The following is a 72,089-nucleotide window of genomic DNA, read 5'->3' as shown; positions in this document are numbered from 1 at the left end:
GACAGACCTTTGTCGGCAAAGTAATGTCTCTGCTTTTGAATACGCTGTCTAGGTTGGTCATAGCTTTTCTTCCAAGGAGCAAGTGTCTTTTAATTTCATGGCTGTGGTTACCATCTGCAGTGATTTTGGAGCCCAAGAAAATAAAGTCTGTCACTATTTCCATTGTTCCCCCATCTATTTGCCATGGAGTGATGGGACCATCACCTCCACCAGCTTTGTTCATAGTGATGCTTCCTAAAATCCAGGCAGAAGTTTTCATAATATATAGAGAGTAATTATAATAATTAAAACCAAGTAATAAAGCAGTGCAGGTGTAAGTCAGCCAGATGAAGGAGTGAAGGGGTGTGTCCAGTCAAGGCAACTGTGCAAAGTTCAGGTTCACCAAACATAAGACCACAAGGGAGTGGCAAAAGGGAGAATGAACATAAAGTCAACATCAGCTTATCAAGGTCTTTGTATGTCATACTTAGGACTTCGGCTATAAACCGGTGGTGAGTTTTATTCCACTTGGAGTTTTAGAAGAGTAAGTCTAACAGCAAAATAGAATGAATTAGGGGAGATGTATAAGACAGGTAGCAGAAAACCAATTAAGAGTAACCATGATCGATGGACCCAGGTCTTGCTCATCATGGTATTTGCAGTACCTGGCATTGTGGCTGCATATGAGGAGAGCCTCAGAAAATCACCATCAAATGAGTAAATGCTCAAGCCAAGTACAAACATTCACCTGAACTAAGACAGTGGCCATGGGAACAGAGAGGTGGCAACTACATCAAAATATACGTCAAAGACTGAGTGGAGAAGAGGGAGAGGAAGGAGAATACATAGATTTCCTGATTTGTGCCTGGATGTATGCTTGCTCTAGACAGCAAACACTGGAAGAGGGCTAACCAGTGACAAGGGAAGAAAAGAAAGACTGAAATCTAAGCTTCATCTAATAATCTATGATTAGGAGCGACCTTTGTTGAAATTTCTCAACAAAGTCTCCACTGCTAATGTGCTTATAAGCATTTTCTCTGCACAAGTTCCCTAAGATCAGCACCTCCCTGTCAGTATGGAACAGCCTCTGCCTCTTTGTCAAGCTTTCACTAGTAAAGCAGAGCAGCAAACCAATTACTGGGATCATTCAGATGAAAATTTTACTTTTGCCTGAATTAGCCAGAGAATTGAAGCATAAATGGACCTTTTCACTTGACTGATTGAGATAATTGCTTCACTTTTCTAGGGGAGACCTATAGCTGGGAGGCTGTGTTTGGTCACCAAAACATGTTTGTAATATGCATTATTGACTTTTCTTGAAACATCTACGTTTGGCTAGGTGCCACACTCAAACGCTCTACCTCGTCTCTTGAGTTATCAGAAACAAATGCAGAGAAATACCATACCGGGAATATTCAATACTTAAAATTCTTTCATTCTGGGCCAACCTGAAAACACATGCACTCAGGCCTCCAGAAGAAGTAAAATAACATTGAGGGGAGTCTGGGAGAAGGCAGGAGGGCAGGAGGTTGGCTCAGTGGATAAGATGCTAGAAGTGAGAATTAGCTCCAGGTGCATGGAGACAAATGGCTTTTCCTAAAAGATGTGGGTAGGTGGACTTGAAAGAAACATGCAATTTACATTTATTATTGGAGAGTGAGAGGAGTTGATAAAGAGACCTGGGTAGGGGCAGGCATTAAAACAGCAGGACTCAGATCAGAGCCTTTGGCCTGGTTCCTAGGTGATAGAAGCTTTTTCTAACAGCGTGGGACATGGGGAAAGAAGGATTCCAAAGAAACAGCACAGCAGCTGAGCATTTCTACAGCATTTACTATCTGATGGCCCCCCACTATGACAGCCTGGGAGCTCACAAAGCGTGGTCAGTGATGACCTAGAAAATCCCCTGAAGAGCAAGACGGACATTAGAAAAATCCTCACAAACGTTCTTTCTAGGAGGAAAAGTAATGTGTTCGTAATTACTTTGTGATGGCTCCCCTTACTGGCCAACAGGCAGAACGTCCTAGATCCTGTTCTAAAGAGAAGAGGGAGCAGACACACTGCCAAAGCATCCTCATTAACTTCTAAGTTAACTGCATTTAAAAAAAAAAAAGAAAGTTCTGCTAAAGGAGATTTTATTTTCCGAGGATCAAGATAAATGGAGAAATTTCAGCCATGGTATTTATAAAATACATCAGAATCATTCTTTGTTTTTTGTATTAATGATCCCCAGTGGATGTCTAGAGTCCAATGTTAGGATTTGTGATTATAAAGGAATACAATTGCTTTTAACATTTTCATTTTTCAACTTTTATGGTTACATCTAATTTTAAAAACTACTTGAGGTGATGGATGAGGTGCACACGCAAGTTCACACACACGGCAGGATTTTTTTTACCACTTTAATGGCAATGATCATTTTATTTTTTATATAAATTTATTTATTTTAATTGGAGGTTAATTACTTTATGATATTGTATTGGTTTTGCCATATATCAACATGAATCTGCCACAGATATACACGTGTTCGCCATCCTGAACCCCCCTCCCTCCTCCCTCCCTGTACCATCCCTCTGGGTTGTCCCAGTGCACCAGCCCCAAGCATCCAGTATCCTGCATCGAACCTGGACTGGCGATTCATTTCATATATGATATTATACATGTTTCAATGCCATTCTCCCAAATCATCCCACCCTCTCCCTCTCCCACAGAGTCCAAAAGCCTGTTCTATACATCTGTGTCTCTTTTGCTGTCTCGCATATAGGGTTATCGTTACCATCTGACAGAATTGATATACATAAGTGAGTTGTATTTTTTGAAGACTATATGCTTACAATGAGGAGGTTTGGTTGTTGTTGTTATTCAGTTGCTAAGTCGTGTCCGACTCCTCTGTGATACCATGGATTATGGCCCACCAGGCTCCTCTGTCCGTGGGATTTCCCAGGCAAACATGCGGAAGTAAGTTGCCATTTCTTCCTCCAGAGAATGTTCCCAACCCAGAATGGAACCCACATCTCCTGCATTGCAGATGGATTCTTAACCACTGCACCACATGGGAAGCCCCATAAGGAGGCTGTCAATGTTCAAAACAATCTTTTTTTTTTTTTGCTTTATTATTTGAACTATAACTTTGTAGCAAGTATTAACACATTAAAAATCTATTCAGCATTTTGAAACATCCATAAATCATTCAAAATCAACTACATTAGTTCATGAATGAGCTAATAAAGTTAAATACCTGTGTCTAAAATAATAAAAATAAAATATATATTTTCCACATTATTTTCCAGGATTTCCCCCCAAATAATCTTTAAAAGGTTAAATAATGCACTAACTATATATCATCTACCTTTCCCATAGGCTGCATATGTGGTTTTTTTTTTAACATAAGGACTGGAGTGTTTTATTTTAAAAATTAAATATCTATATATTAAAATAAAATTTTTAATTCAATATCTATATATCCTGGAGGAGGAAATAGTGACCCACCCCAGTATTCTTGCCTGGAGAATCCCATGGACAGAGAAGCCTGGTGGTCTACACTCCATGGGTCGCAGAGAGTTGGACAGGACTGAACCAACTAAGCATGCAGCATCTATATATAGGTATCATCAGATGTCTTTGTGTGAATTTTTTCATCAAGGAGTCTGAGTAGAAAAATTCAGTTGCTAGTGCAAGGCTAATTTTTTACTCTAAACCAAGACTAATAAATTTTGCTGGTAAGATAAATGATATTGGCATGGAAGTAATCGCACTATGAAAGTGATTTTTTTCATTTACACTGACCAGCGATAGATTGGATACTCTTGAGATGGACAGTTTACATTGAAATTATTCATTCTTATTAGACTTTTCACTCTTTTTTTTAAATTTTGGCATTAGTCAAGAGATTTGAAAATATTTTATGTTTAGCATCAAACAAGCTTCTAAATCTCAGTGGTTTGAAACCTGGTCTCACTTCGGGTCCATCTTTAACGGGGGGGAGGGCACTCTGCTCCAAGCTGCCCTCACCAGGTGTTGAGACTGATGGAGCCATGGAGCCTTCCAGCATCTGAAACATTGCAGGCAGCAGGAAAAAAGTGGTTAATTATGCACTGATTCTTAAAGATTTCTGGCTGGAAGTAAAAGAGCAGTTCCAGGACCATTGCATTGACTGAAATAAATCATATGGACAGAAATAGAATGCATTTGACTTCCTATTGTCTTAATTGACTCCCAACAAAGATAATTTAATCTTTCATAGAAACAAAGGGGCTTGGTAATGATATCCTACTAAGTGCTTGGAAAGAAAGCAAACGCTGAACAGTACCAATGACTACCACAGTTACCCTGAATGAGAAATGTCATCTTAAAGCAAGGAAAAGGGACACTGCTTCCTACCTAAGAATCAAATACATCAACAACCATACCATGAAATTTATGTTTTGATTTTTTAACAGAAAGAGGCTGAACATTACATTTGCTGATTAGATTTAATGCCTGGAATTTTTTCCAAGTCTTACTTTTTACTGCAATAAATTGTACTTAAATTGAGCTCTCTGGGGATTTCACAGTGATTGATTAGACTGTGGTTAAGGCCGCTCAGCACAAGTGTGAGGTGTGGGGCAACCGTGTGAGAGCAGCTACCAGGGCTCCAGCCTTCGTCCTGAGCGTTGTCATGGTGACAGCTGCCAGCAGGAGCCCACTGGGAGCCTAGTAGGCACACTGGCTGCCAGACCTTTGTATCAGACGTACCATCCCCAGCCTTTCAGACTTAAGCATAATGAACTCTTTAGCCGGGGTTTTTCTGTTTCCTGTCCTAAGGGATGGTTTATTCTCACTTCAGCTGTCAATTACCAGATGTCAATCCAGAAAGACAAACTCTATTTTCTCTTTCTTCGTGCACTCTTCTTCTCAGCTTATTCTATAGCCCAGCCCACCCTTCTCCCCATTATATAGTTAAATAATTAACAGTTCTTAATTGAGCAACCTCAGCATATAGGTGCTCTAACACAATGCTGGTGATGAAAATGCTCTTGTGTCTGTGCCGTTCAATACAGTGGTCACTGGTCACATGTGACTTCTCAGCACTTGAAATGTGACCAGTACAACTGAGTCACCAAGTTTTTAAAAATTACTTAATTTTAGTTCATTTTAATTTTATTGTAAACAGCTCCATATGGCTAGGTATGATTACACTGAACAGCACGGTTCTAGAATCATATTTAAGTCCATGGAGTTGTACCACCTACAGCTGGCCAGAGAGAAACCGTCCTCAGCATCTCCTTCTCATTTGAAGTAGTGAATTATCTGCTCTAAAGCATTTTATTGCTACTGCCACATAAGCTGTGCCCTGCCCTGTACTAACCTCCTCATTGCTTATAAATTAAATTATGCAGCCAAAGAAAGAGGAGTAAAAGGAAATATGATGATTTGGGCCATTACAGGTAGTAGTCAGCTAGAAGCACACCTTTATAACAGAAAATTGTTACTGTTTCTAATTACTATATTAGCCACATTACTGTGATTCTGCAAAGAACCAGGTTCCAACTAAAAGCCATCAGTTCTACACTCAGAGTTTAGGCTAGTCAACTGTATTATTTTGGGAATACACACAACAGAGGGTTTTTGCTAAGATTTTCTCCTCTGTATAAAAAAGGGGATAATAATACTATGTGTGAACTAACATGACAGAGACTTTATTTAAGTCTCGTTTATTCCTTTTAACAAGTCCACAAGTCAAGATTTATTATGCATAATATATAGAAGAGGAAACTGAAGCTTAGAAGAGTTAAGTACCAGCAAGTAATTGGAAAACCCAAATGTCCTTCCAACCCAAGTTTGTCTCCAAAGCTCAAGCTCTTTCTACTAAATATTATTAGAATGTTTCTATACTCTCTTCCAACTCTTAATTATCACTAAAGTGAGTGGCATGAGGTTAAACATATTGAATGAGCTTTGCATACAAACAAAAAGAGAATTCTTAACTGTACTCCAGTCTTAAATACACTAGAATGGGGGCTTCCCTGGTGACTCAGTGGTAAAGAATTTGTTTGCCAATGCAAGAAACATGGATTTGATTCCTGGTCCAGGAAGATCCCATGTGTCCTGGAGCAACTAAGCCTGTGTGCCACAATTACTGAGCCTGTGCTCTGGAGCCCGGGAACCACAGCTACTGAAACCCGTGCACCTTAGAGCCCATGCTCCACGACAACCGAAGCCACAGCAATGAGAAACACACACACTACAACTAGAGAACAGCCCCCACTCACTGCAACTAGATAAAAGCCTGCATAGCGATGAAGACCCAGCACACTCAAAAATAAATAAATAAAATTATATATAGATAATATATATAAAAAATTATATATAGATAATATTATATATATAATTTTATTTAGATAATATATATAGAGAGATAATATATATAATTATATATAGATAATATATATATATAATTTTATTTATTTATATATATAAATATTATCTATATAGAATTTTATTTATTTATGTATAAACACCACTATAATGACTGCAACTATTAGATACTTCCCAAGCTGGACCCATCTAAGATGCCCTAAGTCAGTCACTTTGAATCCTTGCAACAGGGTTCTCTCGTGGCAGGTAATGCCATGGGAACGTGGTACTCTGCAGGGCCTAGTGGGGCTCCTGGAACAAGGCCTTTCTTGTCCACCATTTCTTTAGTTATAGGAAACAACCTTCATTCAGCCTCCATGACCTTCTCTGAGTTCCACTGGGCAGATACAAGCAGTTGTTAATTAGTGAAGGGAGAGGATGTGAGACCAGAGAGAAACAGGAGCAGCCTTGGACCAAGGTCCTGTTTCCCCATCAATGGATACACACAACAATATCTTTGAGCTATTTTGTAGAGACTGAAACCACTGCCAGATGGGAGAAGTTTATGATTAATGACGGTATGCTGCCCACAAGTATGCAGACCCCAGACTAATTAGATGTGAAGGTTGATGACGTTGATTTCTACTTACCACCAATCCATCAGAAGAATGTCAACAAGCTGATCATGCCCTCTTTGAACAATTACTATAAAACTTCTCACTATCTTCCCCAAGTTGGGGACACAGTCTTGAGGGCATTAGCCCACTGTGGCTGCCTTTGCTGGCAAAGCAATATGGCTATCCTTTTCTGCTTCACTCAAAACTCGAAGATCTGACTTGGCACCAGTGCACAGAGAAGCTGAGCTTCCGGTATCAAAAGCAGGTATGTTAAAGTGGAATTCCCCCAACGAGCAAAGGAGTTTAGTAATTAGAGAGATTCACAGATTACAGAAACAGGCTTCCCTTACTCTCACACCTAAACTATTTGCTTTTGTTTTCCATATTTTGATCCAAATTATTTGCAGAATTTTCTGTTACAAAAAAAAAAGCAAATGTAGACCAATACTTAAGTAGCCCTTAATAGAGCTTAACTCTCACATGATTTTAAAAAGCTCAAGCTTATGTTAAAATACTGTCTTAGTAATCTCACTCCTGTACTTATCCACAAAAATTTTGAGTGACATGTCTTTTCTCACAGTAGTGATTCTCAAACTTGGAGAAGTTTGTTTAAAATGCATATTCCTGGACCCCACTCCTTAAGATCTAGAATGGAACCCTTTTGAAATCTGTATATCTTAAATGAAAGTTGCTCAGTCATGTCCAACTCTTTGTGACTCCACGGAGAGCCCACCAGGCTCCTCTGTCCATGGAGATTCTCCAGGCAAGAATACTGGAGTGGGTTGCCATGCCCTCTCCAGGGGATCTTACCAACCCAGGTATCAAACCCAGGTCTCCTGCATTGCGGGCAGATTCTTTACCACCTGAGCCACTGGAGAAGCCTCCACCGGGGTTTAATGTAACTACGAGGACCTTTATAAAATGGAGGTAAGAGTGTCAAAGTTTAAAAAGGAGATGTGGCAATGGGACCAGAGGTTGGAATGAGGCAAGTTGAAGATGGAGGCAGGACCATGAGGTAAGAAATGCAGATGACCTCTAGAAGCTGGAGAAAGCAAGGAAACAGTTTCTCAAATTGTCTCCTAAAACCTCCAGAAGGAATGCTGCTCTGTAATGTCTTGATTTTAGACTTCTGACTTCTAGAACTATAAAATAACAAGTTTATGTTGTTTTAAGCAACTAAGTTTGTGCTAATTTGTTATAGCAGTAATAGGAAACAAATACAGAATTAACCCAAATAAAACACTGTAGAAATCAATTTCAGTATCTCCCATTATAGAAAAGTAACCTTAAGCACAAAGAGTGAAGTAAATTATCTAACTTCACTCATGACCTATAGAAAGTCCAGGGCCCCAGTGGAATTCTCTTAGCTTGATTCTGTCTCTGAAACCTGGCATTCAAGGTGTAACTCCTCAATCTAACACAACATTTTCTGCATTTTACTGGTACTCCTATATCCTTACTCCTATGGACAAGCAAACTAGAAGACACGTTTCCCACCCCCAAAGAAGCCCTGTATTTGCTGTTTCACTATCTTGGCACCTGTATTTCTCACTTCTTCTTCCTTACGTCCTCACATTCTTGAATGTTAAGACTCAATCAAGGTCAAATCCTGCCCCTTCCTGAGCTGTCCAGCATCAGATGAGTGTTGGCTTCTGAGTCTTGTGGAGTCCCTACAGGTGCTCTGTAGGGATCATGGTGAAGACTGCCATTGGTCTATTTCTTCCTCAAGATGATGATCTAATTAGCTCTGGGGCTATGGATACTCTGTAAAGTAATAGTGTTTAATCTATAACTAAAGATGTTTAATCCAAGTCAGGCCCCCGGATTTTCCTTGTTCAATAAATAAAATCTTCTCAGTTCCTTGATTAATAGATAGCAACCTCAATGTTTGCATCTCAGTAGAGTAACAGCTTTTTAAAACATGTTTCATATTGAGATACAATTCACATATAAAATGTACCATTTAAAAGTTATTTTTTAATATATTTACAGAGCTGTGCCACAATCACCACTATTTAATTTCAGAACATTTTCATTACTCACAAACCCTTTAACCATTAATAGACACTCTCCATTCTCCCTCTACTTCCCCAGTCCCTGGCAACAACTAATCAATTTTTTCTCTCTGTGGATATGTCTGTTTCATGCAAATTAAACATCCAATGAGTGATCTTTTGTGGTTGGCTTCTCTCACTAAGTTTAATGGTTTTAAGGTTCATCCATGTTGTAGAATATACCAGGATCTCATTTCTTTTTATGTTTGAATAACATTCCATTGTATGGGTATATCATACCAGTGAATAGATATTTGGGTTGTAACAAAATATTGCTATGAACATTTGTGAGCCAATTTGTCTTTGTGTATGTTAAAATATGTTTTAAATTCTATTTGGTATATAACTAAGAGTAGACTTGTTGGATCATGTAATAACCTACATATGCCTTTTTGAGTCACTACCAAAGACAAATATTGTATGATATCATTTATATGTAGAATTTAAAAAATAAAACAAATGAATAAATATTACAAAATAGATTTACAGATATAGAGAACAAACTAGTGGTTATCAGTGAGAAGAGAGATGAGTGAGGGGCAAGATAGGCTTAGAGGATTAAGAGGTACAAAATAAACAAGATACAAGGGTATATTGTAGAGCACAGGGAATACAACCAATATTTAATAATACTTATAAATGGAATGTAATCTATAAAAATACTGAGTCACTATGTGGTACACTTGAAACTAATATAGTATTGTAAATCAACTATACTTCAATAAAAATAGATAAAGCTGTTTCACTAGAACATGAAACTTAAGAGTCTCAATATCCCAGCGAGGTCAGGTTTCCTCTTCATCACTGTACCTGAGTATGTACAAAACTGAAAAGTTGTTTTAATTCAAAAGTAAAAATGCACAATGCATTTCTTAGTTTATAGTCTTTGTTCCTAAAGTTACCACTAAAGTAGTTGCTTCAGTTCAGTTCAGTCGCTCAGTCGTGTCCGACTCTTTGCCACCCCATGAATCGCAGCACGCCAGGCCTCCCTGTCCATCACCAACTCCCGGAGTTCACTCAGACTCACGTCCATTGAGTCAGTGATGCCATCCAGCCATCTCATCCTCGGTCGTCCCCTTCTCCTCCTGCCCCCAATCCCTCCCAGCATCAAAGTCTTTTCCAATGAGTCAACTCTTCGCATGAGGAGGCCAAAGTACTGGAGTTTCAGCTTTAGCATCATTCCTTCCAAAGAAATCCCAGGGCTGATCTCCTTCAGAATGGACTGGTTGGATCTCCTTGCAGTCCATGGGACTCTCAAGAGTCTTCTCCAACACCACAGTTCAAAAGCATCAACTCTTCGGCGCTCAGCCTTCTTCACAGTCCAACTCTCACATCCATACATGACCACAGGAAAAACCATAGCCTTGACTAGACAGACCTTAGTCGGCAAAGTAATGTCTCTGTTTTTCAATATGCTGTCTAGGTTGTTCATAACTTTTCTTTCAAGGAGTAAGCGTCTTTTAATTTCATGGCTGCAGTCACCATCTGCAGTGATTTTGGAGCCCCCCAAAATAAAGTCTAACACTGTTTCCACTGGTTCCCCATCTATTTCCCATGAAGTGATGGGACCAGATTCCATGATCTTCCTTTTCTGAATGTTGAGCTTTAAGCCAACTTTTTGACTCTCCTCTTTCACTTTCATCAAGAGGCTTTTAGTTCCTCTTCACTTTCTGCCATAAGGGTGGTGTCATCTGCATATCTGAGGTGATTGATGTTTCTTCCAGCAATCTTGATTCCAGCTTGCGTTTCTTCCAGTCCAGCATTTCTCATGATGTACTCTGCATAGAAGTTAAATAAGCAGGGTGACAATATACAGCCTTGACGCACTCCTTTTCCTATTTGGAACCACTCTGTTGTTCCATGTCCAGTTCTAACTGTTGCTCCCTGACCTGCATACAGATTTCTCAAGAGGCAGGTCAGGTGGTCTGGTATTCCCATCTCTCTCAGAATTTTCCACAATTTATTGTGATCCACACAGTCAAAGGCTTTGACATAGTCAATAAAGCAGAAATAGATGTTTTTCTGGAACTCTCTTGCTTTTTCCATGATTCAGCGGATGTTGGCAATTTGATCTCTGGTTCCTCTGCCTTTTCTAAAACCAGCGGTTCATGTATTGCTGAAGCCTGGCTTGGAGAATTTTGAGCATTACTTTACTAGCATGTGAGATGAATGCAATTGTACAGTAGTTTGAGCATTCTTTGGCATTTCCTTTCTTTGGGATTGGAATGAAAACTGACCTTTTCCTGTCCTGTGGCCACTGCTGAGTTTTCCAAATTTGCTGGCATATTGAGTGCAGCACTTTCACAGCATCATCTTTCAGGATTTGAAATAGCTCAAGAACCACATAAATATCTTTTAGGAGATGTAGTAAATGGTGAAAATTGTTAACTCTTTTAGATTTTGTAGCATATTAAATGTCTGTTTAAAATAACATAGCAGAAGAACAGTAGAGTAGAGTAGACCTATCTGAAGTTCTGGAAATAGAAGGTCACAGAGAAAAGGAAGGAGGAAGGTAGAGGAGCTGAAAAAAGAGGAAACAAAGGAAAAGTGTCTCCTCTTCTTTTTCTGAATGCAGGCACACCGTAAGGAAAGTGGTTTTGTGTCTTTCTTTGCTTTTTATACCCCTCTTCTTTGGCCAGTATTGTCCTCATAGCCACACAACAGATTGGCTGGCCTTACCTGAGTCAAAGCTCTCCTCCACTTAGCGAACAGAACTTTCGTTCCTCTGAAGGTGAAAGTGAAGTCGCTCAGTCGTGTCCGACTCTTCATGACCCGGACTGTAGCCTATGAGGCTCCTCCATCCATGGGATTTTCCAGGAAAGAGTGCTAGAGTGGATTGCCATTTCCTTCTGCAAGGGATCTTCCCGACCCAAGAATCGAACCCGGATCTCCCGTATTGCGGGCAGACGCTTTACTGTCTGAGCCACCAGGCAGCGAAGTTTATCGATGGCACCTACTTTGTTTTATAAAGGCTATAACCCAAGACAAATTATACATATATATATGCTCCTCCGAAGCTCAGTCGTGTCTGACTCTGTGACCCCAGGAACTGCAGCCCGCTAGGCTCGTCTATCCATGGGATTCTCCTGGCAAGAGTACGGGAGCAGTTTGCATCTTCCCCACCCGGAGATCGAATCCCTATCTCTTATGTCTCCTGCATCGGCAGGTGAATTCTTTACCACTAGCACCACCTGGGAAGTCTTGGTGGTGCTAGTGTTAAAATATCCACCTGTTTTATATAACAGTTTTATATTATATACGTATAATATAATTTTGTATATAAATTCAGGAGGAAAATTGAGCCACCTCCTCCGTGGTGGCTCAGAGGTTAAAGTGCCTGCCTGCAGTACGGGAGACCTGGGTTCGATCCCTGGGTCGGGAAGATCCCCTGCAGAAGAAAATGGCAACCCACTCCAGTATTCTTGCCTGAGAGAATCCCACGGATGGAGGAGCCTGGTGGGCTATAGTCCACAGGGTCACAAAGAGTTGGACACGACTGAGCGACTTCACTTTTATATAAAACTAGTTAGGGAATATAAAACAGTGAAGAACAATGATAACAATAATGAAATCAGGATACAGGCTGGAATGCTTAGGACCTCTAACTTTATCCCACTTTTCAAAACACTTGAGGGGTAACACAGCTTATAGTATCTATGTAGATTGAAATGTGAAATCCTCTGTCAAGTCCTAAAAGACTCAAATTCCTTTCATTCACAGAGTCCCAATTCTGTCAGGTTGGTAGCATTTAAAATAATTTATTACCAAAACAGCAGTGCCCAGCTTTCTGTAATGTATGCCATAAAGAGAGATGGATGCGATCCTTTATTTAAATTGTTTGTGCCAATGTTTTCATTATACTAAGGAAAAAGGTAGGGTGAAAATGGTGATCCATAGTGTTTTTTATTGTCTTCTTTAGTTTTTAGTTTGTTGTAGCTGTCATTTTTTTAACTTTTTATTTTTACATAATTTCAGATGTATAAAAAATTTCAAGAGTGGTACAGAAAATTTCCATGTACCGTTTATCTAGTCTTCCCAATGCGAACTTTCATCATCTTTGCTTTATCTCTCAATTTTCCTCCTGAACCGTTTGAATGCAAGTTGCCGAACCAATGCCAAGTCACCACTAAATCCTCCGAAACCTCCGATGTTCTACAATTTGTATCCACTCTGCTAACTCGGTGAGTCCCCACACCCTCCAAACCATTCAGGCTGAAGGGTTACAACTCCTCTCTCCCTGTGTTTTCACATCAACATTAGGGCCATGCTTCTACTGACTGAAATATCTCTGAGATGTTTCAGGAATTTGAAGCAGCTCCTGGAGTCCTCTGGCAAAGGTGGGGAGGCAGGGAGGCGAGGGGAGGGAAAAGGGCAATCCCTATTGTTTACTCTGTCAAGGTCTCGGTTTTCTAATGTGCTTTGATATCTGAAGCTGCTCCAGCATTAAAAGAAAAAAAAAGACTGCTCCCCTACCACCTTAGCTGCTGACCTAATTTAGCTGAACATACTCTATTAAATATTCATTAAATATCAGTTCATGGAAGCACTATATCAAAATGGGTACACAAGGGCAATGCCCGCTGGGCTGGTTTCCAGTAAATCAAAAAGCACAGTGCAGAATTAGGGTGGCTGGTGCTCTAAAGTGTAACATGAATTTGACTGTTTGGAAAGATGGTTGGACACAATAGCAGGAAGCAATTTCCTATGCTTTTGATGGGTTAGAAAGCAGAATCAGAAACATCATAAATACAGCATAAGAGAAGCAATGTTTCATCTTCCTATGTGGATATGGAAATAGATTTCCTTATTAAAGCTTAACATGTTCAGCTTTCATGTTCTCCGTTGTTCATTTCCTTGAGCATCAAGGGCAGATGCAAGTATTGTGGAGGTGGCAACTTTTACAATTTGGGGGTTTCTTGTTATGAAAATAAAACTTAAAATTATGAACATAGAGTGCAAAGATAAACACCTATAGCGAGAATTTAAATCTCAACAAATAAGACAAATTTTTAAAAGCTGACAAATATCATGTCATAAAATCAATAAATAACTTTCAATTAATATGCCTCTATATTTTCCTGCATATTTTAGCTGCATGCTCTAGCCCTATGATGATATTTTAATGTTATTTTCTACATAGAGAATATAAAAATTATTCCATCATACCTCTACCATGAGTGGACAAAATTTCTATCAAAAACAAGTAAACTGACTCCTTTATCAGGGCCAGCTGTAAGCAGTGCTCTGCTCAGTCGTGTCTGACTCTGTGGCTCCATGGATTGTAAACTCCCAGGCTCCACTATCTATGAAATTTCCAGGCAAGAATACTGAAGTGGGTTGCCATTGCCTCCTCCAGGTGATCTTCCCAACCCAAGGATCGAACCGTAATCTCTTGAGTCTCCTTCATTGGCAGGCAGATTCTTTACCACTAGCAGCATCTGGGAAGCAGTAATTTAAACTACTCTTTATAAGGACATATAAGTATGTCCTTCACCCTCTAGTCAGTGTAGGCAAAAGGTCCTGTGATGAACAACAGGGTGGGAGTGATATATTACTTCAAGCCTTCTCTTGGAGGAACTTTGATCAGTCTTCCTAAATATGAAGCCTTTTGCTAGAGTGAGGGTAGAAGAATGAGAAGACCTTGGGACATGGGAGAGGAGGAAGGATGATGAAAAGGGACAAGAGCATAAAGAAAGAAGCAGAAAACAGAGTTAGATGAGAGGATGCTGAGATCATCTTCCGGAACACTGACTCATAAGGCCTTTGGTAACATTTTCTCTTCTCCTATCACAACATGAATCTGAATGCCAAGGAGCGGACACGCTCCCATTGTTGAGAAACAGATCTAAAAGTAAACACCAAGCAGACAAAAATGGGGGATAACCGTGATGAGCCGCACTTTTCAGCTAACTATAGAAAGATGTAAGCACAGATGGAGGAGGATAGTTTATCTTTACTGCTGCACTTGAAAAATAAACACCAGAAATATAAATGCCATCAAAATGTTGACTCTTCTCAAACCAAAAATTTTGGTTTCATATTCAAAGCCATGCCTATTTAGAAGAAAAGCACATTTATTTGGGTTTTGTGGTTTGGGGAAAGGACTGCCAGAGAGGAGTGGAAGCCACAGCAGAGCATTCCTGGACAATCCATTGCAGGCCTGCGGAGATCACCATGCAGGCAGTTCCTGCGCCCCTAATAGTCAAAATAGCAACAGGACCACAAACAATTCAAAGCCTGAAACATTTTCTTCCCTCCAGTTCAAACTCTCCTGCTTCTATTAAATGGCTCCAGCAATCCTGCCTCCTCCACAAAGCCTTTCCCAACTGAAACCCTGGCAACTCCCTTTGAACTCTACTTTATATAAACACACAATTCCCATGGTTCCCTTATAACTCCATTAAATGCACTTGCTCTGTGGTTGGAACGTAATGCAAATCCTTTTATGCTGCATTTGTTCAATGCTTTGGCTCTATAGCCTTCATATCCGGTAGGCCCTTCTGAAGTATTCTAAGTTCCACATCCAATTCACCAAGCATTTTGCTTAGCAAAGCCTCTTATACAGATAAGTATTTACCGTTAATACTTTAGGGCAGATGAGAGACAAGAGGGCCATTTTAGGGACAATAAAATAATAGTAAACAAAAAGGACCCTCTTCATGATGTGTATTTCACCTCCACCACCACCCCCAACTCTTCACCATACTCACCCTCCTTCCTTCTTTACTTAACTATTTTTTCTTTTAATTATAAACGCTTCATAAATACAGAAGACTGTATGAAATATAAGCCTTCATTTTCAAGAAGAATGAACACCTGAGCACCCACCTTAAGAAATACTGATGGAATGGACCTTAGACAGTCATTGTGTGTTCCCTCCCAACCACATTCTCAGTAAACACTGATTTTCATGTCAGTCATTGACTTGCTAGTCTTTAGATTTTTCACTATATGTGATTTCTAACAACACATACTTTAGGTTTTAAAAACTCAGTAACAATCACAAGCCTATCTGTGTAAGAAAAATATCAATATTGCTTCTGATAGAGGATATCTGCCAGCAGAAAATGAGCTGAAGAGGACCTCTGTCATAGCGTGCCTTCAGTTTCCCTGTGAACTTACAAATCTCACTAATCAGGAAGCAGAGCAAAATAGACCGGGAGGGAGGGACTGCCGAAGCTAGGGCATGTGGGGTGTGAGTCCAGGAGGTCTGACAGCAAAAGAGTCAGGAGGGGGATGAGCTCTGCCTTCTCTGCATCTAAGTTCGCTGTGGCCCACCTCTTCCTCTCAAGACTGGGTGAAAGACGCTCGACTCACAGAGTACATGCCAGGTTACTGAGGGAAGCTGAAGGACAGTCGATCTGGCTAAATCTAGGTGGCCTTTCAAAGTAAGGCTCCCAGAAATATCTTCCAGCAAAACTTCCCTGACACCCGCACGTCCATTGTTGTGGACAGGGTCACCCTTCTACCTCCCTTTGCGCTCTGTGCTAACCTCTGTCCCCAGCTTCTACCTTAACTGTAATCACTTCCTCGCTGAAATGGACACTCCTTGAGGGAAGAGATCATATCTTACTCGTTTTAATAAGGCACCTAATGTCTAACTTACTGATGTGTACAAATTTCTTTGAAACCAGATACCAAAACTTGATAAATATAAGGCAGAATATATGGTCTCACTACGCTGCCCTTATCAAGAATAGGAGATTGGGCGTCTCTCTGGTAAAAGCGCTTCTGTGAATTCTCTTTGCATTCCCACATTTAATGCAGGTATTTCCTTACTGTCTTTTACAGGGGTAAGGAGACCTTTCCACAGTGATGTAAGTGAAATAAAGGTGTCACAAATTATTATTGCCTTCATTTGCGCCTAAACCAAACATGAGTGTGTTGTACTAAGTAAATAAAAGTATAATTTATCTTCTACTTTTCCTAAGACAACTAGTAGCTGTTTTTGCTTTAATAATTAGAAGTGAAAAATGTACTAAGGATGACACTTTTATTTATTTATTTATTTTAATTGGAGGCTAATTACAATATTGTAGTGGTTTTTGCCATACATTCACATGAATCAGCCATGGGTGTACATGTGTTCCCCTTCCTGAACCCCCTTCCCACCTCCCTCCCCATCCCATCCCTCAGGGTCAACCCAGTGCACCAGCCCTGAGCACCCTGCCTCATGCATCGAACCTGGACTGGTGATCTATTTCACATATAATAATATACATGTTTCAATGCTATTCTCTCAAATCCATCCCACCCTCACCTTCTCCCACAGAGTCCAACAGTCTGTTCTTTACAGCTGCGTCTCTTTTGCTGTCTCGCATATAGGATGATCATTACTATCTTTCTAAATTCCATATATATGCATAAATATACTGCATTGGTGTTTTTCTTTCTGACTTACTTCGCTGTGTATAATAGGCTCCAGTTTCATCCACCTCATTAGAACTGATTCAAATGCATTCTTTTTAATAGCTGAGTAATATTCCATTGTGTATATGTACCATAGCTTTCTTATCCATTCGTCTGCCGATAGACATCTAGGTTGCTTCCATGTCCTGGCTATTATAAACAGTGCTGTGATGAACATGGGGGTACATGTGTCTCTTTCAATTCTGGTTTCCTTGGTGGACACTACCTTTTAAATAATCCTTTCTAACCATAGTTTTCTATGCAATAAGCACCTTTACTGATTTAACTAATCTATAAAATAAGTTAGTAAAAATAAGATATCTAGATTATCAGATATTACCCCACCACCCAGATTTAACCTAGTAACAATGTTGTATATCCACCCAGATTTTTTTCCACAAATAATGAGATTATTCTGAATATGTACTTTTCTAATTGGATTTTTAAAAATCCAGTATGTCCTAAATATACTTCCCATCTAAATAAATTCACTTCAAAAGCAGTAATGTTTAATATTTGTATATGTATCTATATATAGTATACTAAAATTGTAAACATATGTAGTAGAATTATAATAAACAAAGGAAAATAAACCCAAAACTCAGAAAAGTGGGAGTTTTTACAGGGTAGAGATTGGATTTGTGAAGGGTCTAGCCATGATTTTAAAGGTGCAAATATTTTTCATTATTTTTTACATGATATATATAAATTTATGTATAAATATACTATTTCATAGTATAGATATACAAAAATTTATTCACAACAATCTTCTTCAAATAAGCATTTATAATTTTCTATCTTTCACTAAACAAAATCCTAATGAATGTTCTTACAGTAAAAGTTAAAAAACTTTTTTTTTTTAACTCTAGGACAAATTTCTAGAAATAGAATTGTTGAGTCAAAGGGTTTGCACAATTTTAAGGCAATTAACACACTGCTGAACTGCCATTTAGGAAGATTATGTCACTCCCAGCAATTTATGAGTGTCCTTTTTACTCAGCCCTCACCAACACTGAGAATAACTTCAACAGTACATGAACCGAGAACTTCCAGATGTACAAGTTGGATTTAGAAAAGGCAGATGAAACAGGGACCAAATTGCCAACATCCTTTGGATCATAGGAAAAACAAGAATATTCCAGAAAAACATCTACTTCTGCTTCATTGACTACACTAAAGCCCTTGATTGTGTGGATCACAGCAAACTGTGGAAAATACTTAAAAGACAAGGGAATACCAGACCTTCTTACCTGCCTCCTGAGAAAACTGTATGCAGCTCACAAAGAAACAGAGCTGGACATGGAACAACAGACTGGTTCCAAACTGGGGAAGGAATACAACGAGGCTGTGTACTGTCACCCTGCTTGTTTAATTTGTATGCAGAGTACATGTGAAATGCCAGGCTGAATGAAGCACAAGCTGGAATCAAGATTGCTGAGAGAAATATTAGTAACCTCAGGTATGCAGATGACACAGTGGCAGAAAGGAAGAGGAACTAAAGAGCTTCGTAATGAAGGTAAAAGAGGAGAGTGAAAAATCTGGCTGAAAACTCAACATTCAAAAAACTAAGATCACAGCATCTGGTCCTATCACTTCATGGCAAATAGATGGGGAAAATTGGAAACAATGACAGACTAGTTTCTTCGGCTCCATGAACTGCAGCACACCAGGCTTTCCTGTCTTTCACAATCTCCTTGAATTTACTCAGACTCATGTCCCTTGAGTCAGTAATGCCATCCAATCATCTCATCCTCTGTTGTCCCCTTCTCTTCTTGCCCTCAATTTTTCCCAGCATCAGGGTCTTTTCCAGTGAGTTGGCTCTTCACATCAGGTGGCCAAAGTATTGGAGTTTCAGCATCAGACCTTCTAATGAATATTCAAGGCTGATTTCATTTAGGATTGACTGGTTTGATCTCCTTGCAGTCCAAGGGACTCTCAAGAGTCTTCTCCAGCACAATTCAAAAGCACCAATTCTTTGGTGCTCAGCGTTCTTTATGGTCCAAATCTTATATCCACACATGATTACTGGAAAAACAATAGCTTTGACTATACACACTTTTGTCGGCAAAGTGATATCTCTGCTTCTTAATATGCTGTCTGTTTGTTACAGCTTTTCTTCCAAGGAGCAAGCGTCTTTTAATTTCATGGCTGCAGTTACTGTCTGCAGTGATTTTGGAGCTCAAGAAAATAAACTCTTGTCACTGTTTCCATTGTTTCCCCATCTATTTTGCCATGAAGTGATGGGACCAGATGCCATGATCTTCGTTTTTTGAATGTTAAGCCAGCTTTTTCACTCTCCTCTTTACCTACATCAAAAGGCTCTTTAGTTCCTCTTCACTTGCTGCCATTAGAGTGGTATCATCAGCATATCTGAGGTGGTTGAAATTTCTCCCAGGAATCTTGATTTCAGTTAGTGCTTCATCCAGCCTGGCATTTTGCATGATGAACTCTGCACAAAATTTAAATAAGCAGGGTGACAATATATAGCCTTTTCATACTCTATTCCCAATTTTGAGCCAGTCCCTATTATATGTCCGGTTCTGACTGTTGTTTCTTGACCCACACACAGGTTTCTCAGGAGACAGGTAAGGTGGTCTGGTATTCCCATCTCTAAGCAATTTCCATAGTTTGTTGTGATTCCCAAAATCCAAGGCTTTAGTGTAGTCAGTGAAGCAGATGTTTTTCTGGAATTCCTCTGCTTTCTCTATTATCCAGTGAATGTTGGCAATTTGATCTCTGCTTCCTCTGCCTTTTCCAAATTCAGCTTGTACATCTGGAAGTCCTCAATTCATATACTGCCAAAGCCTAGCTTGAACGATTTTGAGCATAACCTTGCTAGCATGTGAAATGAGTGCAACTGTATGGTAGTTTGAACATTTCTTGGCATTGCCCTTCTTTGGCACTAGAATGAAAACTGACTTTTTCCAGTTTTCCAAATTTGCTGACATATTGAGTGCAACACTTTAACAGCATCATTTTAAGAATTTTAAATAGTTCAGCTGCAATTCTGTAACCTCCACTAGTTTTGTTCGTAGTAATGCTTCCTAAGGCCCACTTGGCTTCACAGTCCCTGCTGGTTTTAGGTGAGTAACCATACCATTGTGGTTATGCAGGTCATTAAGATCTTTCTTGTATAGTTCTGTGTTTTCTTGCCACCTCTTCTTAATTTCCTCTGCTTCTGTTAGGTCCATACAATTTATTTTCTTTATTGTGCTCATCCTCGCATGAAATTTTTCCTTGATATCTCCAATGTTCTTGAAGAAATCTCTAGTCTTTTCCATTCTATTGTTTTCCTCTATTTCTTTGCCTTTAAGAAGGCCTTCTTATGTCTCCTTGCTATTTTCTGGAACTCAGCATTCAGTTGGGTATATCTTTCCCCTTTTCCCTTGCTTTTTGCTTCTTTTCATTCCTCTGCTACTTGTAAAGTCTCCTCAGACAACCACTTTGCCCTCTTGCATTTCTTTATTTTGGGGATGATTTTGATCACTGCCTCCTGTACAATGTTATGAACCTCTGTCTATAGTTCTTCAGGCACTCTGTCTACTCGGTCTAATCCCTTGAATCTATTAATATGTCTCCTCCACTGGATAAGGGATTTGATTTAGGTCATACCTGAATGGCTGGGTCGGGACGATCTGCTGGAGAAGGGTTAGGCTACCTACTCCAGTATTCGTGGGCTTCCCTTGTGGCTCAGTTGGTAAATAATCTGCCTGCAATGCAGGAGACCTAGGTTTGATCCCTGCGTTGGGAAGATCCTCTGGAGAAGGGAAAGGTTACCCACTCCAGTATTCTGGCCTGGAGAATTCCATGGACAGAGGAGCCTGGTGGGCTGCAGTCCATGGGGTGCGAAAGAGTCAGACACGACTGAGCGATTTTCACTTTCACTTTTTCTCACTTTGAATGGCATAGTGGTTTTGCCTACTTTCTTTAATTTGAGGCTGAATTGTGCAATAAGAAGCTGATGATCTGAGCCACAGTGAGCTCCAGATCTTTTTTCTGCTGACTGAATAGAGGTGCTCCATCTTCAGCTGCAATCTCATTTAAGTATCAACCATCTGGTGATGCCCATGTGTAGAGTTGTCTCTTGGGTTGTTGGAAAAGGGTGTTTGCTATAACCAGCATGTTCTCTTGACTAGTTCATTTTATACTCCAAGGCCAAATTGCCCACTATTCCAGGTATCTCTTGACTTCCTACTTTTGCATTCCAGTCCCCTATGATGTAAAGGATATCTTTTGGGGGTGTTAGTTCTAGAAATTGTAGTGCTTCCCTGATAGCTCAATTGGCAAAGAGTCCACCTGCAATACAGGAGACCCCAATTTGATTCCTGGATTGGGAAGATCCTCTGGAGAAGGGATAGGCTACCCACTCCAGTATTCTTGGGCTTCCCTTGTGGCTCAGCTGGTAAAGAATCTGCCTACAATGCAGGAGGTCTGGGTTTGATCACTGGGTTGGGAAGATTCCCTGGAGAAGGGAAAAGCTACCCACTCCAGTATTCTGGCCTAGAGAATTCCATGGACAAAGTCCATGGGGTTGCAAAGAGTTGGACACGACTAAGTGACTTTCACTTTCTAGAAAGTGTTGTAGGTCTTTATTGAACCAGTCTACTTCCGCTTCTTCGGCATCAGTGGTTGGGGCATAGAGTTGGATTACTGTGATGTTGAATGGTTTGCCACGTAAATGAACCTAGATCATTCTGTCACTTTTGAGGTTGCACCCAAGTACTGTATTTCAGACTCTTGTTGACTGTGAAGGCTACTCCATTTCTTCTAAAGGATTCTTGTCCACAGTAGTAAATATAATGGTCATCTGATTTAAATTCACCCTTTCCTGTCCATTTAGTTCCCTCAGATATTGATGCTCAATCTGATCATCTCCTGCTTGACCATGTCCAATTTACCTTGATTCATGGACCTATCATTCCATGTTCCTATGCAGTATTGTTCTTCTAAAAAAATTTATTTCTGTCTATACTGGGTCTTCAGCGCTGTGTGGGCTTTCTCTGATTGTGAGGAGTGAGGGCTTCTCTGCTGTGCTTCACTTGTTGCAGAGCGTGGGCTGCAGGGCACACGGGCTCAGTAGTTGGAGCTCTAGAGCATAGGCTCAATAGTTTTGGCCTATAAGCTTCATTGCTCCACAGCTTCTAGGATCTTCCTGGACCAGGGATCAAATCCTTGTCTCCTGCATTGGCAGGGGGATTCTTTACCACTGAGCCACCAGTGTGCCTTGCAATATTGTTCTTTATAGCATCTGAATTTACTTTTTCCATCAAACACATCCACAACTGAGCGTCGTTTCCACTTTGGCCCAGCCGCTTCATTCTTTCTGGATCTATTAGTAATTGCCCTCTGCTCTTCCCCACTAGCATGTTAGACACCTTTTGATCTGGGGGGCTCATCTTCTGTTGTCATATCTTTTTGCCTTTTCATACTGTCATGGGGTTCTTAAGGCAAGAATACCGGAATGGGTAGCCATTTGCTCCTCCAGTGGACTACGTATCGTCAGGACTCTTCACTGTGATCTGTCTGTCTTGGGTAGCCCTGCACGGTGAGGCTCATAGCTTCACTGAGTTACACAAGCCCCTTGGCCATGACAAGGCTGTGACCCATGAAGGGACAAGATAGTGTACTATGGCCATAAGGAAAGGCATGTAGATCCAGATAAAAAAGACTAGAGAGCCCAGAAATAGATACATGCACAGAGTGCACTGATTACGCAAGAGCAGTGCAATTCTTTGGGGAAAGTTCACAGATGATAGTGGAACAACTAGATATCCTTAGAAAATTAAATAAATAAATCTCAAATTTGTACATCGCTCCCCACTCCAGTATTCTTGCCTGGAGAATCCCATGGATGGAGGAGCTTGGTGGGCTACAGTCCATGGGTCGCAAAGAGTCAGACACGACTGAGCGATTTCACTTTTCCATATATAAAAAGTATTTCAAGATTAATTATTCACCTAAAAGATAAGACAATAAAGTGTCTAGAAGAAACGGAAATACAATTTTACACCCTTGGAGCAGATAAAGATTTCTTAGAACATATGAAACACTAAACAAAAGTGTGATAAATTACACTTCAATAAAAAGAAGTTCTGTACATTAAAACATATCATTAAGAAAACAAACAAATTCAGACTGGGGGAAAATATTTACCATACACATGTCTAACAAAGGATTTTTATGCATAATACATGAAGATCTTCCACAAATCAATAATAAAGAAATATATCCAATAAAAATGTACAAAAGATTGAAACACTTTACAAAAAAGATATATGACTAACATGAACATGAAAAGGTGTTCAAAATAACTCTTCATGAGAGAAATAAAAATTGAAACCATAAGATAGCCTTTCACATTCATTAGAATGCCCACAATCATAAAGGTTAAAAATACTAAATGCTAGTGAAGACTCAGGGCCACTAAGAGCTCTTATATACTGCCTGTGGGAATAAAAACGATTACAACCATTTAAAAAACAACTACTTGGGGACTTCCCTGGTGGTCCAGTGGTTAGGACTCTATACTTCCACTGCAGTGGGCCTGGGTTCAATTCTTGCTCTGGGAACTAAGATCCTGCAAGCCACACAGCATGGCCAAATAAATAAAATAATAAAAAACAATAGTATCTTGACTGTATCTTTTAAAGTTAAATGAACATCAAATCTATAAATCCATTCTTATGTATCTACCTAAAAGAAGTAAAACCATACATTCATAGAAATACTTATACATGAATATTCATTGCACTGTTGTTCAAAACAATCAAAAAGTCAAAACAACTGAAATGTCCATCAGTGGAAGATGGATAAACAAAGTGTGGTATATTCATACACGGCATATTACTTGGTAATTAAAAGGCAAACCTACAGATACATAAAGTTTCATGGATGAATCTCAAAAATGTTATGATGAACAACAAAAGCTCCCTGAATTTTATTATACATAAATTGTATCTCAATAAAAAATTAACTTTATAAAACAAACTAAAAAATACTGCTGGTAGAAAACAAATTATTTAACTCTAATAACACAGAAATTTAAAAAAATATAATATCCTTGACCTAATTTATAGGCAAGGAAAAGAGGACAGTGTGAAAATGCTCACAGTATGATTAAGTGAAAACATTTTCATACATAATATATGTTGTTTACTCTTTAAATGGAAAGATAGCAAGGAAATAAATCATGTTATAGTTTACAAATCCTAGGATTTGTTCTAAAGTGATTTGTCATTATTTCTTTTTTTTTAGCTCCTTGACATCTGGACTCCCTTCTTATTCCTGTGAAATTTCAGCCTTCTGCTTCAGAAGCCCCAAATTCAGATACCCACTTTCATAAATTCCATTGCTGGATACTGGTAATGGGAATTTATCCCAGCAGCAGCTATGGCAGTAACTTCGGGAATTCATTCACAACTGTAGAAGGAGGGTCGCCTAGTAGCCAGTGTCAGCAGTGGGCAACGCCATTGCCAGGTGACTAAGAGGGGCAAACCATTCGTTCAGTGTTTGGTAACAGTGCAAACAGTATTCCCACCAGCAACCTTCTGCAGCATAATGTTAGCTTCGAAGCTACATGCTTTGCTTTATTCTTCCCATTTTTCTAGAGTTTTCTCCAGTGTTATAAATGATTCTGTGAACTACTCAGTACCCTTTCAACAAATTTCTTTTCTACCAAAATCATCCAGAGTTAAGAACTTCAATGGAAAAATAAAATAATAAAAGCACTCTAATACAAGTAATGAAATAATGCTCCTTCCAGATAATAAAATTTTATAAATAAGTAGAAATTATTTCTTCTTTAAAAAAACTCACTAAAAGTACCTTTTTAAAAATACCTTAGATTTCTTTCATACTTTTAAAGAAAAATGTTTTCCACAATGTTGTTTTAAAAGGGAAGACATCTTCAAAATATTCACTGGAAAAAAATTAAGACATCTCCCATAATAATGCACACAATGGATAGCTGAGATTCTAAAGGAATATCTTGAAATTAAGAAATTGTTAAACAGAAAAAAATACCCTCATAGCTAAGTTTCAAAGAAGTATGTGTCTGTGGCTGATGTACTTAAGGGATAAGTTTGATAAGACACTGTCACCATTTGTGTCACTTTAGAAGCTTGGCAACATGTCAAACATTTCCTTATCAACTGTGAATTTATCAACCATCGATTTTGTTGACTTTTTTTATATCCACTAAAATCTCCACATATATAAACTATTTAGTTAATGAATTTCATAAATTTACTATTTGCTATGTGAATTGGTACTTTTATTTTTTGAATAAATAAATCTGTTTTCTGTAAAACATCTTTTGAAGAAATGATATATAGACCCATAATTTCCCTATCAAAAATTTTTTAAAAATTTTGTATCTATTTTCATCAGTCCAAACAAAAAACCTTCTTTGTTGTTGTTGTTGTCGTTCTTTTTATTTTTGCCTATTAATCCTTTGCATCTTCCATTCTTATATGTTTATAGCCCTCCCCCGACTGGCATCCCTTCTGTGCTTAAAATATTCTTTAAAAATACAGTTGTTTCACATAGAAGATGTACACATTCCCTAAAATGTAATGTAATTTCATTGTTTCTTATCTTGCCCTCATGAAGCTGACATCTTAGTGAAGATAAATGACAAGTTCACACATAAAATAAGACAGTAAATTTCAGGTAATCATAAATGTAATAATGGAAAAACAGGGTGATGCAGTCATGTCTGAGTTACTTTACAAAAGTAATCTCTTCTGAGAACATGTTATTTGATCTGAGACTTGAAGTATGTAAAAGATACTGTTGTGAAGAGCATGCAGATGAAGAAAGCACAGGCTCTGAGACAAGAACAAGCTCGACCTGAGACAGAAGAGACAGCTGCCGTGTCTGAAGCACAAGGAGCCAGAGAAACCTGGTCATGGCTGAGGCAAGAAAGAAGCACAGACTGGGTCAGAATGACAAAAAGTTAGGGAAATTAGTTAAGAGATCATCTCAGTCCATGTAAGATACGATGGTTTAGAGAAGAGCAATGGGACTACAGATATAAGCTTGTGGAGCCAGAGAAGCCCAGAGACAAAAAAGTTTCAAGAAATGTCAAAAATGAGGTTTCAGTCAATCATCTCAAGTGTTACAGAGATACATGAGGACAGGAAAGGGGATACTGGACTTGACAACTTGGAAGGTGTCAGTGACAGAAGACGGACTGAGGTCACTGAAGAATGAATGGAAGTTTTTGGTTAAGAATACCAGATTGGATCCTCATTCTCTTTTGGTTCCTTCCAAAATCCCTTGAAAATGACATTAAAAAGACAGAGAAAATTCATAGAAAGAAAGAGAAGAGTTTCGATGACGAAATTTTGGAGTTTGGAATGCAAGCCAGTTCATGGTAAGGGTCAGCCGAATGAAGGAAGATTAATTCAAAGCTAGAGTGAAGAGAGAGCAGACCAGTAATCCATTTTGTACTGTGAGACCACTGAAATACTAATAAAGAAGCTGGTGGTACTTGATGCCTCTGGAAGTGAGGTTTAGAGAAAGTGGAGTTGAAAGAGGAAGACTAGCTAAATGTCTGTCTGCCAGTCAGACCTCTGGATCCTCTCCTGGCCTCAAGCAGAAGCCTAGATATTCACTCACTGGAGAAGGTAAAAACCAGAGAGGGTCTCTCAAAAAGGGAACACAAAGCACAGTTGAGGACGGGAGTCCTACATTGAAAATATAGCCCCAGCCTTCTTCTCCCATTGACATTTCAGTCTATTTCCTCCAGGAAGGTGGCCAGAAGCTTCTTCTCTTGGGATCTAAAGTCACTTTTTTCACACTGCAAGAGCCCCAATGCTGCTAAGTCACTTCAGTCGTGTCCAACTCTGTGCAACCCCATAGACAGCAGCCCCCACCAGGCTCCCCCAATCCTGGGATTCTCCAGGCAGGAACACTGGAGTGGGTTGCCATTTCCTTCTCCAATGCATAAAAGTGAAAAGTGAAAGTGAAGTCGCTCAGTCGTGTCCAACTCTTTGCGACCCCATGGACTGCAGCCTACCAGGCTCCTCCATCCATGGGATTTTCCAGGCAAGAGTAGTGCAGTGGGGTGCCACTGCCTTCTCCAGGAGCCCCAATAAGGTCATCTAATAGGAAAGACTACAGCCAACAAGCCCTCCCCATACTGGCGAATTTTCCATTAAGTATTCAATGATCCTCTGTTAAAGAAGCATCAGACATTTAAGGAAAGTAGCCATTATGAAACACAGAAAGCAAAACAATATGGGAAAATATAGCTCAGAGGAAACTGTCAATGCAGTAGATATAAACACGAAAATTTTAAATCTATGAATATTCTTAGAAAAATAAATGAAAAATTATATTCAGGAATTAACAGAGTGATAAACAAGAAACGTTAAAAGCATGTGAATTGGTTTATGAGAATTATGCAACATCTTTTCTGCATAACCACACTAAAAATGCACCATCTGAGGATATTTTGCTTTCTTTAGATCAACTGTGATGCAATTTAATTTTCGTTTTCTCTTTTCTAATTCTTATCCACACATAACTTGGCAGTGTTTTTTTAAAAAATAATTTGACTGTTTCTAGTTTCTTCAAAGCATTCAACTTTATTGTCTCAAAAATTGAAGCTCCTATCTTTTTCTACTTATATTTTAATGGTTTACATAGTATTTAACTAAATTGTCTATCAAAAGTAAGGCCACATCTCTGTCCATGTAGGAACTTAAAACTTGATCCTCACGGTCAGCTGTAGTAATAGGCAATTTTAGTGTACTGTTTATTTTCTACTATGGTTAATCGTATGGTCATGTCATGGCTTTACACCCATCAGACTGACCTGAGCGGGTTTAGTGCCCCTGGAATAAAGGCAACATACTGGGTCTTCTGCAGCCACTACATCATCTCCAAGGTAGTTTCAAGTTGACCAAAAGTTCCACAGTTTCACACTTGAGTGCACCCAAATCTCTCAGATAGATGATAAGAAGTCTCCAGAAGTAATTTCCTGCTAGCATTGTTTCAGAATTCAGATTTTAAAAGATACTATCCTCTCCCTTAAGGACAAATTCCTAATGAAATGAATTATATGACACTTGAGTAACAGCCTGAGGCTCCCAAATCAGGTAGAAAGGACTCTCCCTTTGAATGCATTTAATGAAATTATATTAAAATAAACCTAATCTAAACAGATTTTTGGTTGGGTCTTAACATGATGATATATGACTGATACACAGAGAGAGCTCAGATTTGTTTTTTTTAATGTGTTTTACTTAAGCTCATAATTTATAAAGTCCCTTTGGGGATTTGTTTGATTTTGTGAGATACAATGAGCTCCAAGAGCAATCTGTGCTCCTGGATGTTTACTCTGGAGTTAACAGACTGAGAAACAGAAATAGACATGTATGTGGTCTCTAGTGTATATTTCACAATACATATTAGTATTAGAAAAAGTCATAGTTTTTTAAGTATTAAAGTATTTAGTAAAGTATTACTTTTTATTACTTAAAGTCATACTTTTTAAAGTATTAAAGAACTATTTTAAAGTAAAATAAAGTAATATTTTAAAGTAAAGTACTTATTTAAGTAAAGAAATATTCACTATGAATAGTGAACTATCATTTGCATCATAACATATAACATTATAATGTCACGCACTGTGCTATTTCAAAATTATCTGTCTTTCTGCTGTATAAGACCTAGGCTTAAAGGCAATATGCCTACCGTAACTTCTGACACAAAGTTAGGTCCACAATAAATATCAGTTGAATTAAAATAAAAATTGGCATTGTAATAAAGAGTGCAGGTTTTCTCTTTTTTTAATGTAAGTTCAAAGTACAATGAGAAGACGGGGCTAATAACTAAAATATTCTCTTACGCACAATTGAAGCCAGGTTAAAAAATGAACCCAATCATATTTTACTTCTTCAATAAGAATAGAAGGGCCTATATATAAAATTACCAAAAAGAAAAATTGTTAAGTCTTCCAAGTAAGCATCACACACCAAATAGTTATCATATACTCAAGGAAAGTTATCAGAAATTAGTAAAAATATCTCTAAATATCTAACACAGAATCTTCTCCATTTCCCATTTTTATGCCATTGCTATTATTAAGTTTTTTTCCCTTAAGAATATCTGATGATTCTGCAATTGATGCTTAGAAATTCAGTATACAAAATTCATGCTTCCCCTATTATCAACTATATATTTTATCCAAAAAATAAATAAATTGAAATCAAATCCTTTATAATATTGATAAAATTGATTTTATTGTATTTTCCATAGATAGAAATAAGGTTTTTGGTGAAAATTTTCATTGCAAAGACAATCTACAATTGAATCGGTAACAAACAAAATTTAACTTTAAATGAGTCAAGTATTCTGCATCTGAAACTCAATTTCATAAACATTCAAGATTAGTGAATTTTGGTAGGAAAAAAAGACTAACAGAAAGGGAAAAGACACCTTTTCAACATAGAGCAACTTCGAGGTTTTTTTTTTTTTTTTTTTTTAATTTCTTTGGGAAAACACACAGTATAGTTACTTTTTAAAAAGTCTTTTAAGGAAGACTTCAGTATTTCAAGTCAAGTAGACTTCAGACTAAAAAATATTTTTAAGTTTGCCAAGAAACTGAAGTGTTAAAAATAGTCTTCTTATTTATTTAATTTCATGTTTAAGGAAACATTTGACAGATAAGTTAACAAAATGCAAAAAAAAAAATGTTTACCTGCATTTTTATATAATAAATTCTAGATCTATAAAAAATTTCCTGGTTTTACACAAAGGCCAACTTTTGACCTTCACTGATCCATTTCTATGTTAAAAAAATACAGTATCAAATCTTTCTCCCTCCCCCCCAAAAAACTAGAAGAAATATTTTAAATTGTGAGTGTGTGAATGTAACTATGCATATTCTCAAGTGTACAAAGCACACAAACATCACTTTACTGGAAAAATTATTTTCATCACACTGTAAACTTCTCTTCCTCTACATCTGGACATTTCAAAATAGTCTTTGGTATTACTAGTTATTGTGCTTTGAAATGGAAACTTAAGGGATTTCTGTAGCAGTGCTACATAGACATTTTAAGATATAAATAAGAAAAAAATGCACTTGGAATAAGTTACAATTAGCTGCTTTTGCATAATTTTCAAAAACTACAGTGTATGCCTAGTCACAGTTTTATGAGAAAGAATATCTCCTTTTTCAACTCCTTAATTTTAAGGAACACTTAATCATTTTGGTTAAAAATCCATTTTTGGAGTGAGTCTGATGGATTGCATGACACTAAGCTTGGATGCTCTCCACTTGCTGAAAGGCACATTTTAAAGAATGGATTATATAGAAGTTGGTCCTAGAATAAAAAGAAATAAAACAGACATTAAGTTTCAAGACTCAGAGTTAACTGAGAAACATAAAAAACACGTCAAGGTCTCATGGAAGCTTAAGGTAAACTTAACAGAATAAATATACACCATTCCTAACTTTTAATCTTTCTAAGATCTACCGTGTCCGATTAAATCTTGTTGGTTTTTGGTGCAGGCAATGCAACTTACGCCACCGATGTTTGATTCAAAGAAGGTGCTATATAAATGTTCTAATATTACACAAAACAATGTGCAGGTAAGAATTGCAAGATTCTAACTAAGCTTTAAAACATATGCTTAAAAACAGGGGGGAAAAAACCACCTTTCACGTATTCCCTCAAATCTAGATTCATGAAAAACTACAAAAATTGGGAAGGAAAGTATCAGTTTAGGTATGAAAAGTATGACTGTCACAGGAAACATTATAAGAAACTCCAGAAAAATAAATACGACAACTATTATTAATAATCCACAGAAAGTTGATCTGCATAAATCATGCTCTAAGACATTTTACAACCATTCTGCTCTAAGAGTATTTAATTCATTGATACCTTCTTTCTTAACATAAGGTAGAGATACATAATGACACACAAAGACAGAGAAATTCTGGTGGATAACATTAATGTACTGTTTTGTATATTTTCCCAGATAAGCAACAGGGCTACTCAGAATAATTATATAAAGGGGTGAATTAACTGCACTGAGGTACCTTCTGGATCTCCCATATCTGTTCTCCAGTGGCAACTGTTTTGTGACCTTTGTAGGCACATGCCTTTAGCTGAACAACACCTTGTGCAGCATGAAGACACAATTCCTTTTGGATGTTATGCCGAATTTCACGTTGGGCAGAATATTCAAAGTACTGTGAAAGGAAGAATGCTGTTATTGACAAAAGCACCCTATATCCTCAGTTGCAAAACTGTCAGAAAAAAAAAAAAAATCAGCAACTCACTGAACAATAGGTATCATAATTACAAACTGAGTTTGGGGAACAGAAAAGATTATATACTTTCTCCAGCCTATCACCAATAGTTACTTAATTAAGAAGGTACTATCTTCCTCCCCACGGCAGAAATTGGATGCTATCAGGTAGGACGGAGGCTAGAACAGGTATGCCATAGAAAAGAGCCCGGAATCTTTTAGCAAGCCCATCGTTCCTTTTTCTCCCCACAAGTGTTCCTTCCCTCTTATTCATCTCAATTAATACTACTTTCATTTAAACTAGTAGTATTTAAACACGGTACTCTTGGGAATTCACTGATGGTCCAGTGGAATTCCCTGGTGGTCCAGTGGTTAGGCACTTTCACTGCAGTGGCCCAGGTTAAGTCCCTGGCTGGGGAATTAAGATCCTGCAACCCTCATGCCATGGACAAAAAGAAAGGAGGGGACGCAGTTTTTCCTGCCTCAGTTCCCTTGCCTGTAAAAGGTAATTTAATAGCTCCTAGGTGGCGCTAATGGCAAAGAACTCACCTGCCAATGCAGGAGAGGTAAGAGACATGGTTCTGTCTCTGGGTCTGGAAAGGGCATGGCAAGTATTCTTGCCTGGAGAATCCCAGGGACAGAGGAGTCTGGTGGGCTATACAGTCCATAGGGTCATAAATAGTTGGACACGACTAAAACTGCTTAGCACACAAGTGCACACATAGGGTTATGACTATAAATGGGTTAATATGTGTAAAACACTTAGACCAGTAACTGGATGTGGTAAGCATTCAATTCATTTTTAGCTATTGTTACTATTATTGATGCTTCTCTCTCTCCACATATGCAATTAACTAGCTCCTTAGTCTTTCTGAATCTTCCTCTCAGATGCTACCATCCTACCCATCCTTACTTTCACACCCTCATTTTTCTCGTTCAGGAACTCAAAATCTCTGCTGCAACACCTCCACTTGTACCTCCAACTTCCACTCCTGTAACACAATCCAATCTTGCTGCCAGTTTGTCCTTTGTAATGTAGATTTGATCCCTTATGTTCCCTGCTTAAGTGAATCACTACTGTTGCTAAGATAAAGCCCATACTTCTTAACTGGTATGTGAAATCTTCCACTTTCAATCTTGCATCAAACATCGTCCCGGTTATACACTGTTCCTTTCACACAATCCTACCACAGCAGGACATGTGTATCCACAGCTCCAAGACTTTGCTTTACGGTGCTCTCCCTGGAACACCTCCCTGGATGCTTTTCTGTCTAGTTAACTCCCTTTGATGCTTCAAAAGTCAACTCCAATATTACCTTCCTGCTTTAGTTTTCCCTGAACTTGTCCTGTGCACAAACTTACACTCTCCTCAGGGTTCCCAGAGGCATCAGAGACAACTTCTACAGCACTCTGTTAGAATTATGGTGTAGCTAGCTGACTTCACTGTAGCCCAAAGTCAGGCAGTGTATCTAGTAATGACATCCATTATAAATCAAATATTTCATAATGTTGACATTCCAAAGCGAAAATGAGTGAACATAATTGATTTTCAATAGGGAAGTAATTAGTCTTAGCACTAATATTTATGGAGCCCTTATTATGTGCTAGGCAGGGACTGTTCTAAACCCTTTACGTGTATTAGAGTAGGCACTCCACAAACATTAGCTGAATTAATCTTGAGTTCCCCTGGCCTTAGCCTCATGCTTAATTTATCTCCTTCTACAAATATAATATCAGTCTTTTTTATAACTGATAGCTCTTCAGATAGAGACTGAAAGCTCTTCAGATGGAGACTGAAAGCTCTTCAAATGGAAAGAAAGAAGACTTTCTTTCTTCAGATTGAAAGAAAATGGGTTTAGATCAGGAAAACAACATTCTGTCCGTGCTTTAAAAAGGATAAACTTTAGGACCTCAAAGATGATGAGAAAGGCTGACCAGTACTTTACTTCACTAGTAATATTTTTTTTAAAAACATTAAAAGGGAAGTTATAAGGAATGGAAAATAGTTGAAGATATTTAGCCAAAGAGTATGTAATTAGCTAGCTGAGAACACTGGACAGACTTTAACTTAGAACCAGGACAAAACCGCAAGAAGAGAAAGGGGAAGAAGCAAGGCCTTGGGTAACAAAGTGGTAATGGATTAACCGGCACTCTGCACTACACCAGTATTTAGTCAATTTAGTCACGTAATCAAAATACTCATTTTTCACTTGGCATATTCAAATACCGTTACAATGGAATTTTCTGCTACAAAAAAATATCATTATCTGTCAAGAGAGTAGAAGGAAGCCTGAGGAAATGACCGAGTTAGATGATATCTCAGAAACATCTACCACTCAAGAAACCACAATTCCTAAACTAGTTTAAATGCAGTGCTTGACTGAAAATAACATTTAAAGGAAATAAATCAAAATAAAATCAGTGGCCATGTCAGGGCAATAGAAGCCAGAGTTATCTTCTTAAAATATAAACCAGGAAATAGTATTCTTCCACTCAAAATCCTCAGTTGGCTTCTGTCACACTTGGGATTAAATCCATGATCTTAATGTGGCCAGCAAAGTCCTATACGACCAGCCCCCTAATCCATGTCTCTGACCTCATTTTCCACCCTCTTTTCCTGGACCACTCTACTCCAGCCACACTGGCTTTGTGCCCGCTTCATTACCTGCCACTGGGCCGCTGGCTTTGGGTCCCTCTGCCAAGATGCTCTCTTCCTAAGACACGGTTCCTCTCCTAACTCCTTCAGGCCTCCAGGCTAAGGTCACCTTCTCAAAGAGGTCTTCCTGAACCTCCAAAAATAACTAACTGCCCCCCACACACATTATTTCCCTACCCTATTTTATTTTTATTTATACCTAAAATTACATATTTATTTTTTCCTTTCCTTTTAGAATACAAGCTTCACGAGACAAAGACTTGGTCTTCTTCACTACTATAAGGGAGTGAGTTACATTATAGACTGTCAAACAAATACTTGTTGAAAGAATATGTGAATTATTTAACCATTCCAAAATTTCTAAAAGATGCCCCCATGATATTTATAATTTAAAATTATTTTAGAGACAGAACTATAAAAATATCTTTATGGCAATGACAGGAGAAAAACAGAACATCGTATAAAATATATCTTCAATTTTTATGGTAAAATAGATGTAATGCTATAGAAAGCCTGAAATAAATTTATAAATATTTACACTTAGTGGTAAAGAACCTGCCTACCAATGCAGGAGACTTAAGAGACGCGGGTTGATCACCAGATTGGGAAGGTACCCTGAAGAAGGAAATGGCAACCCACTTCAATATTCTCACCTGGAAAATTCCATGGATACAGGAGCCTGGCAGCTAAAGTCCATGGGGTTGCAAAACAGCCAGACACAACTGAGTACGCACACACACATTTAATGGTAAGATTTTTACAAATGAGGAAATATTTCTCATTGCTCCAAACCCTAATTTTTACTTGGATAGTCCCGTGTTATTTCCAAAAGAAGGCAACTATTTGTATAATTATTTTTTCTTTTAAAATATGGTGTGTAGGGAAATTTCCAAATAGGAAGACATATACTCATACATCTGTGTATATGTATATACATGTAAGTCTGTATATATCTGTGTGTATCTCCATCCTATTTCAGAACTATATCTAACCATCAAGCAATTGATCCTATTCACTACCTATAGCTTTTGGGCATCAGCATCATCTATCTTCAGCAAGCAGACTGATTGGTTTGGATGAGTAAGCATTGGAACTGGATTAAACTGAGGCTGAGTAGAAAAAACATGGAAGTATATGGACCAGCAGATAAACTGGCCCTTTCTTCTTAAAACTGATATCATCAAAGTTCCATCCTGTTAACACAGGGCATCTTGAGTATTCATTAATAATACCATGAAAATCCTCTATGCACATCTTGGACTCTATACCAAAACACTTGCAATCCTGCCCTCCCCCAAAAGACACACTAGCTCCTCTCCTTAGGACAATGTTCTCACTCCCACCAGCTATTTCACTAACTCTTATGTGTACCTTTCAAAAAATGTCCCCAAATGTCACCTTTCCCAGGCAAATGTATGGGCACCCTAATTCAGATGCCCTCCTCCATACCCCCAGAGCACTCTGAAAGTTTTATCCCAGACCTTACCATCCTGACTGTAAATGCCAGTTTTGAAACAGCAATTTCCTGAAGGAGCTGAAATCTAAATTGCTTGAACCCAGCAGCGTACCTGGTATGCAGGGGTCACTTAGTGAATTTGTTGAATTAACAACGGAGAGAAAGAGTCTAATCTTCCGGGAATTAACTTGTAAAAGGCAAGAAAAGGAAGCTAAAACCTGGAAATAATATTTTAATATGTTCTCTATCCATAGTGACATATGACATTTTAGTCTTAATTAGTAAAACAGCAAAAGGGCAGTAACAAGCAAAGATGTCACCAATCAAGGAGAATCAAGAACATACATATTTTTGAAAAAATCTGTTGAGATAATATTGTGGCCCACAAAAGTATGAACATGATGTTATTTGCTGTCTAATCCAGTTAAGTATAGCCTTTATGTATAATTTAGCAAAATCACCATGCTAATAGCCATACAACCTTAAAGGTTCACACAGAAGATCCCGTTTTTGTTTTTATTTCAGATGGCATTATTCTATTATATTCTCATTTGCCTTTCTACTGAATGGGTAAGCAACCTCAAACTGTTTCCAGAGGTAGAGTGAAAATCAAAATAAAGTACCCAGCAACTTCAATATTAACTGTCTAACTTACTCTAAAAGTATTTCACATACCAGTTTACCTGAACATGAAATTGATGTATGGGTTCTGAAAGACATGTAAGAACTTACTTGTGGTTGCAGGTACTAAAGAGAAGGCAGGATTTTTTGTGCAGTGCTCACCTGATTTCCCCCAAGTCCATGACACGTGTACAGAATCAGTGGTTTGCCTCCTTGGTTATTCTCTCCAACATCCAGACATAGAGGCTGACCAACACTTTTAATCTAAAGGGAAATTTTCAAGTTATAAAATTTTTTTAAAAATCTACGTGGTTTATATATTTTCTCAACTAACTTCTGAAAGTAATGTTAACGTAAAAATCTCAAAAGCAATAAACCAGAAAGTATTACAGCAATTTTTCTTGAACCACATAAATATTGGTGGCAAAGAGTACACCAAGTAAAAAGGAACAGGAAAATACTCACATATCCAGATATAACAGGATTAAGGTCTGGCACATACACTTCTGGATAAATATTATTCAGATACCACGTAAAATTTTTACACTGAAGGCGGTGCTTTATTTCAAATCTTTTTGAAAGATCACCAAATGATTTCTGGAGGAAGATGAGAAGTGAAGGGGAATGCTTAATTAAAACAGCACTGATGAAGTACTTCAAATGCTATTATTTGTATTTACATTTAGGTCTTTAAAAAAAAAAAAATTCTGGGCCAAAATGTAATACGCCATTTAACTAGTCACCATTCGTTCAGGCAACAAGTATGCCTGGCTGCTCACTTCTGGCTTCAAAGAGAATCAAGGACGGCTGCAATGCTGACCTTGTGCTACTGTATTCTTCCTTTGTGCCACAAGCCTCTTTCACGGGACAGAGGTCCTAAATGAAATGCTGAAGGCAAACAATGGTAGTGGGGACATTCGAAATGCATCCTAGTTTATACACTAGAGTGGTCTATAAAGTGAGATGTGAGAAACAGCGCCAATGTACAGTGTAATTCATATCTCTTCTCCAGTCAAGACCACAAAGATAATAATTTTTATACTTTAGGAATATTTTTTTCTAGTTTTAAGGGTGCCGCTTACTCCTAACAATATTTCCTAATAATATCCTAACAATAACAATGTTTTAGTAGAAAAAGTCAAGTTTTTAATCAACTATATTTTATTTCCCTTTATCTTATTTAAAAAGGAATAAGAAAATATTTTTTAAAAGCACTTCTAAGTTGAAAAGGTATCTGATATAGGCAAAATTTTAAAGAAAAATTATGAGTACCTAGATATGTGTAAAAGTAAATACTCTAGCTTATCAGTTTAACTAACAAAAATATTTTCTGTGCCAACTTCAATGTTTTGAACCCAGGGGTCTTAGCAAAAGGTAGGAAACTCTAAAGGATTTCTGGGTAGCTTATATATTTTATCATGTAGGTCTATTTGCCCTAGGTAAAAATGGGTTTTCTGGGTCACCTGCCACTTTGTGGGTGACAAGAAATCATAAGCTGTAGTAGTATCCACTCGCCTGCTTAGCCAAGTACCTTATACAGTATACAAACTACCCCATTTGTGTCGGTGGCCCTGGGTGAAGGGCTAGCAATCCAGTCCAGCAGTGCTCTGATTTTGCTTGGTACTGACATGTTATAGGGAGATACCAGAGACCAGAGAAAAAGACAAATGAGGTAACCAGACCTTTATGACATCTGAGGTGTTGATGCCCTTTAATCCCAATATATACTTCCTTACAAACTGGCATGGTTTCTTACAATGAATTGGATGCCATTTACCAAAGCATGTCCTTAAACTGTCTAGTTTAGTTACCACATCCAATATTGAAACTGTTGGGACTCAATTCTAAAGCAAGATGATTCTACAGAGCTTTCATCTAGGACAGGTCAATAACAACCATAGTGCCATGCATTTGTTAGTACGTATTTCACAGCTGTTTTGGGAGACAGGTAAGTATTTTATACCAAGACAGGGAAGGAGAGAGAAGAAATGTGGTGGAGCAATTACTTCATGTCTGGCCAACCTGCCAATCACCCTATAAAGTACCATGACCATTTTCTAGTCTCAGGGGGCTTTGCCAAAGTCACCCTTCCGGAAAGTAGTGGAGCCAGAACTGGAAACAAAAAAGCTTGATATCTTGGTTCATTCTGTCACATCTGACACTGTCTCTCTAATTCAAAATGCCACTTAGCACCTTGATTCAGGAGTTAATCACATCACCTAAAACCAGCTGAAAGCAGTTCCACTTAATCTTATTTTCATTAAGTAAAATATTGAACCAAAGCAGTCACAAAAACTAAATATCTTTCATGTTAAAAAAAAAAGTAACATCAAATAGAATGCCTCAATTTAAAAAATTATTTATTTTTAATTGGAAGAAATTGCTTTACAATATTGCATTGGTTTCTGCTGTATATTGCCTCAGGTTTTAAATTCAGTTTACTTGACTTTAAAAAAAAAAGAGAATAGAGAGAGAAAACTGGCATCAGTTAGTTATATATTTTTGAGTTAAAAAGACCAGCTTCAAAAATACTTTCCTAAAAAATGTTTTATACTTGAGTTGGCTCAAACAAGTCCCAGGACATGTGAACTTGCTGTGGATTTTTACTGTTAATTGTTAGTTCTAACTTACTTGTTTAACAATTTTTGCTGCATCTGTGTTTCTCCTATAAAATATTTCCTTGTATTCATCCATCCAGACTTCTGCAAGGCGAACTTGGTTGCGAGCAATCACCTGAGTGCCTTTTGGGAAGGTATGAGGGCTTTTGCTGCGAAAAACATGTCCAACAACAGAGCAAGGCATAATCTCCAACTGCCCACCACATTGCCATACCTGATAATTAATGATATTTGTTTAAATTTACAGTATTTTAGGAAAATCAAAGTGTTGCTTTTAAGTTCACCTTTAAGATACTAATAAAAATGAGATTTATTACAGCTTTACAAACAGCTTTCTCTGTTCTCTCTCTTTACAGCTTTCTCTGTTCCCTGCCAATTCAACTTAAGCTCTTAAAGAACTATCATTAGGCAGTACAGACACTAGAGACAAAAAAAGTAAACATATTTTCAGAAATTACCTCAACAGAATAGTGATTTCAGATCGCTCATAAAAATAAATTCTGAAATTTCTTTTTTTTTTTTTTTTTGGTCAAAAATTATGCAAGTTCTCTAGTATTCACAGAAGACCAATGGCTCTTCTGCATTTGACTTCCACAGCAGATTTGGAGTAAGTGGGCCCAAACTCTACCTCTTATACATTCAATTTTGTGATCAAGAAAACGATTCCAGACAGTCATTTTTCTAAAACACAACCTATTAAACTTTGTCATTATATATATTCAAAAATATCATGCCATTTAAGAGGGTCAAAAAAACTTATTTGCTTTAACTCTAAATAAAATGGCAAATTGCTAAATCAGTACCTGCTCACTTAGATGTCTTGACAATCTGTTCTGCCATAAATGAAAAATCATGTTTAATAGTATGTGCTAATATTAGGTCAGTGATCACATTCTCTCTTTTAAGCAAGTGAGAAAGCTTAGTGATATGTTCAGTTCAACTATGCTTGAGATTCAACATGTGCTGGGGGCTGGGAATACTCAAATGAATAAAACAAGACCCCTGCCCTTAGGCCGCTCAAACTTGGCTAAGATAATCATTGCCATTATATGATGAAACCAGAGCCAAAACTTAAAACTTCCAACTGTTAGTTCAGTTCTTTTTCTACTACATTCCAGCCTAAGTGATGAGAACTGAATGACAAAGCTATTGAAGAAGATGAACTCATGAAATCAAATACATACATGTAGAGATCTAAAACCTTTATTTCTCATATTAACTTTTAATATGTACAGAAAAAAAGCTCATTTAATCCAAAGAGTTAAATTCAATGTTCTTTAAAATTATATGTAAATGTTTTTCCATTCTGACTCCCTTGATAGTCAACCAATTTCCTGAAGCACTAGATTTAATTATATTTATCTTGGCTGGAATTCAGTAGCTACAAGTGCATTAATTGGTGTTAGTGACTGGACACAAGCATTTAACTGATTCCTCTTGTTATACTGGCAGCTATGAATAAATATATTAAGCTACATTTTAAAAGAAAATATGTTGATTCTAAAATTTCTAACAATTTAAGAAAGCACAAAAAATAAAGACTACATACATCTATGACAATCTATATCAGCCAACTAGAAATATATGTTCTATTGTTTAGTATGTGAACTATATTTATAAACTTACTCTGAAAGACATTTCTATATTTTCACCTCCCCAAATTTCCATTTCTTCATCATAAGTTCCAATATATTCAAAATAGTCTTTTGATATGGAAAAAAGGCCTCCTGCAAAAGTGGGTGTTCTGAAAAATAATCCATTGTCAAACTTTGTTATACAACCAAATAAGAAAAAAAGAACTACTTTAAGAGCAACTGAATTAAATTTACAAATAAAGAGAGATCACAATTTCAAGGCTTTATACAGATTAATAAAAACTAAAAATGCAATCTTCAAAGTCAAGTTCTGGGGGATGGGGAGGAACTATGGTAAGTATCCTTCCCTAGCAGAGCAAAATTATTTTGTCTTTTAACTAAACTTAAAGATTCTTAAGTAATGATTATAAGGAAGACATAGTTAGAGCTCACTTAATTTTACTTCCTACTAGGTAACATTGTGTATAAGCAAGTCCATAAATAAAGTACTTTTTTATTCCTTCCATACAGAATATTCTTCGTTTTTGTTACTGTGAATCACCTTGGTGGAAATTACTGTAAAAAATACAAAGAATGCATAGACATTCAAACAACTGACTATATATAAGACTTTGAGAACAATCGTCTTACTTGATTGGATACGTCTCATCCTTCCTTCTTTGTTTCTCATGATCAGGAAGTGTTTCCCAGCCAAATGAAAGGCTCCAGTCAAAATTCCCACGGTTATGGTTACTTCCATAAGGAGAAGGTTTGTTGAATTCAAATGTGTTCAGATCTATGGATGCAATATCTGGGCTCACGACAGCAGTGTAGTTCTCAGCTATTCTGGCCAACAAAGGTTCTAACCAACCATAGAAACACTCACCTGGAAAGAACACAACTTTAATTAACTAAAAAAAAAATCACTCCAGGTTTTTTTTTTTTTTTCTTTTTGTATTTTGGAAGAGAGTTTGCAGAGAAATGAGAATATCTAAGTCATTATTATTATTATTTTGAACATTTATATAAGGGAGATTTCTTAAAGGTTTCTTGTAATGAGATAAGGGTAGGATGGAAAAAAAAAAAAAAACAGGCAAGATTAAGCATAGCTAAAGAGAGACATTACTTTGCCGACTAAGGTCCATCTAGTCAAGGCTATGGTTTTTCCAGTAGTCATGTATGGATGTGAGAGTTGGACTGTGAAGAAGGCTGAGCGACGAAGAATTGATGCTTTTGAACTGTGGTGTTGGAGAAGACTCTTGAGAGTCCCTTGGACTGTAAGGAGATCCAACCAGTCCATTCTGAAGGAGATCAGCCCTGGGATTTCTTTGGAAGGAATGATGCTGAAACTGAAACTCCAGTACTTTGGCCACCTCATGCAGAGAGTTGACTCATTGGAAAAGACTTTGATGCTGGGAGGGATTGGGGGCAGGAGAAGGGGACGACAGAGGATGAGATGGCTGGATGGCATCACTGACTCGATGGATGTGAATCTGAGTGAACTCCAGGAGTTGGTGATGGACAGGGAGGCCTGGCGTGCTGCAATTCATGGGGTCGCAAGGAGTCGGACACGACCGAGAGACTGAACTGAACTGAAAAAGTGATTTTGGTGGGGAGGGAGTGACATTTTTTTTAACTTAGAATGGAAGTAAAATAATACTGATATATTTAAGTTTCACACTGTGTATTTCTCTTTAAAATGGACTATGAATCAAGGGTGACTTTTTCGTACCACCTAGCTCCAAAAATATTCTGATTTACTTAAACTTGTCTCCCTGAGTAAGGTATAGAAACGGAAATCTTCATTTCTCTGACAAGGTTGTAGGAGAAAATAAGTAAAGGAATCAGAACATTCTGATTTTAGCAACTGGAAAAGAACCATTCAAACCAACTCAGCACTAACGAAAGGGGATGAAGGAGTGGCACAAAAGGTCGGATTCTGGCCCCAGGCCAGGCTCTCACATCACTCTCAGACTTCAGGAGATGTGGCATGTGCAGTCCTCCTCAGGACTTTTCATCATCCAGCCATCGGCAGTCATGGCCCAGGAGGACCCTCACACAAATCTGCCTGGAGGGGAAGAATGCCCAGTCTGCTATTACTGTGATTTTGGAACAGAAGAAGGAATACTGGAGAAGGGGCCATTTCCTTTTGAAAACACCTCTCTTGGATTACTTTTAGACTTCGCTTAAATGCCTGGTATTGAGAGAATACCATGCCTAGTATTGAGAGAATACCGGATGTGAAAGCTCTAAACAGACTCAAGGAAATCCAAAAGCCCTTCTGTAACAATTAGTGTGTGCTCAAAACCATTTGCTTGGTCAAAGAGCACCCGAGGGCTGGCCAATCCAAAGCTAAACACTCATACAAAGAGTAAAACTCAGGAAGCTTGGCGCTTGAGGGACTATGTGACATTTGAATAATACGAATGGTGAACATTAGACATTGACTCTAAAAATAGTCTTCAAGTACCATATTTACAATCATTCACGCTTGAGGAAAAATTAAAATACAAAGAAAAAAATCCAACAGCAACGAAAACAAACAAAAATTAACAACATTCATGGAAAACACACAGGAAGCTATGAAGGAACACCTCTCAGTTGGCACAAGAAGGACTTTATGAATCTTTGAAGGGGAAAGAAAAAAACTGAAATATAAAAAGTAAAAGTGTGAGGACTGGGACAAAGTTTATGATAGAGTTGACCACACACACAAGCAAAACTTTCACTCACTTTAAAGTGCAATATTCAAGAATAATAAGGAAAAACACTTGTTTTAAAAATACAAAACAAGCATCTGAAAAACTGTCCCAGGCATGGATAACTCACTGGGGAAGCTGGTCACTGGAAGACATAAAGTTAAAGAACCTCAAATACAAAGGAGGTAAGATCTTTAAATAAGTGAAAGGAATTTCCTACCCAGAGCTATAATCTGCTTGCGCTATCATTGCTATAACCACCAGTTGGAAGAAAATGCTATTAGACATTTAAAGAAAAGGTTTCCTTACCTTTTGAATTAGAGGGAGGGAGAGGGAAAATGTTACAACTGTGTTTCTCTACGCATACTTACAGTGCGCATCTAAAAATGTGAGCGTTTCGGCTGTTGCTACTGTTGCTCCTAGCAACCTTGCAGTGATCAGACCTTTTCTCTCTTTTTGTCTGACTATTTTTACAATAGAAAATTGTTTTATATATTCCTCTAGTTTATCATGCAAGTACTCTGTAAAAGAAAAAAATCAAGATTAACTCATTTCTAAGTTTATTTTACATGTAACATGAAAGCTAACAAAGAAAGCACAAGGCAATGATCCCTCTATGTGTATAATCTTAACAGTTGTACACATCCACCTCTTAAGATTAAAAATATTATATCCTTAACTCTACTGAAAAAATTACATATACAAATCTTAACTTTTGGATGATTATAATGTATGACATTATAACACACAGTCATCCTGTCCATGTCATGTCAGTAAATACAATGTGTTTGGGAGGAGTGAGAGACTTCAAATGGAATAGACCCCAGGAGTTAAGAACACTCATTTAGAGGCCAGAGAAAAGAGACAAAGGAAAGAAAGAAACTGAATTTGGCCAAAAAGATATTTGATTCTCATTTTAAAATTTTTTTAATTCTTTTTTAAATTGGTATTTAAATCTGGAAATTTATAGAAAAATGTGAAGTCTCAAAAAAAAATTCTCTGACATTTAGCCAGTGGTCAAAATAACTTTAAGACCAAAATCTTGAGAAAAATACAAGTAGAAAAATGCAGGGCTACAGTAGTTTGGGAATATTTCTACAAAGAGTCAGCAAAAAAATTTTGAAAGCTCTAGAGTCTCCTGACACAGATTTTTTCCAATAAAAATATGAAGGAAGAAAAGGGCATGCAAATCAGTAATGAGGTTATAAGCAGGGAAAATCTGAGTTATGGGTGTGTAATTTAAGATCTCAGTATTCCTATTTGGATGACATACATACTAAGCAAGAGTTAAAATAATAGGTAAAAGGAACAAATGTCAGTCAAGTTACTCAAGTGTTGTCCATATTTTTAAACAACTGCTTAGGCCTGTTTTTTCACATTAAATGCTTGATTCTTCGTTGAATATATCATGTAGTTCTTCACGTGGCCTTCTTGGGCCATCACCCAGACTCAAAAAGACTTGGGAATATTGAGAATGCCAGCAAGCCTCCTGGGTAGATGTTTGCTTCTGCCAGATTTCAGAAGCAATTGAAGGTGACTTTGACTTTATCTGTAATTATGCATATTTTTTAATTCTCCTGTGGTGCAGAAAGGATAGTTGCTTATTTAAAGCTTAAACATTCATGAAGGAGGGAAGAGTCCAGGAATAACATTTGGGGAAAAGTAAGTGTTATCTAAACATTACTATCTCAGAGTAACAGATTAACTTTTTCAACACCTTCTAAGTACCTCAAAACTAATTCTCTGAAAGACAAGTAGGATTGTAATTTGTCTTAAAAAAAAATAACCATCAATATTTCTGCTTTAATGATAAATTTACAAAGCAGAAACTTATAAAATAAAAATATTTCTAATATCTTTATGGGAATCAATTTTTTAAATGGAGTCACTACAGATTCCTTCAATAAACCCTCTCACTGTTCACAAGTTAAGAAATTTTATTCACCCAAAACTTTTGAATTTCCTGTAAATTCTTACCTGCCTTTTAAATTTAACCCCCATCCACACTCTCGATTTTATGAATTTAAAAACACAAAACCATGAAGTCAAATTTCCTGGGTCTGATTTATAGCACCATTATTTTTAGCTACGTGAACTTAGGCAAGTTATTTTACCTTTCTGTACCTCACTTTCTTTACCTATAAAATGAGAATAATAGGATTTACCCTCATAGGGGATTGTTGGGAGGATACAATGAAAGATTAGTTATACAAATAAAATATTTAAGACAGGGACTACCTAGCACATTGGGCTCTCCTGGTGGCTCAGATAGTAAGGAATTCACCCACAATGAAGGAGACCTGGGTTTTATCCCCGGGCCAGGAAGACCCCCTAGAGAAGGAAATGGCAATCCACTCCAGTATTCTTGCCTGGGAAATCCCATGAACAGAGAGAAGCCTGGTGGCCTATAGCCCATGGGGTCACAAAGAGTTAGACACAACTTAGCAACTAAATAACAACAAAACTAGCACATGGTCTATGCTCTGGAAATGTTCATTATATCTTGTTTGGTATCACTGGGTTTTAGCTATCTGTTAATTGATAACCCACATATTCATGCTTTTCCGTCAAGCAAATTGAAGTCAGGGACTACGGTTTCTACTTCACAAGCTCCTTTACAATAACTAGGGATACATTTTCCACAGTGGGTACTCCTTGGATAGTTCTCTGACTGAATCCAATAAGACAATTACACTACTATGCAAAGATAGCCCTTTGTCAAGAAAATATTTCCAAATCTATTGTTGATTGCTATAAAGAATTACAAATATATATGTGAATATATATATATATTCAGACACTTTAACCAAATAGCCCTGCCATTCCAGACTAATCTAAAGATATAATTCAAAAAAAGGAAAATAACAGAAGTACAAGGGTATCTATTACAATATCATGTTATAGTAAGACTAAGGCATACACAAATTATATGGTTAAGCAAAATGTGTCTGGTTCATTACTGCCATTAAAAGTAAGTTTTGAAAGTAACAGAAACAGGCTAAAAACAATGTGATGTGAAAATGTCAGATTTCAAAACTGGTTTTCTTTCATGGGTATAATTATATAAACATTATATATTTATTTAGATAGTGATTAGGAAAGAAAAGATTGAAATGGCTGAAACAGAAAGATTATAAATGGATATCATCCTTTATTCTGATTTCCTTTCATTCTATTAATCTTGCTGTGCAATTAAATAATATGTTACTTTCAACTGAAGACTTGCTAGATGTAGCCTTATTGTGTCCCTGTTGTCCCACTTCTTTAAAAATCAACAAAATAAAAATTATCTGAGAAAAGAGCTCAAGAAACCAAAGCAAAAGATTTCTAAAATAAAGTTCTGGGTTTTTCTTTTTTTTACATAAAACACACAAGAGAACTTAATCAGATATCACTTTAAAATCCTTGGACTTTGGTCCAAATAGATACAAAGAATTAGAAAAATATGGAACAAATCAAGCAATAAATAAACCAACTGATTACAATCGGATGGTGAAGCAACCTGGCTCAGAGGATTAAAGATTCAAATCAGAAATCTGGACGTAATGTAACTTGAATCTAGGGAACTTGAATAATAAAGCTTCTCTATTTGGTGGATAGGTTTTACAGCTAAGTCAAAGATCTCTGATTAGGAGCAATCCTATTCCATCTGGATGTTAATTTAGCTCAATCATATAACCTCTATTCACTTGGGCTATTTTATTTTGAAACCATAGGGATGTCTAGAATTGTATGTAGAAATATTTAAATAAAACAAGTTAATAATTTTGTGCTTTGTTCACTTACTATCATGTCTAAAATCTGGATATATCCTATAATTAATTGATGACATATGACATAATAGGCAACTTTTTTCCCCCTCATGGTCTATAGCAATGGAAAAAAAAAAGTGAAAGTGTTCGTGGCTCAGTCATGTCCAACTCTTCAACACCACGGACTGTAGCCCACCAGGCTCCTCTATCCATTGAGTTCTCCAGGCAAGAATACTGGAGTGGGTGGGTAACCATTCCTTTCTCCAGGGGATCTTCCCAACCCAGGGGTCAAATCCAGGCCTCCTGAATTGCAGGCAGATTCTTTACCATCTGCGCCACCAGGGTAAGCCCTATAAAGTAATGATTTACTTGGTGCTTGAATTTGATGGAAGAATGTCATCATCATTTCACAGATAAGGAAACTGCTCACTAGTGTTTCCAAAAAGCTGGAATTTGAGTTTAAGAAATCTAGTTCCAAACTTGGGCTCATTCAGGAATAAATTTTGCATTCATTGAAATAATCTGTACCTGTTTGATACCCAAAATATTTGTGATGTTTGAAAATACAGCAAATTAGAGTATTTGTCCAATTATCCTGTGAGTCCAACTGACAATGTGTAACTTAGCAACTGACTATTGACTTGTAAACTGAAGTGAAAATTCATTAACGATTTTATCTAGCTTTGTAAGTGGTATTAGAATATTTAAAAGAACCAAAAATAAAACAGGATGTGGTAACTCCTCAGTAATTTTTAACTACTCTTTTATATTATTTATTAATATATTATTTATATTAATTCATCTAATCTTTAAAACAACCCTAGGAGTTATATATGCTGACTTCCCTGGTGGCTCAGAGGTTAAAGTGTCTGCCTGGAATGCAGGAGACCAGCGTTGGATCCCTGGGTTGGGAGATCCCCTGGAGAAGGAAATGGCAACCCACTCCAGTAGTCTTGCCTGGAGAATCCCATGGAGGGAGGAGCCTGGTAGGCTACAGTCCATGGGGTCGCAAAGAGTCGGGCACGACTGAGTGACTTCACTTTCGGATCTCCCTGGTGGCTCACACGGTAAAGTGTCTGCCTGCTGTGTGGGAGACCTGGGTTGGATCCCTGGGTTGGGAAGATCCCCTGGAGAAGGAAATAGCAACCCACTCCGGTAATCTTGCCTGGAAAATTCCATGGACTGAGGAGCCTGGTGGGCTACAGTCCATGGGGTTGCAAAGAGTCAGACATGACTGAGCAACTTCACTTCACTTCACTTCACTTAGGAGTTATATACTAATATATTTCTTCAATTCTAAACCATACAATTATATACTTTTTATAATCAATGATATGTTAGTTTAGTTGACTGTAAGGGTCTTTTTTTCTAATGATACATAAACTAATAATGTATCTTACAATAAATTTGATGAAATATGACATTTTCCCCATTTTACAGACAGAAAAACTGAGTATAAGAGGGTTGAATAACTTGCCCAAGTTGCATAGCTTGTTACGACCAGAAATGGTATTCAAACCAAGCCAGCCTGACTCAAGGCTTAAGTATGTGCTCCTAATCATGTCTTTTAAAGGAAAAATTCTCACACTGAGGACTACGAAACTATAAATAACGGCGTTTCACACACTTATAAACTCCAAAATATCTGAATATGGACATCCTTGGATTCTCCTTCTACCCAGCATACACAGCATTCGAGACACTATATTCAGGCTCTGAAGTGGCATACAGAGCGTAAATACAACCAAAAAGACTTTGGACAGCACCACATGGATTTACTCAGGAAATAATCTAATTTGCATGTGCTTTCTTACCATCTACACTAGCATCATCCACCAAAATGATCTCCTTCAGCAGTATGGCAGGTGAAGAATATAGCACACTGTAGACAGTTCTAAGCAGCGTGGACCACGCTTCATTATGAAAAACTATTATGACACTGGTGGTAGGCAGGGGAGGACAGCGCTTAAATTTTTGTTCAATACATCTAGAAAAAGTCAAAGTAGAAGAACGATAATGAATTGTATTACATTATTTCACAGCTATACCATTGCTAAAATTATCATTGTTTTAATCTTTAACACAGTAGAAATGCTGGTGCATAGTTTATTTCTATGTCATATGATCTGAATGCTATATAAAGGCAAACAGATTGAAACAAAAGTTTTACAAATAGACCACTCACCTAGAGGTCATGTCCACTGATACTGATCACATGTCATGGATTAAAACGTGCTCTTGTAAGCTTTCTCAACAATATAACTTTAAATATAAATAACATTTTAGATAAGAAAAATAAACCTAGAAGTGAGCCAAACTGCAAAATGGCAAATAAGTGTAACTGCTCAAATTAAAAAAAAAAAATTTTTTTTCTTTCATCGTAGAAATGATGCCTTTCTCTTAATATTTGCAATTTTTAACAATGCAACTTTATTAAATTAATACTCATCTTTGTAGAGATTATCTTAGATATTTGCTAAGTATGTAATATTTTCTGTTTAATCAATTTCCTTAACCTATACCTGAACCAAAAGAGGAAAAAAATTCACTTTCCACAAAGCCTAATTTCTTATAATGATCATCAGAGGCAAAAAGTTGTTAAGTACCTACCATATATCACATGACTTGCTGTGTTAAAGATTTTGCTCCAGTAAGGAGAGAGATCCTAGGTGGCTTATGACTGATTAGTGATCCTACTCATTTGCTAAAAAACATTAGTTATAAATAGATCTTGAATTCACTTTTATAGCAATGTCACCCTCAAGGAAAATAATCTTCATCTGAACCCACTGGGATGTGGGTGGGTCTGTACAATCTCCAGCCTTTGAGACTAGAGATGACCACAGTCCCTCCTCAGCTGAGGTGAGGTGAGGATCAAACGAAATAACATATAGGGGAGGCCTCAAAACACAGTAAAATCAGACAGAGTGAACCTGGGACATAAAATATGTGTGGTTTATGGTAAAGATTAAAACAACTGGATCTTTGATAACCATAAACGGTTGTACACTTTTGGAAAATGGACTATGAAATCCTCCCACACAGTCAAATACCACTATAAATAGTGTGTGAACAATCAAACAGTGCTGGTCAAATCGAAAGGTAGGGAAATAAATCACTGTCACTCGTGGAGATAAGAGCCCAGCACACTTTCGTTGCTCTGCCAGGGCCGATGGAACAACCAGAGCCCCCACAATGGTACTAGAGGCCTGGGAAAGCAGCCACCCTAAAAGAGATATTCTACAAACTCTCACTAATTACTACTCTTATAGCCATACATCAGTATGAATGTGTTTCAGATCCTCTTCTGAGAGATCTTTAGGTTGAAATATTTGTAGTGATGAAGGAATTAGATTAGGGGTAAACTATTGAGAGGGTGTCAATACCACTGAGTAGGAAAAGGGGAGGAAGGTTCTGCATGAAATTGATTTTTCTCTCTAGGACTGTCGTGAAGCATATAGCCAGAAGAAAATAATAGCATTCATCTGCACTGGTAGATGAAAACAACTTGTTCTAAAGTGAATTTTGGATAAACTACTCATCTACTCATTAAAAATAAAGTCCAAATACAACCAACCAATTTATCTATCCTTGAGTTAAAATTACACAGAAACAAACAGCGAAATATAAGTTTGTATTTTTAATACATGAAGTTTTATAAAACAACAAAGTATAAGTAAAAATTATGAAAAACTTCATACTATAGTATTTTTTTAAGAAAAGAGAAAACCTTATTTGTTGTCTTATAAGCATTTGGGGGAGGAAGATTTGAGATTAAAACAAAATTCCCTATATTTATTTGCCATGTGACTAATATAGTATTAGTTAAGAAATATAAAAAGTTTTTGAAGATTTAAAGTAGGAAACTTTACAAAAATTCACACTAGTGAAATGTTATTTCTTTAATCTCATAAGACTTTCAGTTTAAACTAGGGTTTATTTGCCTAACTGATAAGTACTAATATCAAGTAAAAGTGTCATTAATACAAGTGATAATAAAATTTCACAATATAATTTCATAAACCTCATTTATTTTGAAACAATTAGCATGCTCAATTTATGCTTTAAAAGTTGTTTCACATGTCATTTAAAGTAGTGAAATTAAAATAACTTGCCAAAGTAATTACAGATTCCCAGTCAAACCATTTGAAAAAGTTGGCATATAGAAATGTGCTTAAGTTATCAGTCACAAGACCATCTGGCTTTGGGAGAAACTAGATCCATATTTCTAATGAGCATATAAAAGGTTAGCAATTCTTCAGAAAATGTTTTTATTGCTGACATAAGTTAAAACTATGGAAATATTCAATCTTCAACTCTTCACAGTTCTAAGTATGCACTACTGTCCAAAAAAAGTTTCTTTGTCTGTTTAGCTATTTTGCACTTACTTATTGATTAACATTATCGTATATTACTATAGATTCTCAATGCTATATTGGGGAAAAGGCTTATCTTAGGCTCATTTTGTCATGTCAAAGAACAAAAAGCATGCTTCTTGATTTGTGATGGGGATTACTTTTCAATCAACACTTCTTCCAAAATCAGTAAAGTGCCATAGTGCATTTTAACCTATCAGCATAAAAAAGGAACTATACGGTGCCCTGTTAGAAGAGGTAGAATATTTTCCACTCATTTGTTTTTTCACACATTCATTTAAAATAATAAGCAATTTAACCCTGAATCATATACATTAGAATAGAGCAACAGAAATCTAATTTACACAGCTTCAGTACTGAGGGACTCATAGTTGGACCAGGTATTCATGATAACAGATCAAAGAAAAATATGAAGAAGGCAATAGACCTAAGTCTACCAAAGTACATTTCTTCAGCCACACTTATAAATTTAATTCTCTTATAACTAGAAAGCAAAATATGCAGGCACTGTTTACAGTCTGTCTAGCTTGCACTTTTAACAAACCTACAGATTCCTGAAAGTGCTAAAATTCGTTTTCACCATTTCAGTTCAAATAGAGTATTTGAATACTACCTCAAAGATAACAAAACAGTTAACTAAGAACAAAGAGTCAGCACAGAAGAATCTGGGGTGGGGGAATGTTAAGCAAAATATATTTGAGATAAACATGTAAACAAAGTAACAATAAAAAGCAATTCTGGCCTTTCAGAAGCTAAAGGGAGAAAACTCAATAAATACAAGAACTTGTTCAACGATACCCCAGAGAAAGAATTGCAGTTGAATTAGTAATAATGACAATATTGGCTCTTAAAAGAAAGGTTACAAAACACAGGGCATTCTGAAATATAATTATAGCACTAAAAGTAGCCACAGAGTCTGTGATTTAGCTCATAAAGTATCATTATCTAATAGCTCCAAAATCTTGGCACATTTTTAATATTTCTATTCTATAGCAACACAGAGAAGAACAGAAATAACTCTTCTACCTCCCACATTTCCCATAAAATCCACCCCATATTTCCTGCTTAATAGATGAGAAAACTAAAGCTTTTAAGAATAAAGGATTTCCTTGTGTTTCTATAGAGGTCAGATCTAGAATTCTGTTTCCTAATTTCTAAGATGGTAATTTTTCATGTATGCAATGCCTCACCAATCATAGATACAGAAATCTACCCTCAATAATAATAAGCAAAAAATCACTGAAACAGATTAAACAATTGGTATTTGCTAATTCTTTGCTTCAAAGTGGCTAAAGAACAAGTATCACCTTAACTAACGCCCCTTCCAGGCAAACCCTCGAGATAAATACTAAACAATTAATATGCTTCAACATACTCAGGAGGTCGAGTGTCTGGTCCAAGATCTCGGTGTAAAGAAATCCTGTCACTTGCAAAAGCATTAAAACAGTGTTTTGCTTCTCCGCGTTCTTTTTCCTTCTGCTCTTCAGCACTTAAATTGGTTGTTTTGAATGCTTTACCAGAAGCACCAGGTGCGTTAGAATCCTGAGGTGGGCGGTCAAGAACAGGTTTCAATTCGGCTGCTGTATAATATCCTTGCAAACAGGGTCTCTCACCAGCGTCAATGTTTTGCCTGACAGGGGCTCCTATTTGCATTTTTGGCATGGCATCTTTAATATTGTTTACAGCTTCTATCATTAAATCAAACATCTTGTTTTTGTTTTTCATGTTTCTTTCCATCCTTGATTCCTCTTTGGAATACTGAACACTTACTTCTCTTTGCATTAAAATCAAAAATATTATAAAGAAAAAAACTACTGCACCAAGCTTCCAGAATTTTTTATGATAATGTCTTTTAAGATGTAGTTTCACTAATCGTTTTAGGTGAGCCATTCTGATATGAAAAGCTTGTCACTTGACAAATAATAGTTACAGTTTCCTCTGTTATGTATATTTTTTATCATAGATTTGCTGGCAAGAAGGTTTCCTTAAATTGTAATACCTGTAAACAGAAATGATAGATGGTATTAGTAGCTATTCATTCCTATAGGCATGGTTCACTTCACTCACTCAGACAACAACTGAACATAAGCTGTAAACAATATACTCTTATGGTTAATAATAGTCAAAGGTATCTTGGCCTCAAAAAATTATACTTTGGGGAGACAATTGCTATCGTTAACTATAATCTATTGGGGTTATAAAATATTAGAGATTTCTCTCCAGTAAAAAATACATTATGTGTTAACTCTGGCTACTATCTACCATATAATATGTATAGGTTTTATAAATATATTTTGAGTTTAAAAAGAATTTTAGTTCAATAACCAAAAGGCCAAAGGACTTCATTAAACTGATTGTAAAGGAAGGGGTAATCCAGAAGAAAACAAAAGTACACTGACAGGTACTGTCAGATACACATCTAAAATAGTGGTTTTTAAGACGTTCACCAACAATCTAAAGTTCAACTAAATCAATTAAAATAATAAAGCAACTTCACCACCAAGTAAACCAGCATCCTCCCAAATTTGCGAACCCGATAGTGCTTGTGAATTTGACATAACCAATAAAGACTGGAAAATTAAGATACTGTTATTATAATGGCTATTTTTCATAGCTCACACAAACACAAAATCTAGTAGCCAAAAAAAAAAAAAAAAAAAAGGCAGTAAGTTTCATTTGAAGTGTCTCTAAAGAGGCGATAGAGATCATTGAATTATACAACCAGTATTTGGTGTGATAAAATCCTGCTTGTAGACGATCCTAAGAACAAAGCAATATGTTTATCAAATCCTAATACAGGCCACCAGAAGCAGAAGAAACAAAATGTAAAAGAGACCACTGACTACAGCCTGAATCACAGTGAAGATGGACTTTCTTCACAATGCTTAAAAAAATGTAATGTGAAGGGTTCAGTACGTGATTATACACTATGCACCATTATAGTCAGCCAAGTAATTAGCAGGGGCAAAGGGGCAAGGAAAATGCCAGTGCTCCCTAATCCTAAACATATTTTAAGGAAAATGTCATCTATAGAAGTAAAAGCTAGCACTTGATTTAATTAAATTCTTTTCCAAAGTTATCACTAGATTTAAAATAAGAAAACCAAGTTCTAAGATGGATTTTCCAGTCTTTAACAAGAAATTTTAAGCTGGATAAACAAAATAGGCAGAACCTGCAAACTTAGTTCGATATACTGTTTCTAGTTGGACTGCTCTATAAGTTTTCAGTATAGAATGGACACTTTGGTTCCAAAAGATACCTCAGTTATGATGTTTATTGCCCATAAAACTGAGATTCCAATATTTCTCAGCTTGGTTGCTTCAATGGTATCATGTAAAAATTAAAATGATCTCTTAAGCTTTTGACTTCCCTGGTGGCTCAGAGGTTAAAGCGTCTGTCTACAATGCGGGAGACCCGGGTTCGAGCCCTGGGTTGGGAAGATACCCTGGAGAAGGAAATGGCAATCCACTCCACTACTATTGCCTGGAAAATCCCATGGACAGAGGAGCCTGGTAGGCTACAGTCTGTGGGGTCGCAAAGAGTCAGATACGACTGAGCGACTTCACTTTCTTTCTTTCTTAAGCTTTTAACATCACTTTAAGATATAAGGAGTTTCAGAACCACCCAACTGTGGTTATGTCATTTTTACTCTATCAAATGTTGTGCTAGGCTACGGCTATGAAAGGAAAGATACCTTAAAGGTAAGCTTCAAGGAGCAGAGGCCAATAAGAATAATGGCACTTCAACAGGCAATGAAGCAGTGTGATATGATGGAGACTACAAAAGCACGTGGAAGATAAGGAGAAATGTTAGGTAGAATTTCCCAGAGATATCACCCAGCCATAAGCAATTTTTAGGCTGGTGGACAAAAGAGAGAGGAGAGGGAATGGCAGGTGCAAAGGTCTAAGAGCATGAAAAGATGTGATCAGTCCTTGAGTACAGCAGAAATGGAAGCCACAAGCAGGAAAGGGCAGGAGGTAAGGCCAGAAGGTCAGTTAAAGATCAGCTCACACAGTAAATTTGGACTCCACCAATTTTGTCCTGAATGAATGGAATGGAAAGTATTGCATGACTTTAAGGAAGGACCATAATCATATTTATATTTTTGAAAAATCACAAGTTCCTCAGCACCAGCAAAGGTAATGTGTACCAAACCATTGAGGGGAACAGGAAGAATGAAGAGGGCTGACTCAAGAGACTCAAGGAATTGAGATCAAATAGGACTTTGTGAACGAAAGGGAAAAAGAGGAGGTGGATGGGTAAAGTGATGCCTATAACAGAAGCAGGAAACATAGGAAGAAAGATAGATTGGAAATGGGATGTTCTGTTTTGGCCATGACAAATTTGAGATGCTGGTAGGATTTCCAAGGTGAGTTCTCATGAGTAAAAAGATATATGGTGGTGGTGGTTTAGTTGCTAAGTCATGTCCTACTTTGGAACCCTGTGGACTGTAGCCTGCCAGGCTCCCCTGGCCATGGGATTCTCCAGTCAAGAATACTGGAGTGGGTTGCCATTTCCTTCTCCAGGGAAAAAGATACATAGGACTGAAAATTAGGGAAAGCTCTGTGCTAGAGATGAACATTTGACAGTCTTGGGGTACAAAAGAGTTCACCTACAGTGAAGTAAAGAAGGCCAGAGAAAAAGCTACATTTGAGGGTTGGGGGAAATAGTGTAAACAGTGTCAGACTTTATTTTTGGGGGCTCCAAAATCACTGCAGATGGTGAGTGCAGCCATGAAATTAAAAGACACTTACTCCTTGGAAGGAAAGTTATGACCAACCTAGACAGCATTTTAAAAAGCAGAGACGTTACTTTGTCAACAAAGGTCCGTCTAGTCTAGTTTTTTTTCCCAGTGGTCATATATGGATGTGAGAGTTGGACTATAAAGAAAGCTGAGCGCAGAAGAATTGATGCTTTTCAACTGTGGTGTTGGAGAAGACTCTTGAGAGTCCCTTGGATGGCAAGGAGATCCAACCAGTCCATCTTAAAGGACGTCAGTCCTGGGTGTTCATTGGAAGGACTGATGCTAAAGCAGAAACTCCAATACGTTGGCCACCTGATGTGAAGAGCTGACTCATTTGAAAAGACTCTGATGCTGGGAAAGATTGAGGGCAGGAGGAGAAGGGGATGACGGTGGATGAGATGGTTGGATGGCATCACCGACTCTATGGACATGGGTTTGGGTGGACTCCAGGAGTTGGTGATGGGCAGGGAGGCCTGGTTGTTGCGGTTCATGGGGTCACAAAGTCAGACACAACTGAGTGACTGAACTGAACTGAAGGGTTGGGGGAGGAAAAGGAGAAACTGGAAGGAAAGAGCAAGGAATATGAAAAAAGGAGAAACGAGGAAGAACAGACTGACAGATAATGTATCCACATCAAGTGGATACAATCTGCATACTACCCTTGAGAGATGTTAATTGTTTGACAGTGGTTGATCTTTAACAGTAAATGTCATGAGACCTGGTCTAACGGACTTCAGTGCAAAACCAGAAATGAACTTTTTGCAGAGAATCTAATAGGTGAGTTATAGTCATGCCCCTAACATCTTTGAGCTTAGGATCTAGGACACATTCAAACGGGGCAACAATGATCTAAGAAGTTCCAGGGAGATAAGGATAGGAAAAATACTGAGTTTTCACAGGATAATGGTCTCCAACCTACAAAATACAACCTGATCACCCTTCTCTCTTCTAATGGCCTCCTTAGTCCCATTCTTCTAATTCCCCATCCTACTCATAAACATGTTTTCTGGCATAGTGTTCATGCTTGACAATATATGTAAATTAACCTGCGTTCATCCTCCTTTCTGTCTGAGACAATCACCAAAAATCCCTTTCTCTAGTGCTACATAGTGATCCTAGATTTCTTCCACAGCCAGAGTAGGCTTGATTAGGAATTTGAGAAGGAATGAGCTGGTCTCATTCCTTAGAATGTTTTAACACAATGCAGAACAAGAAAGAGTCCTGGGAAAGTAGAGAGTGGAGAGAGATGACATTATTAGATCATTCTATAATAGTGATGGTTTTTTCCTAAAACATTTTATGCCAGAAGTTATATTTGTGGATAGGGTAGGGAATTAGAAAAAAGGATGGAATTAATGAGGCCATTGGAAGTGAGTTCTTTTTTAAGGATAAACTATAAACTAGAGGAGTTCATCAATAGTGCAGTAATCCTCTCCAGTCCACGTGTTTATCTACCTAAGGGAGTCACTCAGTTAGCATTTAGGATAGGATGTCTCTACTAGGAGGGTCGAGACAAGCACATAAAGGACATGAATTTACTCCCTTACTCATGGTTGTTTTTTTTGACATTCTCCAATATTGGTGACATAATGGGTACCCAATAAGTGTTTGTTGACTAGAGAAGGGATGAAAGTAGACCAAGATTTCATTTATTATCATAAATAATAGAAATAGTTAGCTTTTGTTAAACATCAAGTCCCACATACTTTGACACTTACTACACAAGTGTACATACCTTCATTTCACTGACAAACATTGACAGTCAAATAGATTAAGTGGCTTGGCCAAGGTCATTCAAGCAGCATTTCCCCCAACTGATGTAAAAGCCTGAGATTTTCACTGACTTGTCTGAAATAAGGTCGCTAGGGTCAAGAATTGATGTTATAAATGTAATGAAATGGGGGAAAGCTACAAATAGTCTCTTAACAACTCAAGTGAGGTTTTCTGGACAAATCAAATTTTAAAGGAAAAACTATTTTCAGAGCATATTTTTGGAAATAAAGATTGAGGAGGATGAGACTGTAGATTTTGAAAACAGAGGGTTAAGAAACAGATTGCTTAGTGGTAGAGTCTACTAAAGTAGGAAGATGATGGTTTGCTTTTCTCAGATTTCTAAGGGAATAGATTTTTTTATCGATTGCTGATCAGCTGAAGATTCCAACATAGTTCCCTCAGGACTGTGTATACTGTGCTCTTCTTTGCTGCTAATGCACAATATCAAGTTTCCATTAATGATAAATTACACTCGACATGAAGCATCTCCACCACTGATCTTCAACTCTGGACGTACGTGAGGAGAAAGCTCTTTAAAACTGCAGTGCCTTAGGCCCCATCTCTACAGAGTCTGATTTGATTTTACTTATTTTTATTATTTATTTATTCATTTATTTTTGACACTGTGGCTTTTATGGAGAGGACTCCAGCTGTCTGGATCACTGTGTATTATTACAAAGAGACTTTTAAGGACTTTTTTACAGCTTTACTGAAATGTACATGATACACAATATGTTGTACATATTTAAAGTATATAATTTTTTATTGTTCTAGTGGTGGAGCCTAGGCCGTGTTTTTGTTGTTATTTTAAACTCTCCAGATAATTCTAAAAGACAGCAAAGGTTAAGAATCACTCATTTAGGTAACAAGACTTTGGGCAAAACTAGCGCCTGATAAGGAAGGGACTGCACCTAACCAAAGACAACCACATTATTAATTTCTAATACTTCAAAGACAGGTTTTCAAAATAGACTCTTGATATAAATTAGGGAAGTTATTTTGACACAGAGAGATAAGATAAAATCCAAAGCAAGAATGACCCAAAGTTTCCTGGAAAGGCTAAGGGATTAATTGCTGATATAAATGAGGCATTGAGGTTATATTCCAAATTATGATGCTGTTAAACCATTTTTTAAATAATATTTTATTCCCATAAAAATGATGGAAAAACTGAGACTCTGAACAGTAAAAGACATAATCCTAATTAATTAATGAGTAAGATGAAACTGGTGGGGGGGGGGGGGGGTCCTAATTCCCATTCCTGGGAATAATACCATGTTCTTAGACCATACTACCTGCCAACCTTGATGATCAGTGTAAAAACAGCCAATGAACCAAAACAAATCTCTCCTAGAACCAACTTCTAATTGGATTATTAAGTTTGAGAATTAAAAACAAAAACTCAGCACAACAGCAAGCTCAGGATATTTGCACATTAGAAATGATTAGCAGACAAAGGCTTTGCTCTTGTTCTCTTTCTAAAATCTTTAAACATACCTATCCAAAATGGTCACTTGCTAATTATAAAAGATCACATTCACAGAAGAGAAGGGAATACCATAAAATAGTTTTTCAAAGCTAGAATAAAGTAATTAAAATTCAGATTTTCTAAATTCTAAATCCTTATAAATGTCTAAAGTTAGAAAAAAATTAAAATTCAGAGTAGTTCTGGTCTTAAAAAATTAATCTATATCTTAATATACATGTAAACATTGCAAAAAGGTATTAATAATAAATAAAGATACCTATAAATGATACTTTGAAAGGTTAAAATAATATTCACAATTCTAACAGTCTGTGAGACTGGCTTAAAATCAATGAATTGTACTCAAGAGTAAATATATGCTTCCATCTGAACAGAAAAGAAAACAAAATCTCATAAATTAAAATAATCTAACTACAAAGTTGTGCTTCCAAGTATTTAGACCATGGCTTCTTAAACTATAATGTGACAATAAATCAGCTGGGGATATTGTTTAAATGCAGATTCAGACAGGAAAATATCAAAATAAGATCCATCATTACAGTCATTATAGTCATTATTGTCCCTCCAGGTGAAAAAGCACAAATTGTAAGAATATTAGTTGCTAGTTTAATTTTAAAATGTCAACTAAAACAATCTTCTAATGCAGTGGAATGCATAACTTCATAACTGCACATAAGAGTAACATTTAACAAAATAAGCAAACAGTGGTTCTTTCCATATCTTGTTTCTGTGTTTGTCACAATAAACCTTTACAATTTTAGGGATTCAAGGTCTGGTTTCAGTTGAACTTAGTTGGCACAAAGCCTAATTGGTATATTAAGCTTGCTTACAACTTGAGTTAAAACATGCTATAAAGAGTTAAGAATAACTACACAAAGCAAGAAATTACAAAACTACATCTTCAAATCATAGCCTAGATTGTAGATTAGCAAAAGTACACTATTGTGAATTAATATTCATTGGAGCTTTTCCATGCATTATATCTAGATTTCCTCATTGAATTTAAACACAAAATTCGCCCTGATAATAAAGCCTTAAGCCCTGATAGCTCAGTTGGCAAATGCAGGAGACCCTGGTTCTGTTTCTGGGTTGGGAAGATCTGCTGGAGAAGGGATAGGCTAACCCACTCCAATATTCTTGGGCATCCCTTGTGGCTCAGTTAGAATCTGCCTGCAATGTGGGAGACCTGGGTTCAATCACTGGCTTGGGAAGATCCCCTGGAGAAGGGAACTATCCACTCCAGCATCCTGGCCTGGAGAAATTCATGGACTGTATAGTCCATGGGGTTGCAAAGCGTCGGAAACAACTGAGCGACTTTCACTTAAGTCTTGGGCAGAAATTTTAAGTGCCTGTCATCTGCTGTTGGAAATGTTAATGAACAGAGGAGTGGTAGGAAGTCATTTCTGTTTGTCTTTATTGGTGGAATAAAATTTCATGATGATCTGCCACTTATAGTTTCTTAGTTCTGATTATGTTTAAGTCCACATTCACATCCTTGTCAATGATTCTGAGCAGGAAGTAACTTCCGGATGGATGACAAGTGACAGACACTAATACAAAGCAAACTACATGGAGACAGCCACACACAGCAGACAGACCCCAAGGATCCCAGCTAAACACCAAGTAAAATTGTGCTGGGTGACTGGAAAAGGCCACCAGCAGACAACAAAATGCATGAAATTGTCATAAAGTAGGATGGCTTTTGTCATAAAGCAGGATGGCTTCTGAACCAAGGTATCTCCAGGTTGAGACAAAAGCCTAGTGATAGGTTTGACTTCCAGTGACTGTGAAGCACAGGCTTTAGTAAGGAAAAGAGCATGGTCAGACATTCAACTTCTAAACCATATCTGGTCAGATAAACATCTCCATTAATGTATCTTAGGTGAAAGGTTGCAGATCTTGATTTGTGGACCAGCCAACCTATCTTTATAGTTTGGAACAAAAAAGTCATTATGGAGTTACACTTACCCATGGGGGTAACCAGGTAGGGAGGCTCAAATACTACCTCCTGCCACGCCTGCACCTATGAATGAATTTCACATAACACATGAAAGTTATGCTAAGTTGATTATTTGTGGCATAAGAATCCGCCTGCAACGCAGGCGACCCAGGTTCAATCCCTGGGGCAGGAAGATCCCTTGGAGAAGGAAATGGCAACTCACTCCACTATTCTTGCCTGGGAAATCCCATGGACAGAGGAGTCTGGTGGGCTACAGTCCATGAGGTTGCAAAAGTGGGACACGACTTAGCTAGTGAACCACCACAGCTAATGGCTTTGGGATTAGCAAGGAAACAAAGTACATACTGATTTGAACAAGGAAAGGTTAATCTATTATTAAGAGAGAACTGGAGTAACAGGGAATTGGCTAGTAGGAGTTAACAAGAATTGTAAAGAACACAGATATGGCAGATATAAGGGGGAACCACCACCCCTAAGCTGAGCTGAAGGCCCAAGAACTATCCCATCACAAGGGCTGAGATCCAGAGATCTTAATGGAGATGGGAGAGCCCTGGCTCCCTAATAGAGAAAGAGTCATGGAGTGCCCTAGTGTAGACACTCCCTCTGGGGCCCTGAAAGGAATCATTCCTAGCAAGGTATCAAACCCCGGAATTTGCTAGGTGCTCAGGAAAACTTCTGGCTGCCGATGGAGCTGAAGAGCTGTCCTCGACAGGACTCTAGTGTATTTTCATGTGCACCTTGGGCCAGGTAGCTCCAAGCTAGTGCCTGAGATAAAAGTTGAACAGCCAGATCTCTCATGGGTTTCCAGTGTGTACATGGTAGGGCTATTGAAAAGTATAGCACAAGAGCAAAATAACTATATTCCACCAAACAAGATGCACCCTTCTCACAAGTGAAGGGGAAACCTCAAAATGAGGAGACACAGACTGCCAGTAGCCATTGTATCCACTGTTAGGACTATGTGAATTACTTCTCCAATTCTGTCACAGTCCCACCTAACATTCTGTCACCTAAAGACTAAATTATAACCTTAACTTCTAACAACTCCTAGTGTAATATTAGAAAAAAAATGGGAAGGAAAGAAGAAAACCGGTAGCAGATACAAACACACACATACATACAGAAAGCAACAGAAACATGTGCAAAGCTACTACAATCCTCATTTATCTCATTGGCCACGAGACCATAACTGATCTTCACGGCTTCCTTCTTCTACTATTCATTATGAGTGAACTCTGTCTGCAAGCATTCTGTGCTGTTAATGCTGGCAGATAAAGCAAATCCATATCCTGAATATTTGTCTATTTTAATGAGGATAAATCTCTGCTCCCTCAGTGATGGAAAGTCAGATATAATCAACCTGTCACCCAGTGGCTGGCTGGTGCCCCTAGGCACTCAATGTTGATTTCTCATTGACTAAGAACTCAGCAGTAGTACTAGCCAGGCAACTTTAGAAAGAAGTCCATGTTGTGCCCATATAGCCTCCATTTCTGCCACCATGGCTACTATGCATGGGCCCTCAGCATATGCACTAGGGGAGACAGGAGAAAGGCTAACCGACATCCACAGAGTGTATAATTCTGTCCACTTCATTATTAAGAGAAATAGGTGCTCCATGGTGGGCATTCAGATGGAAAATGAGTTTCTTCAGGATCTCCCCTTTTTGAAAAGTCCGTCCTTATACCACTCCCTCAAAATTCCTTGTCACCAATCTTCCAATCTTGTTTCTCCTAAGTCCCTGACCATACAGCTGAACCATGAGCAACTGCCCATGGCACATTATATACCTTTACTGCTGGCATCTCTCATTTCAGATACACTATACAAATAACATCTACTATTCAAAATTGTGCCTACTGGGAGAATTTTCCTTCTCCACTGCCCTTTACAATGAGGAGAGTTGTAGTGCTATAGCTATCCACTCTGGAATTTGTTGTTTAGTTGCTCAGTCGTGTCTGACCTTTGTGACCCCACGGACTGCAGTATGCCAGACTTCTCTGTCCTTCACTGTCTCCCAGTTTGCTCAAACTCATGTCCACTGAATCTGTGATGCCATCCAACCATCTCATCCTCTGCCACCTCCTTCTCTTCTTGCTCTCAGTCTTTCCCAGCATCAAGGTCTTTTCTAATGAGTCAGCTCATCACATGAGGTGGCCAAAGTATTTGAACTTCAGCTTCAGAATCAGCCCTTCCAATGAATATTCAGGACTGATTTCCTTTAGGATGGACTGGTTGGATCTCTTTGCAGTCCAAGGGACACTCAAGAGTCTTCTCCAACACCACAGTTCAAAAGCATCAATTCTTCAGCACTCAACCTTCTTTATGGTCCAACTCTCAAATCCATACATGACTACTAGATGGACCTTTGTTGGCAAGTAATGTCTCTGCTTTTTAATATGCTGTCTAGGTTTGTCATAGTTTTTCTTCCAAGGAGCAAGCATCTTTTAATTTTATGGCTGCAGTTACCATCTGCAGTGATTTTGGAGCCTAAGAAAATAAACTCTCTCACTGTTTCCATTGTTTCACTATCTATTTGCCATGAAGTGATGGGACCAGATGCCATGATCTTAGTTTTTGAATGTTGAGTTTTAAGCCAGCTTTTTATTCTCTCTTTCACCTTTATCAAGGGGCTCTTTAGTCCCTCTTGGCTTTCTGTCATAAGGGTGGAGTCATCTGCATATCTGAGGTTATTGATATTTCTCCCAGAAAACTTGATTCCAACTTTAGCTTTATCCAGCCCAGCATTTCGCATGATGTACTCTGCATATAAGTTAAATAAGCAGGGTGACAATATACAGCCTTGACATACTCCTTTCCCAATTTTAAACCAGTCCGTTTCTCCATGTCCAGTTCTAACTGTTGCTTCTCGACCTGCAAACAGGTTTCTGAGGAGGCAGGTAAGATGGTCTGGTATTCCCAACAGTTTGTTGTGATCCACACAGTCCAAGGCCCTAGCATAGCCAATAAAGCAGAAGTAGATGTTTTTCTGGAATTCTCTTGCTGGGTATCAGCTCTTGAATGATACCAGCGTATTCTGCAGACTCCCCTATAACCAGTCTGTCTCCCAGTTTCTCCAGACAGGCTTGAGAAATACAATAGGAGCTGCTATCAAAGGAGTCCAAGTCATTTGCTCATACTTTCCAAATTTGCACAAGCTCTGTCCCTTACATACTACTGGGGCTGAGGGCTAGACCTCCCCACCAAACACACCCCAATGGCATATTATTTTGAATTAAAGTTACTTATGAAACAGCTGGGTTTCCCTAGTGGCTCAGATGGTAAAGAACCTGCCTGCAATGCAGGAGACCCAGGTTTGATCCCTGGGTCAGGAAGATCCCCAGGAGAAGAGAATGGCCACCCACTCCAGTATTCTTGCCTAGAAAATTCCACAGTCAGAGGAGCCGGGAGAGGGCTATAGTACATGGGGTCTCAAAGAGTCAAACATGACTAACTAAAATAAAAAAGAAATATGCAATGAAAGAGGGACCCTTCAGCCCTCCTGTATACCAGAGAGCAGGAAATAAATCTCTCATGTGAATGGGGGCATGCTCTCCATCTGTAGGCAGAGGACACCCTATTGCCAGAGACAAGGAATCTGTGGCCAAGAAACCTGTATTAAACATACACACACACTTTGTTACTTCTTTAATTTACTACTACAGCCCAAATTGTTTAGATCCTTTACCAACTGAGCACTCAAAGCCTAAGTTTCTTTGTCCTATCAATTCCTCACAAGTTTTATTGTTTCTTTGTGTAAAAAGTATAAAAGATGCCTACTCTGGCCACTTCTTAGGTCCCATCTTCTATGAGAACTCTGTGCGTGCATTAAAAGTTGTTTCTTTTATTTCTGTTAGACTCTCATGTCAATTTTATTATTAGTCCAGTCACAGGCACTTGGGAGGAGCAGAGGAGGACATTTCCCTCTTCCTGACAATACCATTTCCACTTGATGACAGATTGTTGCTGAGAATGGCCAACTTCATGGCAAGGTAGCTCAGACAACACTCAATGATGAGAAGTCTGGTCCACATGATAAACTGACACCCTACATTCATGTATTCAGGATCTACCTGGTAGCAAATCAAAAAATGTTTCAAAGGCTGTGTGTCAAAGGGTGAAGAGTTAGCTAAAGAAGTCAGAGGTTTACTTCGATATCTCAGAAATCTGCACTGTGATTCTGCTTTTGGTGCTTGTCAGAGGCTCTGTACAGCCTCTCCATTTCCTGTAGACACTCAGAAAATCATTGACTCTGCTAGGTCACACAGCCAGATTGGGAGCACAGTATGCATATGTCCTGGACTTGCTGCACAGCCTTTTCTTGCTCTGATCGTCTTTCAAAACTAGCAACCTTATAGGTTACTCTGTAGACAGGCTGAAGTGGCATGTTTAAAGGTAGTACATGTTGCCTCAAAATCCAGAAGGGCCTTTTGGGCACAGTGACCACTGAATATCCAGAAATGTTACTTAAGTGTTCTTGAATTTTTGTGGGGCTGAATTATCAATATTACCCTCTGGCAATATACCCTCTGGCTATCAATTATCAATATTACCCTCTGGTTCTCATATACTTTACTAAGACATCTAAAGTACCAAGTACTTCCTGCTCATTGGATACAATCAATAAAACAGCATCAACAGTAGGCCAGTGTGATGTTTTGTGGAATGTTGGGATGATTACGATTTCTAGAACAGAAGGACTAACCTGACCCTGAGGCAAAACTGTGACACTATATGGTTGGCCCTGCTAAATAAAAGCAAACTGCTTTTGGTAGTCCTGGTAAATTCATCATATCAGTAGGTACACACCAAAAGCCAGGGGCTGTGCTGATTTGATCAAGTAAAGATACTATATCTGAGTCAGCAACTGCAGCTGCTCCTTGGACAACATGGGTTTGAAATGAATGAGTCCACTTACACGTGTATGTTTTCAACAGTGAAAACATATTATGTGATCTGAGGTTTTTGGATCTGCGGATGCAGAACTGCCAATACAGAGAAACTACACAGTTGGAAGGCTGACTATAAGTTATACTCAGATTTTTAACTATTTGGAGGGTTGGTGCCCCTACCTGCATATTGTTCAAAGGTCAGCTGTAATGTGGAATCAGCCAAGGATTCGATTTATGGTAGTCCAGTCATTCTCTAAGATCTATCCAACTTTTGCACAGGCCAAATTAGTGAGGTAAATGGAGATGTGATAAATATCACTAGTCTTATTTCAAATCTTTGATGGTGGCATTAAACTCAACAATTTCCTCTGGGATATGGCATTGCTTCTGATCTACTGTCTTACAAGGGAAAAGTCCTAAGGTCTTCCATTTAGGTCCCCTACCATAGTGGTCCTGGATCTGTGATTTAAAAAGCTAATATAGTTATCTTGTATATCTATTCCAATTGTACTTTGAGAAACTGGGGAAATAAGATCCACAGAGTGGATCTTCTGACCATCTGAGCACACTGTGAGTCAGGCTTGAGCTAAGACTCCATATATTCCATGGCCATTCTAAGTCCCCATTTTGACTGGTGGACCACAAGGATATTTTCGGTCCTCAGGAATTAAGTGTGAAAGCTATGATTATTTCCTTTTCCTCAAAATGCAGTTTAACAAATGGCTACAGGTTCCTTCCTTTGGGAAGGGCTTCAGTTCAGTTCAGTTCAGTTCAGTTCAGTCGCTCAGTCTTAGAGGAAGGTTTATGGTATATGCTTGAGGCAGTGACACAGTGTTCTTCCTCGAGGGGAACAGGCCGCCACGTCAATCAAATCACTCTCGACTTGGGAACTGATTTAGGTTTGGAAACTGGATGAAAGGTCATGATTCTCAACTGTGGCCACTAAAGGTTTTTGCTACCAGATCTAGAGCTTCTCCTGTGAAATACACAAAATGCCAGAAGTCTGTTGATGACTTTACCCATAAAACCATTTGAGGTTTTGGCCCCATCTGAGGGCCAATACCTTCTGATTACACCTATGTCCCTGCTTTCCTTTATTGCACAGGTAACCCGATTCATCCTTGGTGGTTAAATGCTGCCACTTGGTTTCTGCTGCTATAGGATTCCACCATCTCCACTGAAATTAGGGAGCCAATCTCAATGGGTTATTAAAGATAGCAACTATAGATTTTTTCAACAATGCAGGGACCCCTTCATTGTTTTATTCTCAATATCTTAGTGAAGGAAGTGTGCATGGGGCCTTGTCATGGAATACAGTTGGAAGATGTGTGTGCAAGTTGCATACAATAAATCCAATCAAACATTCCTTTTGGGGTCCAAAACTCACAAGTTGCAGATATATGCCTGTCCACGCACTCTCCTTTTGAGGCCTCAGAGTATTAAGATATAGGGGAGAAGTGAAGATTGCTTGCTCAAACCTTTATCCCTTTGCATTCATCTTTCTACAGGTTTATGCACAACTCATTTAGTAAATACTTGCTTTCGAGCTCTCAACTTCCATTCCTCTCTAGAAAGTGTCAGCAAACTCTCTGGAAAGGGCAAAACAGTAAATCTTTTTTGCTCTGTGGGCTGTATCATCTGTATTGCAACCCCTCAACTCTATTTTTGTGGTGTAGAAACAGCTAAAGACAATATATAAATAAAAAGGCATAGCTGGTTCTCATAAAATTTTCTCTACAAAAACAAGTGGTAGACTGAATTTGGCCCAGGGGCTGTAGTTTGCCAACCCTCTAGTCTAGAAATTTAAAAAAAAAAAAAAAAAAAAAAACAACTTCCACCTCAGCATTTATATATTTCCCTTACTTACCCCATTTCCATTAGCTAATACATCCCCAGATATAAAAGAACAAAATAAATTCTCCATAAATCCATAACATTATTTATTTTAATTATGCATAAAAGCAATGTCTTCCTTTAAGATTAGGCCAGACATGTGCCTAATTTGAAGCACACGATATCCCTCCACTGATTCAGTTACCATTTGAAATTTCTGCATCCTATGGTCAAAGTATGAAAAAACCCTTTTAATGTATGTTTCAGTTGGAAATAAAACAATGTCAGCCTAAACTTTAATTCTCCTTGCAACAGATGACCTCAAGTAGGGCAATTTTTGTCAGGACGATACCACACACTGAGGCCTATGAAACACATGTTGAATGCCAAGCTCCATGTAGAGAAGGGAGGGGTACCTAATTCTGTGGGATCTGTATTAACACTTAAACCTTCAGGCAAAGGGAAGAGGCTTTAATGGCTTTTAAGCAGGGTGGTGAACTAATCAGAACTGAAATTTAAAATGATTGCTCTTGAAGCTGTGATGAGTATGGATTTTTTTCCCCCTGAGGGGAGATGGTTGGGAAAGCCAGAGAGGAGGCTGAAGGCAATTAGGAGACTAGTAAAAGTAATCCAGGTGAGAGCAGAAGAGGTGTGGAGGCTCAGGATATGATTTGGAAATAAGAGTTAGCTGAACTCAACAGATAAATCAGTGTGGAGGCTGGGAAGGTTGTTAAGCTGTGACGTGCATTAAAGATAGGTTCTTGGCTTGCTGAAAAAGACCACTTAATGACATGCTTGGGCTTCCCTGGTGGTTCAGTGGTAAAGAATCTGCCTGCAATTCAGGAGATGCAGATTCACTCCCTGGGTCAGGAGGATCCTCTGGGGAAGGAAATAGCAACCCACTTCAGTATTCCTGCCCATGGGCAGAGGAACCTGGCAGCTACAGTCCATGGAGGTCACAGAAAAGCTGGACACAACTAAGTGACTGAAAAATAACAACATAATCTCTGCTCTGGATTACTTCAGGGGTAGACCTGGAGCTAAAATAATGGAGCAAGAAGCCATGAACACTAAAGGAGGTGATGACAAAGTTCAAAAAGATGGGTCATATCTGAAAAATGTCATGGTCAAAAGCTCAAAGAAAACAATTTGCATCAGAAACCCTCTATGCACTATTAATTGTTCTCCAGAAGGGCCCACTTATCACCAGTATTACCCACTTATTCTTTTACCCTTTATTCTCACCCCATTTGATGCAGAATCATCAAACATGCAAGGTCTCATACTATCCAAAGCTCCATGAAAGTATGGAGAATACTTTGTATGAGTATGAGAATAACCCAATCAAGTATGAGAATAACTTCTAGAAATTTATCCCACACATATGTTAGTATTCAAATAAAAAGCTGTAAAGTTTTTACATTAAAGCATTCTTTTTTAAAAAATTTCTATTAAAGTTTCTATTATGGAAAATTCTAAAACATATAAAAGTAAAAAGAAAAAAGAACAGCTTCCATGTTTGTTGTTGTTGTTTAGTTGCTAAGTCATGTCCGACTCTTTGCGACCATGAACTCTAGCCCACCAGGCTCCTCTGTCCATTGGATTTTCCAGGCAAGAATACTGGAATGGGTTGCCATTTTCTTCTCCAGGGTAAAGCATTCTTTTTAATATCAAAGGTTGAAACAGCCTACTACTCTACCAAAAGGGAACTAGATAAATAAGTAATGATAGAGTCATATGATGGAATAGTAAGCAAAGTTAAAAACAAACAGGCAACTTTATATGCTGATATGATGTTCCATAATATAGTTAAATGGGGAAAAAAAGCACAAAATTTATTTGCATTTCAAAAATAGAGAAAATATACACATATTGTTTTTATTTCTTTTTAAAGAAAAAAGCATAATTGCCTCCAGAGAGGAAAACTGGGTATTAGAGGACACAGTGAAAGGAAAAGGGCTACTGGATGTGGGGGTGTTCCATCCAAATTAGGGAGCACAAAAACAACAGAAGTCATGGTATCTAATAAACACGAACTCTGTCAGAAATGTCAGCAAAGAAAAAGCCCAAACAATTACTATGGAACAGGACTAGAAAGCAATAGTCCAAACAGAAACAAGAAGACAGAGAGCTCTAGGAAGGGACCCATGAATTTGATAGGTTTGATTAGGTGAAAAAAATCTTACTGAGACAGTGTTGGATTATATAGAAAACCATATACGGAAAAACTAAACATGTTCTTTCTTCTTAGGTGAGTTTATGATTAACTCAAAGATTTTTTAAAATTCTACAAGGAAGCATGTTCATAATAGACTTGCTCGGCTCAGTGGTGAACAAGATTTCACAACAATAAATACATACTAAAATGCCAACAAAATGTGGGACTATATTGTGACATCTATTGGGAAATCAAGGTAGGGAGTGCAATGAGTATGTGTGTGAAAAAGCTTAACATTTATCTACCATATGGGAAGTCAGTAGGTAATGTCAAAATAATACATTAAGAAATAGCAGTATAAGCATATTATTTCAAAAGGTAAAAATGGGAAGAAACATCTAAAAGAGGTGAAAGTGATTGCCTTCTCATAGCATGATTGGGGGAGATAAGGGTTGAGAGGATTTCTGTTGCTACCGCAGAATCTTTTAAATCCTACTTAATTTTATTTACATATAAGTCAGGGGAAGTATAGGATTTGGAATGAGACTACTTAGATTTGAATCTCAGCTCTGACGTTTCACTAGACTTGTGGACAGAGGAAAATTAGTTATTCTTCAATTTTCCTATCTCTAAATTAGGCAGAAAAAACATGCACTTCATAGAGCAGCTTTGAAAATTAAACAACTAATTCACGTAAGTTCCTAAAATATGCCTGGCACATAACTGCTCAGTAGTAAAATAGTAACTGAGGACCAAAACTTATTGAGACAATAAATATTAACTACTGTTATTTGGTAAAAATATAAAGGCATTAATAACTAAAATCTATTTTTTATACATACAAGTCACATACTAAAGTCTGCTCCTTTTGTGAGGAAACTTTAATTTTATTTAAGGTAATATTCCCAGGTATTAAGTAGGACTTTACCTCTTTAGGCTTCAGTCTTCACTTTAATCCATAGCTGGAGGTGGGAAAAAAGACCCATGAAAAAAAATTCCAGTTACAGTAAGAGCTTAAATTGGAATCAGAAGGTAAGTTTTAGCTAGATAGGGTGAAAGAGGAAGGAGAGTTCCAGGCAGGAAGAATGACACATGACCTCAAGGCAGGAGGGACTTGGCAAAAAAAAAGAAAAGAAAAAAAGCTAGTAGAGCTAGAACAATAAAGGACACACACAATAAAGGACAGAAATGGTCTGGACCTAGCAGAAGCAGAAGATATTAAGAAGAGGTGGCAAAAATACACAGAAGAACTATACAAAAAAGATCTTCATGACCCAAATAATCACAATGATATGATAACTCACCTAGAGCCAGACATCCTGGAAGTCAAGTGGGCCTTAGGAAGCATCACTACAAACAAAGCTAGTGGAGGTGATGGAATTCCAGTTGAGCTATTTCAAATCCTCAAAGATGATGCTGTTCAAATGCTGCACTCTTTATGCCAGCAAATTTGGAAAACTCAGCAGTGGCCACAGGACTGGAAAAGGTCAGTTCGAATCCCAAAGGAAGGCAATACCAAAGAATGTTCAAACTACCGCACAATTGCACTCATCTCACATGCTAGCAAAGTAATGCTCAAAATTCTCCAAGCCAGGCTTCAGCAATACGTGAACCATGAACCTCCAGATATTCAAGCTGGATTTAGAAAAGGCAGAGGAACCAGAGATCAAATTGCCAATATCTGTTGCATCATCAAAAAAGCAAGAGAGTTCCAGAAACACATCTACTTCTGTTTTACTGACTACACCAGAGCCTTTGACTGTGTAGATCACAACAAACTGGAAAATTCTTAAAGAGTTGGGAATACCAGGCCACCTTACCTGCCTCCTGA

General features: G+C 37.8%; 1 protein-coding gene across 1 annotated transcript; it reads right to left on the bottom strand.

The window, feature by feature from the left end:
* Nucleotides 1-30,606: 30,606 nt before the first annotated feature.
* On the bottom strand, nucleotides 30,607-53,305 carry GALNT3 (polypeptide N-acetylgalactosaminyltransferase 3). The gene is made up of 10 exons (XM_052635520.1): nucleotides 52,791-53,305; nucleotides 48,854-49,026; nucleotides 43,659-43,808; nucleotides 41,240-41,474; nucleotides 40,641-40,758; nucleotides 39,028-39,228; nucleotides 36,862-36,993; nucleotides 36,559-36,660; nucleotides 31,452-31,604; nucleotides 30,607-30,729 (listed from the first exon to the last, which is right to left on the bottom strand). The coding sequence occupies exons 1-10, from the start codon at nucleotides 53,303-53,305 to the stop codon at nucleotides 30,607-30,609; spliced, it is 1,902 nt and encodes a 633-aa protein (XP_052491480.1).
* Between the last annotated feature and the right edge of the window lie 18,784 nt (nucleotides 53,306-72,089).

This window comes from Budorcas taxicolor, chromosome 2, assembly GCF_023091745.1.
Source record: "Budorcas taxicolor isolate Tak-1 chromosome 2, Takin1.1, whole genome shotgun sequence".
Classification (NCBI taxonomy): Eukaryota; Metazoa; Chordata; class Mammalia; order Artiodactyla; family Bovidae; genus Budorcas; species Budorcas taxicolor.
This window is presented reverse-complemented; position numbering and strand designations above follow the sequence as displayed.

Bases quoted from the DNA above. Each gene is read 5' to 3' on its own strand.
- GALNT3 (XM_052635520.1), bottom strand. From the start codon at position 53,305: ATGGCTCACCTAAAACGATTAGTGAAACTACATCTTAAAAGACATTAT. The intron at 43,809-48,853 runs GTAAGAAAGCAC...TTTCTTTTACAG, and splicing joins GGATGATGCTAGTGTAGATG to AGTACTTGCATGATAAACTA. The intron at 30,730-31,451 runs GTACCTCAGTGC...TTTTTATTCTAG, and splicing joins AGATATGGGAGATCCAGAAG to GACCAACTTCTATATAATCC.